The sequence below is a fragment of the Psittacula echo genome (genome assembly GCF_963264785.1).
Source record: "Psittacula echo genome assembly, chromosome: 5".
Taxonomy (NCBI): Eukaryota; Metazoa; Chordata; class Aves; order Psittaciformes; family Psittacidae; genus Psittacula; species Psittacula echo.
The window spans coordinates 35,374,340-35,427,484 of NC_137739.1; the positions used below are offsets into that span (position 1 = coordinate 35,374,340).

The 53,145-nt window shown below is 44.6% G+C and overlaps 2 protein-coding genes across 2 annotated transcripts; one reads left to right on the plus strand and one right to left on the minus strand.

Moving 5' to 3' along the window:
• Positions 1-13,740: 13,740 nt before the first annotated feature.
• TMEM86A (transmembrane protein 86A) lies at positions 13,741-18,964 on the plus strand (the record flags this gene model as incomplete). The annotated part of the gene is made up of 3 exons (XM_080618195.1): positions 13,741-13,803; positions 14,198-14,462; positions 18,537-18,964. 3 exons carry the CDS (start codon positions 13,741-13,743, stop codon positions 18,962-18,964), a joined length of 756 nt encoding a protein of 251 aa, XP_080474321.1.
• Positions 18,965-23,216: 4,252 nt separating this feature from the next.
• IGSF22 (immunoglobulin superfamily member 22) lies at positions 23,217-48,387 on the minus strand (the record flags this gene model as incomplete). Its single annotated transcript, XM_080618196.1, is given in 24 exon segments — positions 23,217-23,317; positions 23,939-24,055; positions 33,506-33,581; positions 33,585-33,694; positions 37,154-37,229; positions 37,233-37,254; positions 37,256-37,314; positions 37,318-37,359; positions 38,817-38,844; positions 39,205-39,288; positions 39,290-39,329; positions 41,411-41,464; positions 41,467-41,583; positions 42,491-42,584; positions 42,591-42,668; positions 42,670-42,731; positions 43,016-43,023; positions 43,129-43,245; positions 44,549-44,648; positions 47,231-47,276; positions 47,278-47,426; positions 47,811-47,910; positions 47,914-47,983; positions 48,335-48,387. Coding segments are annotated over 24 exon segments (1,803 nt in total).
• Positions 48,388-53,145: the final 4,758 nt, after the last annotated feature.

Sequence of the window (53,145 nt, forward strand, 5' to 3'; positions counted from 1 at the left end):
AGAGGGTAATTCTATTTGTTCTCTTTGTTTATATGCAACATTGTTGCTTTCGTTTTGCTTTCAAGTAATTTTCCCCATTACTTAAATACCTCATAAATTGGGATTTTATTACACAGGAAGCTTGTAAACATTTATACACCAGGGAGACAATTATGAAAATATGGCACTTGTATAAAAAACAAACCAATTTAAATGAATTATAGAAAAGATTTCTAAACATCTGAACTCTCTGAAGTAAGAGAGGGAGTCATCACCTTAGGTAAGCTTAGCAGCATCTTATTAACATTTATGTCAGTCACACCTTTTGGGAGAAGCCTAAAAGCTTTGGTCCTACTGAGCAAAAAGCTGTGTTGATTTGTGCCAGATAGAGCCTAGGCATAGTGTTACATGCCATGATTTATTTTTTCAGACTGAACTTGTGCATTCTTGCTATGACATTGACATTCTTTGCTGTAGCTGTTGCTGTGAGAGGGTGGGCTGAGATATGGCTAACTGAAATTGGAGGCTAGAAAGTGTCCCAGTGTGGTTGCATTAAGCAGATAGCTCCAATCACTGCTGCAGGCAGTGCTGTAGATTAAAGGCTTCATTAACTCAAATATATCACTCAGGTCACACACTTCTGTTGTTCAAAGTGTGCTTTGTGCATTAAGATTGTGGGTCAAGTTCAGAAGCCTGTACTCACACAGAATTCCTCAGAATGGACAGAGATAATTTCTTCCCTTCTCTTTTCTTGTTCAAGTATCTATATCTAAAACACTAAGTATGACAGAAGAGCCAAAGTTATCTTTCTCTGTGGGTAACTGTGCAATACTGAGGAAATAATAACTCCAGTGAAATTAGACTCTTGGAAAAAGATGGCATTTGGAACCTGTCTTCTGCTAGCATGCTGAAACTTTGGAACAGCAAAAAGATTATTAGTTATATAACTCCCTTCCCTTCTGAAGACCTAAGTGGCTGTTACATTAGCACTTAACTTTTCCACTGCCTTTTATGTCATACAATGCCCAGTAAATTTGTCATTACAAGTAGAGATGCAGGTTTTGCTTATTTCAGCATAAAGTGAATGTGACAGTTATAAAATAAAATGAAGGTGACGGCTATTTCTTCTTCTAGCCTGTTGGCACCCTTCCTATATCCATATCCTATACTGCCACAATCTAAATAGCATTTAAGCTAATGACAGGTTTCTGTGTGACAAGAGCTCAGTGTAGAGCATTTCTCCATGTAATGCTGAATGTGAACAAGTACCCAGGTGACATGGAGCACAAAACTGTTTGGGAGATTACATGCCACCAAAGCTGAAAAGTGGTAGGTGGGCTCAATGAGAGCTTTCCTGGAAGATTTAAAGTGTGCTAGGGTGGGAAGGATTTCAGATACCTGCAGAGAGCCTGGGGGCACACACCACAGCCTCTGACCGTGAACTGCACAGGCAGTTTCTCTCTGCATTAAGTCCATCTTGTGTCTCTTCTTGCATTAATTTAGTTGTTGCAGGTTGACTGTTGTGTTGCAGATCTGCCTGCTAATGAGGACGGTGGCCATTTTTGCCCCTCACCAGAACCAGTTCTGGAGACAATATGGCCCTGTTTGGCATCAAGCATTAAATTTCCAATTATGTATCAAAGTGGGTGCATTTCTGCTAGTTGCAAATAGCCTCTGATCGAATCGTCGCTTGAGACTGAGGGTAAGTTTGACATTGAGCAGCTGCACATTTTCAGCACATACTAGACACACAGGGCAGATCCTCAGCTTGATGTGAGTCATTTTGTCTCCCATGGCTTCAGCAGAACTGGGCTTCTGCTGGCTGAGACTATGGCTTGGTTATCATATCACTGTTTGCTTGTGTCTTTTGGTTTTGTTACAGCACATACCAGAGCCAGCCAGGCTGCTGCGACAGCAGTGCAGATTGTGCTCCATTGCAGGAAAAACTAAAGAAGTTTCATGGCTTTTCCTGCAACCCTGATATAAAAGGAGCATGATGACAAGTTTAGCACTTAATTTACATTTGTGAAGTTTCCACTGGGCTAATGTCCCATGCACCTGTGGACTTGCACCCTCAAAATAAAGGGCATAACACCGATAAGCAGCTACAGGCTCGTTTGTGAGCATGATCTGCATTTATATTTGCAGCCCAATTACAGCAGGGGTTTTGCAAGTGAAACCCTTGATATCTAAGTTTGAATCCTGGACTGTGTGCATTAGCGTTTGCACAGGCCAGTGTGTGTACCTGCACACTCCATATCTGTTGAGATTAGCTGGGAAAGTCCAAATTCATGTAATATGTGCCTGATACTGACTTGCCCAGGTCACACCATCTTGGCATGAAAATAGATATTGGAAATAAAACCCGTGGCTCTACTGTCAAACCTTGACCTTACATCCTCCCGTCTCCTTAAGCATATTTGTCTCATGATTGCATAAGGAGGGCTGCTGCTTTTTTATAAGGTATCAGAGTGGCACTTCTCTAAACCCACAACTTTATTGGGGTACATTACTATTTTCTTTTCTCATTTTCTTTAACATGAGTGTTTCACAAACTTTCAGCCTGCAGGACATGTTTCTCAAGTGGAGCTTTTCATTCAGCTTTTCATTAGGCACAAGACAAGTTGAGCTGTCCTCCTGGGTTTCCTAGCACAGCCTTGCTTGCTTTTGCCAGGTTTTGCTGATCTTACTGTAGCCCCTTGCTGTAGGACAAGGATTTGTAGGACAAGTCTCTTGTGTAGAGCTGCCAGCTTTCCGAGCCACTGGCAGCCTCCTTCCCCTCCTCTGAGTTCTGCCTTCCCATTGCTTTTGAAAAAACCTCACCTGCCAGGTGTGCATGGATCTGTTGTGTGGGCCAGAAGGCTGAGCTGCAAAAGCACCTTTTGAGTGCTGGAGGCGGTTTCAGCCTTGGCGTGTGTTTGGGAATGGCTGGTAGGGATGGTACAGCCTGTCACGTGCCGCCTGCCTTCTGTGCTACACCAGTGGCTCTTTAGCTGTTACCATAAAGGGCTGTGACAACAATGCCTACAATACTGTTCATTTAGACCTGCATTATTCCCCATAGATTGTAGGCAAAATGAAGTCCACTCTGTTGGAGAAATTTGCTGGAGAAATCACTTCTGGATGGAAGTGCCTTTCTTCCTTCGAAAATACCAGTCCCTACAGGAAAAGCCACATGTGACAGGATAGAGCTTTACCAAGTGCCCCTTTCTCCTGAGTGCCCATTCTTCTGTGCATCCCCTTCTGCTGCAGCCAAATAATGAGGTGGTTGGGGCCTTCCAACAAGTATATAAATGTGATGGGTTGTGGGGTACAAATAAAGCTGGATATGAGAAAGGGAAGGCAAAAGGTGGATTTCAGCCCTGGGGACAAAACACTGTGTGTGCAACCCCCCCACTGTTATTACCTAGAGGCTCAGCTTGCCATTGGTGCTGACAAGGAAGGAACTGACAAGGAAGTTCTCCCTGCGGCATTTTATTTTGGGTCTGCACCCATATCAGAAAGACTGGAGAGAGGCCCCAGTCTTGCCGCACAGCTTGTGGAAGAGATGTCAGTGTGTGGCACTTGTCTGTGGCAACAGGCCTTGCTTTCTGCTGTGGCCCTGTGCCCCACAGCCAGCATGCTGGGCTTACCCAGCCCCTCCAAAGTAATGCTTTAGAGCAGCATAAAACCTAACACTATTTTTTCCTGAGTGACAGAGATCTGCATTCTCTTTCACGGAGGAGCGTGATACAAATAATGACAAGTCTCCTGAGAATGTGTGCTTGTAGCCTGGAAATCACACCCGGGATGAGCTCTGGAGACTTTTCCATAAGTAGTAGAAATTTTTTATCTGGATTTTAGTGTGACAAGCAAAATAAATGCCCCTTCCCACCCTGAGAAGAATTGTCTGAGACAGCCCCTGACTGGGCATTTCAGGTTGCTGGCTGGCTGGTTCCCGAAGCTCCCTGCAGCTTCACAGCATCCTCCTGAGGTCTTGGGCAGCACTGGGGGACATAGCCCCACCTGATCTAGCTCCCTGAGGAAGGGTGTGTGCCCTTGAGGTGCCAGCAATGCAGCTCTGATAAGCAAAATGAGAAGACTGACCCACTGGGGTTCAGGTTTTTAAACATCTGGAAGGCGCTCTTTTGTGAGTGTTACAAAAAATGAAATGTTTGGAGAAGCTTGCTTGCTGCTACACAAAAAGGAAGATCTGGAATCCCAGGAGGGAAAAGCAGTCTTTCCTCTGAGATAAGATGCTGGCAGGCAAATGCTATTTTTTTGCTTTTATTTCAGAGACCCAGCGGACTACCCTGAAAGCATTAGCCTGTGACAGCTCCTACAGCCCTGCAGGGATGTTTGAATTCTAGACTAGCTTAATGTTGTTGGTCATTGGAAATGGTACATTGCTGACTATACTCAGAAGGAAATCTCCAATACTGCTGACAGCTATAGGATTGCTACAGATGTAGAGTCAATCATTACTACCACAGGTTAAGAAAAGGTTTTTAAAGTAGCCCTGCTTGTGGTCCTGTGCCTGTCTGGTAGACAGGAGAGATGATGCTTAGTAATGGAAACAAACAAAATCAACCCAGTAAGACAAGCCCTAGCAAAACTACATACACCCAAGCTGAGTCTGCAGGGTAAAATGTGTTTGTAATTTGATTTTTATCAGTTAGCACTGCTAATGAAAGGCTTCACTATATTGAATGCTTCTCTGCAGTCCAGGAAAGCCAAAGGCTACTACCCCAGTGACTTTGTAAGTAAGGTATTGGCTGTTGTAGTGGTATCTCACTTTGCCTCGTAGCAGCAGGTACCAGAGACACTGTTGCATAGCTTGTTGACCACAATTAGCTGAGCTAACACGATTTCTTCTTCTATTCAGTGCAGGAGATACCTTTATGGATGCTGTTACTTCCTTAATTGCTAAAGGAAAAAACCATGGATCAGTGTCTCAAAATAGCTTTGGGCAATGTCACGGTTTAAAAGGCAAGAAGCAGAAATGGGCTTCTGACGCAACTTGTGGCACATGCAGTGGCCTGATGTGGTGGGGATTATTTATTTTCTCCAGAACCATCTGCCTCTATTTTAGGCTCTGTGGGACTGTTCCCTCACATTTCTGAGGTCTCCTGCAAGGAGTTTTTCGAAGGTGTTCCTGTTTCTTATTTGTGACTTCTCCCTATGCTATCGTATGTCCCTCCCTATCACTGCACAAGGTTTCATTGTTGTAGCTATTTTGTTGTCTTCTGGAGAAGGCCACAGAGCTTGCCGTCTCTCTTTTACCTTCTCAAGCCATTTACTTAAATATCCTTCATGCATTGTGTGTTCAGTGCAGTTTTCTCCTAGAACCTATCCTAGACAATCCCCTTCAGAAATTTACTCCCATATCATCTGTATGGGATCCATCAATACAGATCCCATACAGATGATTGGGGTTTGGTAGTAGATCACAGCATGGCTAAGATAAAGCACTGGGTAGCACAGACTTCTCTTGAGCAGTGTCTATGGCTAGGGACAGACAGCACCCTGTGATGGAAAAATCACACTTGGAGAGCAAACACGAAGAAAGAGACCTTTGCAACAGCTGCGTCTGCCACCTTGCATTGCTGGCACTCCCGTGTCAGGATGAGCCTCGCTCATGTGCTGCTCAGCTGGCTTGGTACAAAACGTCCCCTTCCCAGCACTCACCGGCTGTGCTGTGACCCTGCTGTGCCCAGGCGTGCTGCCGCGCTGCAGGGACTTGAGCTGTGATTTCCCCTGGAAGAGGCTGGTGCAGGCCAATGTCGCCCTGCTGTCAGGAGGCACATGCCTTGCTGCCAGGCGGCTGTGGGGAAGCTGCTGCTTCAAATGTCCTCCCTTCTTTCTGTGTCCGGGGGCAAGATGCTCTTCTGGAACATTTTATCTTCCGTGCTGATAGGTTTTCATCCCCCGCCACGGTTAATCTGGACATTAGGGGGCTTCAAGTCAGGCAGAATTTTTGGCTTGGAAATGAAAATCTTTGTTGTGGTTCTTGTTTCTGTGTGCAGCTGTATGTGGAGCAGCCCAGCCCTGCACAGGGGCCCGTGTTAGATGCCAGTTTGATTAATCCTCACCCATTGCCTGCTCCCCTGTGCCTCCACCAAAGGGCAGCTTTTCTGATGCCAAGAACTGGTGCAGCAAATTCACCACCCAAGGACTTTCAGGGCCTGTGCCAAATTTTTAACTGTATTTTTCTGGCAAATAGCCATAGCTTGATCTTACGAAAAAGAAGTTGAATATTTCTAGCTCTCAACCCTTGTCAGGTTGGAAAGCTGGAAAGTGCATCTGGAGCTTCCTTTGATTAACAGGGGGAAGAGGGTATTCAGGTGGCTGGAGTGAAGGGAGGGATGAAAGAACCCAAAACCAGCCTTATTTTGCGGGAGGACTTGAAGAGATCCTGCAGGTGGAAAAGGTCCCTTGGGCACACTGCTCTTGCCACATGTGGCTGAGCTCAAGGTTGGTCCTTTTGCAGGTGCGAAGCGTTCAGGCTGAGCCCTGTTACTTCTGGCTTGTATTGAATCATAGAATCATAGAATAGTTAGGGTTGGAAAGGACCTTGAGATCATCTAGTTCCAACCCCCCTGCCATGGGCAGGGACACCTCACACTAAACCATGTCACCCAAGGCCTCATCCAACCTGGCCTTGAACACCGCCAAGGATGGAGCATTCACAACCTCCCTGGGCAACCCATTCCAGTGCCTCACCACCCTCTCAGTAAAGAATTTCTTCCTTAGATCCAATCTAAACTTCCCCTGTTTAAGTTTGAACCCATTACCCCCTTGTCCTGTCACTACAGTCCCTGATGAAGAGTCCATCCCCAGCATCCTTGTAGGCCCCCTTCAGATACTGGAAGGCTGCTATGAGGTCTCCACGCAGCCTTCTCTGCTCCGGGCTGAACAGCCCCAACTTTCTCAGCCTATCTTCATATGGGAGGTGCTCCACTCCCCTGATCATCCTCGTGGCCCTCCTCTGCACTTGTTCCAACAGTTCCATGTCCTTTTTATGTTGAGGACACCAGAACTGCACACAATACTCCAAGTGAGGTCTCACGAGAGCAGAGTAGAGGGGCAGGATCACCTCCTTCGACCTGCTGGTCACGCTCCTCTTGATGCAGCCCAGGATACGGTTGGCTTTCTGGGCTGCGAGCTCACACTGCCAGCTCATGTTCATTTTTTCATCGACCAGCACCCCCAAGTCCTTCTCTGCAGGGCTGCTCTGAATCTCTTCTCTGCCCAACCTGTAGCTGTGCCTGGGATTGCTCTGACCCAGGTGTAGGACCTTGCACTTGGCATGGTCAAACTTCATAAGGTTGGCATCAGCCCACCTCACAAGTGTGTTGAGGTCCCTCTGGATGGCATCCCTTCCCTCCAGTGTATCAACCGAACCATACAGCTTGGTGTCATCGGCAAACTTGCTGAGGGCGCACTCAATCCCACTGTCCATGTCACTGACAAAGATGTTGAACAAGACCGGTCCCAACCCCGATCCCTGAGGGACACCGCTCTCCTGTGAAACAAAACCGTGATTCTCTGGCCACTTTCAAACAGGTCTGGTTAGACAGCCAAGCACAAGCTGAGTTTCACTGCATTACCCTTGTCAAAGAAATGGAGGCCCTGAGTTGTGCTGATCAATGCCAGTAGCTGCAATGAAGTGCTGCAAGACCTGGCAAAACTCATTGCATGGCATAAGCATGATGGAGACAAAGGATTATCAACACACACTCTTCCAAACACATATGGGTGTGTGATTTATAAGCTATTTTACAAGTCCATTTGAGATGGAGCCTCTACAATCTTGTCTCCACCCTGAATTTCCTGCAGCATTTGGAGCCTGTTCAGGAGCCATCTGCCTTGGATGCCTGGCCCATGGCACCTTCAAAACAAACATAAACCCTCTTATTAATTGCACAAATGTGTTGCACCAACACAGTATTTCAGGCAAGTTAATTGGCTGGTTCAGTTCTTCACTAATCAATTCTTCACCACCCTCCATAAACAAGCACTTTTAATCATAATTTTATTCAGGAACAACTTGGGGCATGCACAGCCAGTGCCTTCCTTGACAAAAGGCAATTTGCTCCTGCAGGAGAGCAGAGTTGAAGCACTTTGCACTCACCCACACTTATGAGACTAGACCAGCTGAGGCTGTCCCAGCCAGCCCTAATATTTCAGCAACCCAGTGGAGTGAAAAGCATGGACTGGGTGGCCCCTTTACATCTTACCCACCTCCTCCTCTCACCTCTGCATGCTGCCAAGGAGGGATGCAGAGCTGAGCTGCCAGAATGGCCACTGGAGCCTTTGCTCTGAGGGCCCACACCACTGCTGATCGTTGTGACAGCTCCTGTGTCCACCCAGGATAGGCTGCTGCCTAAAAATTCCCTCTTTTATATCTCTTTCACTGTGTATACATTCAAAAAGCTCAATATGGCACCATCTGAGCAAAGGTGGGAACATGGTTTCCAAGCCCAGGAACGAACAAGCCCAGGAAGTTAAGGGCTTTGCAGTCAGCTCATGTGAGTTTGTGGCCAGAATCTGCCCAGCACTGCTGTGTTCCTTTTCGGTTCAGCAAAAGCTGATGGGTCGCTGAATTCAGGGGAAAAATGACTGCCTTGAGCTAAGATTTGTGCACACACAAGCTTCTCCTTATTGTCTACTCATTTTGGTTAAGCACAAACATGGATTTTCTGTAGGCTCAGACTCATGGGGAATTGTGTTGGTTCACTGCTGCTCTGTAGATGAGAGCGTGTTGCACATATGTATACTTTGTCCTAGCTGTGATTGAAGCAATTCACCCTCTGTGACTCAAAGTACACAGGGATTGTCAGCCTTGAAAAGAGCTACATAGGCTGGGGAAAGAGAAGGATGAGCCATGGGCTTGCAGTGGCAGCACAGTACATGGTAACAAAGCCACGTAAGTATTTATCGGCACACAAGTTGGAGTAAGAACTATTGTCACAGTAGGGCAGAACCAAAGCAAGGTCCATGATGAAGGATGCTGAAAGCCAGGAGAAGCAGCTCAGCCGTGGATACACAAAATGGTACTCAGCCAGCCAAGGCCACTGCGAGGGATGGGTGGAGGACAGTGACCCAGCTTTTCTTGGCCAGTGCACACAGCTGTGATCAAGTGCTGTTCAGTGAAATAGCTGGGGTATTATTTTTCAAACACTTTTCCTGGAAAATAGCATTTTCAGCCCAGTGAGCTTCAGCCATATCCCCATAGCAGGTTGGCACACAGCTGGTGCCTGGAGGAGGCTGTATACTCGTTTTCTGTGCAGGCTGATTTAGGGTACTTGTGAAGAGAAGAGCATTATTTAATACTCTACATTGTTTCCTGGGACAAGCGTGAGGCTTGTGAACAGTGAACTTTGTCTGTCTTTAGCATTTCAAAGCAACAAGCTACTGACGCTCTTCTGTACCTCAGAAGCAGGATGCCTCCTTCCCTGTGACAGCTGGATTTTCTTCATCCCACTTGTGATGTAGATACAGACAGCTGGCTCCAAAATGTTGAAAAAAATCAGGGCACTGTCTTACAGATGTAGCCATTCCTCTATGGAGGCAGCTTATTCCTCTGTGGAGGTAGCTGTAAATTTTTTGTCTTGGTTATGTGCTTGCAGCAGTCAGAACAGGCCGTCTGTGCTGCTGAGGAACAACACAGATGTTCCCCAGGTCATACGCTGTAATGAATATTGGCTTATACAGACATGGATCATCAGCATCTCCTAGTGCTGCATAGCAGGGACCCCTGTGAGGCACCAATAACTAACTTGTAGATATAGTTTAGAAGCCGTTGCATGGAGCTTTTGGTCATCTTTGTGTGCTACATCTTGTGTATTTTGCACATTGGGAACTTTTTGTCAGTCCTTATTACCCAGAGTTATTTCTTCAGGTCTGCCACTTCTGTAACTGTGTTTCTTCATCGGCTAGCCTAACCTCTCAAGACATCTTACACCAATACCAAATCACAGCATGGCTGGAATACTTATGTGATAGTGTCATCTGTCACTGAAACAACAACAAGGAAATGAGCAGTATTTCAAACTGGAGCAGAATGAGAACAGACAAAACAAGAAGGGATACTGTAAACCTGAATCTCTAACAGGCAGGTGGATATCCAAGCCCTGAGTCTCCAGAGAGCTGCATGTGCCAATACTATGTTCTATTTGAAGATCACAAGATGGCTGAAGTTGGAAGGGACCTCTGGAGACATCTGGCTCAAAATCTCCCAGTGAGAACCAGGACATAACTTCCTCCTAGTCTGCCTAAGCCTTGGAGGGCTTCATTGGGTTTGGTTGAATACAGATAATTTAATAAATGATACTTTCACTGTAACTCCACAAATACAGAGATGGTGGCTTTACAGCAATTTAAATTAATTTTTAAAGTAAGTAACTTAGTAGCCATAGCAGTTAAGAAAATGCCCTAAATTATGCTCAGTTTAGAAATTCAAAACTTGGAAATACTCCCTTGTCATTGTAGTCAAGATGTTTTCTGTACTGTATTTCAGCACAAAGTAAATTAGCAGTGGAAGAAGAAAAGAAGTGGGAACAAAAATGCCATAGAATTGGTAACAAAATGGCAGAACCCTGCTGAAAGGAATGACAATCGCATACCTGAGCAAAAAGCATCCTGTCACTTGCATCAAGTGCTTCCTTTTCCAGCACCACAGCACAGCCCCATCTCACATTCTGTCTCTTGAGACAAAGGTGCAAAGGAGATAGGTGGTCTGATGCAATTTATCCATGCAGCCAAGAAATAATGTTCCTTTCCTGAGCTACAGGCAAGTCCGGTCATGGATTAGGTGTTTGGATTTCCTCAAGCCACAGCCTACACTCATGTTGGTACATGGTTTCCCAATACCAGCCTTGACTTGTCTTCCAGGTGGCAACTTGACACATCACTTCTTCTTAAGCCTTAGCCACATATCCAAACAGAGGGCAACCCCCCAGCATCACCCTCTGGTTGCCTCAGTTTTCCTTGGGAGACTTCTCCCAAGTATTGCCCATGCCACACCATCCCAGCAGAATGTGCTACCCAGCTGTGCAGGTACCTCTGTCTCATCAAGCAGTGTCTGTCACGGAGCACTCAATTTGGTCAGAGCCCTCTCATAAGCTTCAGTGTTCAGTAATGGGCAAGGGCATGTTTGGAAATAACTCATTTGAAATATATTTGTAGAAAAAATGTAAAGGAGCAAAGTGTTAATGATGAGAAGCCTGAAGCCCTTCTAGATATACAATATTATTTTTACACGAGAACTCTCTAACACTTTAAATTCCAGGGATACGAATGAGTAACTGAGGCTGGAATCTGACCTCTTGTGCTTGAAAAATTCCTTAATTATTATTAGGATGGAAATAATACAAACCATTATTTTAAAACAATGCTGGCTGGGCTTGGAAAATGCCCATTCAAATAGTAAGAAATAGAAATGTTCAGCTTACCAAGCAAACATAATCTTTCTGCACAAGTGCATGTCTTATATTCAGTAAGGCAAGGTTCCTGGGGAAAATGACAAGTGTAATTAAAACCTGTCTCATCATGCATACACACAGGGGAGGACAAGCTATGACTGTAATGGTAACCGCTCCTAGCAGGTGTTGTGCTTTTAATATGAAGTATTAAATAAAACTTCCTGTGTTTATTAACTGAAATACATTCCTGTATGCTTCTAGCAGTGTCTCTGTGCTGTGTTACAAACAAGGCCGAACTTGAACTATACCTTTCAGCATAAACTTTTGTCTTCAGAGGTACAAAACTACCTACCTACCTTAGCTGAGACTGTTACAGGGACCTGGAGCACTGATGATGCTGCAAATTATTTTGCACTTTGTAGCTCTGAAGGTTGTTAGTTTTCCATGCTGAAGATCTCAGGCTTGTTATGGCATGGTGAGGATCCTCCACAACTGATGCAGGAGAAGAGCAAACCCCGCCAGAAGTGCAGTCATCCATTGCCTACAACTGTGAAAGAATGAACGTGATCAACTACATTTTTAATAAAAAAGAGAAGGGAAAGAGGCAGAGCTGGAGGCAGGCACTGGCTTTGGATAGTCTGAGCCTGATGTCACTTCAGAAGGGAAAGGTGCTGGGTCTGAAGGAGTGAAGCTTGGCTTCACTCTTGCCTTGTGTGATACTACCCACGTATGACAGTTCCTAGGCACCCTCAGTGCTGTGAGACTATGTAGGCTTTTATGACTTTTATTTCAAGTTCATTTGCTATTTGTTGCCAGAATTCTCCTAAGGAATGTAGACATGAAGTGGTAACTGGTGATTGATTTAGACAGCCTCAGCAGAGGACTCATGATGGCCTCCCCATGTAATACAAGAAAGTTCACGGATTGCTGATGTAGTTTTGTGAGTGAATTGTGTAGCCTGGTTGTTTAATGGAGTGTTTAAAGATTGTGTTGGCACTAGCCTATGAATAATGTATAATTAAATATCTTACTGCTAAGAAACTGCTGATATGCTAGGGAAATTTCCATCAGATGTGAGAACAATTTTGAATGCACTGTCTTCTTGGGATGCCCTTTATTTATGGTCTTGCTGCTTCAGAGGTTGCATTGCTTTTTTGGATACTGCATGTGAAGATGCCCTCCACTGCCTCTGCCTCTCTCTTCCAGCTTCACCTGTCTCTCTTTGCTTGTGTCTGTAAAACCTCCTGAATTTCAATGAGTTTAGGCTTTATTACCTGAGCACCATAAGCATGGATATATTTGCTGTGCAGTCTTCAGCCATTCTAGGTGTCTGTACCAAGGCACACTGCATCAAAGGAAGATGGATACTGGTTTTGTGTTGTGGCAAAGTCCTATGATGCAGGAAGCAGAAACAGGGCCAAGTGATTTAAAAAAAAAGACCAATGTTTCTTTTGCAGGTTTTTGGCACATGGGCTCCTTGTGTGAGATAAGCAGCCCCAGAGTGTCACACATGGTTGTTCGGATTTTGATGGACTTTGCAGTGTGATGCCAGCTCCAATGCCTCTAAATTTCCCCTTGTCCTCCTCCTGTGCATGAGGCCTCTTTGTGCTTTGGGCATGAGTAGTGGGAAGTTGTTGTGATACTAAGCAACTGAATCTTGCTTGACCAAAGAAATGAGAAGATTGAGAGTGAACCCTGGCTTGCAGGGGAGCTCTGGAGGTTGAACTGCCTTAGCTGCAGGAAGAAACAGGCCTTGTAAAATACCCCAGTACATAGCTCAGGCAGGCACATGAAGTAATAAGTCTTCTCCTTTGCTCCTTGTTTTGGCCCTCAGCTACACTAAGGAGAAAATAAAATCATAACTTTGTTTCTCATGTGGAGTTTTCTGTACCTCCGCTAAATCTGATACAGAAGTATCACAGGAGGGCAGGTGAACACAATATGTATATTATCACTGTCCAGAGTGGTCTCAAGTAAATGTGTATTAGGAGCAGACCCAGCTTGTGAAGTCTGTAGCTCTGTGCCCTGCCTCTGCTGTGGCTGTGTTACGAGTAGCCTACTGCTCATGCTGCTTTTTTGTCTGGATTTACATAATAGAGCCCTGAGTCAAAACATTTCCTGCAATATGGGCAGTAATTATTAGTGTAATGCTAGAATAAAGCCACACGTGATGTTGGTATTAATCAGCTGAGGAAGTGACATCCTCACTTGGGAGATTGATGTGGTGGTATTTGAAGTCATGTGTTGATGCCAACAGCAAGCTCCAGGCATGAGGCTACAGGGAAGGAGAGATAATGGCTTAAAAGTCATATCCTTGGCATAATCTGCAACTGGCTAAGGAAGAGGATTTGCCAAAATGGGAGGGAAGATCTGCACTTTTATTGACATGTTTACTGCTGAGATATTCCTGGGGAGTACAGTATTTTTGCAGCGGCAGGAAAGGCATATAGAAGGCATTAGCCTAAACACAAGATAGGTGGCAAGGATCACCAAAAGAGTTTGACTGATGGCCTAAATGTTTTTAGGAGAACAGATAATGAGAAAAGGTATCTAAACCTTCCTCCATCTCCACCATCCAAAATCCGTGCTGCTAGACAAGAAGTGTTTTCAGCAGAGAGGGTCACAAGGGTCTAGGCTGAGGATCATGGTCAAGTCCAACCAGCCTTTTGCAAGGTAGAAATGCTGCTGGCTGACAGTATACATGCAAGAACAGCTTTCAGAAAGAAAGAGACAGTTCTGTTATGCAGTTCATCACACTGATGCTTTTGAAATCTTCCCATTAATTTCTCTGTTTTAATTATTGTTTCTTTTAGGTGAAGAGTGAAGGTCCCAAGCTGGTGCCCTTCTTTAAAGCCACTTGTGTCTATTTTGTCCTCTGGCTGCCAACTTCCAGCCCCTCTTGGTTCAGTGCCCTCATCAAATGCCTGCCCATCTTCTGCCTGTGGGTTTTCCTTCTGGCTCATGGAATTAACTTCTTAGTGTCACACCGGAGCGCCAGCCGCATCTTAGCGGGACTCATATTCTCAGCAGTGGGAGATGCCTTTCTCATCTGGCAGGAGCAGGGCTACTTCATTCACGGTGAGTGCGGTGTCAGAAAGGGATGGCACAGTGTCCACCTGTTACTGTTTTTATTTAGTTATGAGTTGCTGGGCTGTGTGTTTTGTTTATTAATGTATAGCTTAAGCCCGGGGCAGTGAGAAGCACTCATCCTTTGACTAAAATCCATCATGGTTAGAGGAGTCACACAGCATGGATGAGTCTTTCTTTTGAGGTTTTCTTGAGGTTAGAGAGATAATTGGGGCAGGTTTGGTTCCCTGGCATGTGCTCACAGCATATTAGCTGGCTGGAGCTGGAAAGGTGGCATGGGCAGAATCCCTGGGGAAGAGAAGGAAATGCTCGTGGCACTTGGCAGTTCCCAAGAAGCTGTGGGAAGTTGTATGGGACCTCCTAGGTCTCTGCAAGGAGATCTGTCAGCCCTTTGCTACAAGGATCAGAAATAGGACACATGGTGCAAAGATCCCCAGTTCAGAGAAGATGAAGAGGACCTTTATGTTTTGATAAAGTCTGTAGCCTGGGAGAGGTGTCAGAAAGTGGATGTTAGAAACCAAACCATCAGAAATCTTGTCCTACTTGCAGGTTCATCATTATGAATCATGCAGCCTGTTGTACAAGACATGTCTGTTTTGCAAGACATGTAAATGATGGGGAATCAAGGACAAATTTTACCACAGTGGCCTGTCTTCTCTACAGAAAGATCTCTCAGAGCAAACAAGCTTGTTTCATTTTACTAGTTTACAGACTAAAACATAATGATTTAATCATTTAAAGCCACATTGGACCTGCCTGCAGCAACTCTCTCCCTGGCCTTGGACTGTCACAAGAAATCAGCAGCATTAAGTCCTTCACTAAACTGACTGGTGGGGTTTCTGAAGTTAATTTAACCAGCACAGGGATCTCATGTAACACCCACTGTTAACTGGCTGTTGTGACTGTCCCACTGGAAAATGTGGTGAGATGAGGGAAGTTTCCTGACTTGTGCTGTTGTCAGCTCTGAAAGTCAAAGGCTTATTTTCTCCCCTCTCATGAGGTCAGTATTTGGTTTTATTCTGGTATTCCCACAGTTGTTCCTTTATGAGAGAGAAGTGTGTGCAATGCCAGTTATGAAAGGCCAAATGCTCTGAATCTGGTTTTAATTCTGCTTCCCAAGGGCTTATCCCAATCTCATTAAAAGTCCATATAAAAACCTGTACAGATTTTGGTGGGATTTAGATTGGGCCCTGAGGATTGGATTTATCTGGGCATGTTGCTGAGGAGCTCTAGCTTTCTCTTGAGGTGCATCCCTGCTGTGCTGAGTGTTGGCATTCTCACTAATGGGCCTCCTCCTAACAGGGGTAAGCCAGCATGGAGCAGGTCACCTCAGCCCAGGGGTTTACGCTTCTATTTTGCCACCTGGAGTTGCTCCTTGAGCTGTGGCTTGGGAAACATTGAAGGCCTGATTCTCACCATGGTAATTTTTATACACATGGACTGTTCTGGGCTTCTCCATTCCCACGTAGCTGGGATGTCTCTGAGTTCTCTCTACAGTCTAGCACTAGAGGAAGGTCAACCAGTTACAGCAATTCACTATCTGTTAATCAGTTATCATATCTGGTTAATGTGGTTTTTTAGCCTCACAACTGAGAAGTGTTGCTTTGAGGGTTTAGACACATTTTTCTTCTTATGAAGAAGAAAAGCTGTCTTGGAGCATTTTAAAAATGTCAGCCTTCATTCTCGCTGTCTCCTGCCTGCCTCAGTCTGTGCTAATCCAAGTTATCATCTTCTGTAGTGAGGTGTTAACATTTGCATTTCAGCTGTTAGCAGACAAAGTGTAGCACCCCACTTCATCCTTCACCTCTCCTGCAAAAGGTATTTTCTCCTCTTTAAAACTCAGCAGGCTGCTGTTGTTGACAGCTGACAATATTCAATCTTTTGACACTGTTTGTGGGAATTTGAAATTTCAGGAGAATAAGAGGAAATACTGGATAGAAATGTGCTTTCTGTTCAATTTCTACAGCTTCTAGAATGGAAAAAAAAAGGTTTGGGAACTGGGCTGATTTGAATGGCTTTTGAGACAATGATTTTGTAAAAGGACATTTGTTCATTACTTTATAGGGGAGTGAGAGCCTGGGAAACTGCTCTTGGCAGGCTTGGCTTTTTTTCATTTTTGCCATTTCAGTCCGCTAATAACACGCCGTTTTCTGACTAACGTCTTATCTGTAGAAGATACTTTACAGTGTTAACATCCACCTCCTTTGACAGCAGGCACTTAGAAACAATTTATGCATTTGATGAAGGAGACAGGGACTAGCAAAAAAGCCTTACTGCCCGCCTAAGGGGAAACTCCAGGGGCATGGAGGGGGAAGGAAACCCCAGGGGAAGGAAGCGGACAGAGAGCAGTAGGGCTCATCTACCTGATGTGGTTCAGGGGGTCAAGCCAAAGGCTGAGAAATGCAAGAGAAATGCACCCCTGCTCTGTGCGCAGCCGTCACAGTTCCTGACTTGTTTTATGTGTGTTGAATGAGCAGTCCTGGGAGCTGACTCCCTTGTTAGTGACCAGCCTCACCACATATCACAAAACTCCTCCTACCTTTCTGGGCTTCTGCTTGGCTGCCACATCCTGTCCTCCTCTCCTCGTTCTCCTGGTTGCCAGCTGCCTGCCTGAAGAACAACACATGCTTCAGTTCCCCGTCCCAGAACTCTCCATATAATGCCACTTAAGGAAAAAACACTCCTCACTACTAGGCAAAGTCACCTTCTTTTTACTGTGCCAGGACTCTAACCTTTCCTGTAGTGTAACAGTTCTTATCCTAAATCCCTCCTTGGTTTCCTCAGTGCTGTGCCCATGATGTGTAATAGCTCTGTGGAACATCAACTTCTCATTGCCCCCCTTTGCACTTCCTTCCCCTTTTCACTGTCCATTTTCTCTAGACTCATCTCACAGATCAGATCCACACCAGTCCCCTTCCTCCTGCAGGTTCCCCTCTCATCCCACCATCGCTGAGGGAGACACTTTCCCTTCTTTGAGCTGCCTCAGCTCTCAAATATTAGGATGAAGAAATTCTGCCAGCAGAAGGTTTTAGTGACTGCCATTTATACCATAGCATCATGCTTTCAATGTAAACAAGTGTCCTGCTGGAGGACTCAGCTTCCCAATTCCTTTTCTCCATTTCATGCTTTAGAGCTGCATGAAAACTTCCAGCTACTCTAATAAACCTGCCAGGATAAAGCTGGACAGCCTGCAGCTGCACCATGTGTGGGTCTGAGAATCAAAGGACCAGAGGAGCTGGACTCAGTTTGGGGCCCATTATCTACAATTGGCACGACAGCTAGTAGTCAGCATCTGTACCAATACTTCAAAGAGAATCTGGCATTTTATTTTCACTCATTGATTCCAGCAAAGGTTCATCTGAATCTTGCAAATAGCCATAAAATTGTTGGCAGATCAGATTGGTGCGGTCCCTGAAATATGCCAGCTGCTTCTTTCCAGCTTAGGTTTCTCCTAGCTGTGGGCAGAGATGAAGTAGAAGCCAGATTTAGTCCCTGAGTACCTTTGGGTTTGTGGCTAATTACTGTCAGGCTTTTCATCTGAATTCGGAGGGATTGGTATCTTTTTTCACATTTTGTTTCTATACTGCTCTGACTCCAGTCTTCCTGTTCCACATGTGGCCTATGAGCAAAACACCTGGATAGTTAGAGGGTTGATCTTTGGTCTGCCTTGCTCACACCCTTCTGTCCAAAGCAGAGGAGGAAGAACCACCTGAAAAACAAGCTTTGTTCCTTCTGCAGCAGCCTAGTTCATCTGGCCTCTCAAGAAAAACATTTGCATCACAACAAAGCTGTACTTGGCTGCAGTTTTGTATGTGCTGGGTTTTTTTCTTAGGGTGCGAACTTGTTCTAAGGCTGATCTCCTATGAACAGATTTTTATGTTAAAATGATGCCAAGTGGTCAGTATGGTTCCCACTGATAATGCTGAGTTGTGATGCTACAACGACATCTAAGCCTGTGCTTGTTGTGGTGTATTTGAAACCCAATATAGTTACATGTTTTCTTCTGCTACCAACTGCCAGTCACTGACAAAAGGTCACACTTGCTATGTCAATGCCTCTTTCCAGGTTTGCTGATGTTTGCCATCACACACATCCTGTACTCTTCAGCCTTTGGCATGAAGCCTTTGGACCTCAAAGCCGGCTTGTTGATGGGCCTTGTTTCCAGTTCCTGTTATGCCTTCCTGTACTCCTACCTCTCAGGCCCATTCACCTACCTGGTAGCTGTCTACATTGCCTTGATTGGCTTCATGGGCTGGCGAGCAGTCGCTGGCATGCAGCTGTGCAACGATCTCTGGACATGGACCAAGCTCTCGGCCTGCATTGGAGCGATGCTGTTCATGGTGTCGGATCTGACCATTGCACTTAACAAGTTCTGTTTTCCTGTGCCCTACTCACGCTTCATCATCATGGCTACCTACTATGCAGCCCAAATGCTTATTGCGCTCTCAGCTGTAGAGAGCAGAGATGAAGAGGACTTCAGAAAGAGGAGCTAGGTGGAGTACCAATAGTCTGTGAACAATGTGGGCTATATCTCAGGTGCTGTAGCTGCATTCACCCCTGAGAGAGATCTCCATTTCTCTAAGCACATTGGTGATGTTGATTTTGCTTCTTTGAAGCATCACCTTCGGGGATTTTTTTTTCCAATGGCTTTCTGTGAATACAGCTTACTTCAGTGTGGAGTCCTCATCAGAAAGCTTAGACTGTCCCTGCAATAGCTACTCAGTCAACTTTTCCTCCTTGGAAGTGCTGTACTACTGCATTACTTGTTAGTCTTGAAACTGATGCTGAATGTCTGGGATGAGGAGGGCTGATGGAAAGGAGGTTTGGCCATGCACTGTGCTGGAAGACTTGCTTTCACTAGTAAACAGACAGGCACAGGTCTCTGGTAAAATCATAGGTAAAAACTAATCAATGTTTGTCTCTTTTTTGTGTATTACTTAGTATGCAAACTGGAGCTATTGCCTCTGCTGAAAGAAAACGTGGAGTTAGAGTAAAAACACTAAAATCCAGATGAGGGATAAGCTTTGGAGTCAACAGCAGGAAGTGGGGCAACCCCCAGCAGAACCAGAATGAAAGCAAAACACCAGAGAGCACAGACCAAGAGGTGTGCTGACATGCAGCGCTGTGTGCTTTAATCACGGTTCATCACTGCTCCTGGGCAGGTCTGTGGGTGCAAGTCAGCACTGTCATGTGTGGCAGAACTAGGAGTTCGGTGGGATTTCAGGGACATCTAGGTAGCCAGATCACTGTGTTCTCCCCTGTCATTCGTGTGCAGTTACATAGTGTCTGCAGCCACCAGTGTCAGCTGAGACGTAATGGGCACAAGAGGAACTTTGAGCTTGTGTCTTAGTAACGTATGTCCTAATTATCCTTAATATGGCAGACAGGAATCTGACTTTTATGCCTTTCTTTCCCAGTATCCTAACAAATAATATTCCATATACTCATTAAGCTTTACAATACCGTTGTTTGCAGTATGTCTCTTGAATTTTTATGTGAGCATTTCCTCTGGAGAATGCCCAATTTTGGATGTATACTGTTGCCAGCTGGTGGTAACAGTCAGCTTTGTACCACCTGTTTTTAGAAAGCCTCTTTCATCAGGGCTTCCTGAAAAGCACTGAAGTATGTTCAAAGTGCCTGCCGCTTCCTTCTCAAACTCACATGGATGCAGTGAGAATGTGCCATCAGGGCTGTTTAATTCTGGTCTAAATGCTTTGGATTTGTCTGCCCATCTGAGGAAGCAAGATTAATTCTGACTTCAGGCTCTTATAAAGATAAGAGGAAGAGGTTGCCCTGATTTTTAATCTAAGTTCATTTGTGACCATATGTGTATTTTTTCCTCCTATTTAGGATATTTCATAGCAAACTCTGTTTCTGTTTGAAACTATCTTGAATGTACATTTTCTTTCTGGCCCTTTCCTAGGGCCACTCTTCATGGGCTGAGATGCTCCCCCAGTGATTTAAGACATGAATGCACTCAGGTGTGCAAAGGAAGCTTGCTGAGGGTTTCTGCACCTCTTCAGATCTGCAGGCAAACAGGGACAACCAGTGCAGATTGCACAACTTGAGTCCATGTGCCCCAACAGCCCCTTGCATGCAGGCAGAGGGAGCAGGAGGAGCAGCCTTCCAGACCAGTCCTGTGGGCTGAAGATCACCACGGTCTCCATACCTAGCATGCCCAGACCATTCCAGGTTAAAGCCTGGCACTGAGTCCCTGGCACAGTCGGCAGAGCAGGAATTCCTCTTTGTAGAGTGTGGCAGGGTCAGGGGGCAGCTAAGGAAACCTTATCAACCCTGCTAGCTTTTCCCTTGGTGTCAAAAGTTGCTCCGTGGATCTCCTGCTCTTCCCTGGCCTTGCATGGTGGGACTGGGTGGGCAATAGGCATTACCTCCTCATGACTCCTGCATTATTGCAAATGCAGCCAGTATGACAAAAATCTAGGTTAACCGTCCTGACCCTGTGAAGTCTTCTGCTGCTTTTCAGTCAGACAGAAAGGTCAGCTGCATTATTGAGAGGGAAAGCATAGTAAATAGCACAGCCCTGTGTAATCTCTTCCCTTTAATGCTGTTGTGTAATATTGTAAGGATTCATTCACTGGCACACCAGGGCCTGCCTAGAGTAAACTAGTAAGGGAATTTAGAGCCATAAAACATCTTCATTCATCAGCACTGCTTATCTCCTGGCCACAGCTTGAACCCAGCAGTGTAGCTCTGCAGATGTCACCTGCTGCTACTAAGCTTGAGTGTTTGCAAATAGATTCCTGCAACAGGCTGACCCAGCTAAGAAGAAATCTAAGCATTTGGGGTGAACCCCACTGTTATCCAGCATGGGAGCAAACAGCATATATCAGTCTGATTTACAGCTCCTTGACATGGGTCAGTCCAGCACATTTGGTCCTTAGCTGGCACTTCTTCAGGGAAGCCCCCTGCACCCTGAGCTTCCGTTTACTTTGAGGAGAATGACTGCATGTTAAAGAAAGCTCTGTTTAAAAATTAGAATTTTGATTCTTTCTTCTCCCCTAGAAATGAGTAGTCTTCAATTTCCTGGAGATGGCCAAGTGGCTTTTCTGTGTCTGTTTTCATCTTGCCTGGCTTTGTTATCCTGCTCCACCGTCAGCCACTGGCCACTTGCAGAAATGGATCTTTTAAGTGCTAGTAGGAGACCTGCCCATTCCTCTCCACTTGTCATCAGAGGTGCAGTTTCTGGTGGCAGAGTTCTCTGGGTAGCTCTAGCTGGGACAGCAAACACATGCAGCTCAAGTGGGCTGTTGTTCCCTCACTGTCCTCTCATCTGGAGTGGGCTGGCCGGGATACATCCTAAGCAGCCACGCTGGCTCCATCTGAGTACTGCAATGGCTTCAGGCTTCCCAGGAACATGAGGCAGAGCCCTCAGCATACAAAGTCAGGGAGAATCCTGGCTGGCTCCGAGGTTTGCTAGCAAAGGCTCTCAGTCTTCAAAATCTCCCTCCCACTCTGCATTCCTCCTTTTAATCCGTATACTTGAATGAGACCATTTTCCTGGAGGCTTGTTCCTGCTGGGAAGAGACCACCTGCTGTGGATACTTATTTGATACAACTTTTGAGGTTCATAAACCCTGAGAAACACTAAGCAGTTGCTGATAGTCCATTAAATACTTTTTCTTGGGATTAAAGCTGTTCCCTTAACCCCAGTGAGGACAATCTCACTTCGAAAGGGAGCAAACAAGAAGTGGGAACAATGTGACTTTTTGTGGTACTGCCTTTGCGGGCCTTCCTGTTGTCTCTTTGCACTGTAAAAGTGCGAGGTTTGATCCATTCTTCTCCTTTTCAGTGGACAGTCCTAGAGAAGCACCCAGTCTTTGGCCCAGGGACATCACAGAGGGAATGAAGCTTCCCAGTGGTGTCGTGTGCCTGGCCCCAGCAGCATCAGCTCCTTTGCCTGCTAAATACAGAGGTTTTCTTTTCCCACTTCTGCATTCAAACATCCTCTGCAATTCCTGTCTATGATCTTTTGAGGTTCCACACATGGTTCAATTAATTTTGCTCTCTTTCCTTTCTGTAGTTATTACCCTCTTTGAGATCCGTTGGCTCCTCATTTGGAGAGATAAAAGATGTATCACATTTGTTTCAGCTTTGTATCTCTGTAGATAGATCCTCTTCACACAGGACTCTCAGTAAAGTCAGAGAAGCAATGTCAATTGCAACTCTTTTTTAAATACTAGTAATGCTTCTGGGTTATGCCAGTCACACTGACGTCAGCAGGATGAAGTTCATGTAGAAATGGCAGGTTGAGAAGAACAAAGACAGAGGATTCTCACAGCTTTATTCCTGCTCTAACAAGAAAATTGTATTCGTGCTTGATGCCTGGCTTCATACTCCTCTGTACTGAGGCAGCTCTAAGACTGATTTTTTTAAAAATTATTCTAACATGGCTTTTAAGTAGATAGCTGAAGGTTTCATGGTGTAATCCATGGAGATAGTTTTTACACAAGTATATAAAATTCCCAGGACAAACTTTGCAGAACTTTTAGTGACTTTTCAGAGTTTTCTGTTCCTGTGGTTTGACACTAACTGTAGGTTTTCAGCTTGCTGTCATGGTAATTTTGGGAGCAATTCTGGAAGAAGCAGATCAAAGCAAATAGCAACTGTAAAGCTCAGTGGTAGGTGCCTCTTTCATTTTGCTTAGTTTCAGGATACAGACAGGGGCTCTTTTTAGCACAGGTGTCATAACTCTGTTCTGGGAAGAGGAAAGGAAGTTCCAGCTTCTCATGACAGAAGTCCTCTTGGGTACTTCTGCCTTTTATCCATGCTTTCTCCTTTTGTGGCCTTAGGTAAGTCACTTAAATCTTCTAGGGCCAGGTCCTCATCTGGTGTAAAAAGGCATGTGCGCATGAGGGCCGGTGCTATGCCAAGTTACAACAGCACAGGACCAGGCCCTCACCCCATTTCTAAAATGGGGATATTGGCATTTACCTACCTACCTCACAAGTATGCTATGAGGATTAATGCTCATACAGTGCTTTGAAGATGTAAAGTGCTATGTAAATCCCAAATATTATCCTACCTTAGTGTTAAAAAAGCTTTTAGGGATCTGTAGGACTTTCCTTAAAGCACGGAACATGTGACTGCCTTTTCAGTTTGCATCAGATGGAAAGAAAATGCAAAATTTTTATTTATACTGGTTAACAGGATGGGCTCAGCTGCACTTGAACTCTGAGGAGCGTTTAGCTTAAAAGCCTGAACTGTAATTTCAGTTTTGCAGATGGTTTTTAGGTCTTCTAAAAGCCTCAACCAAATTCTTAGATATGAGTCTTACATCCAAATTTTGCAGTCTGGTTTATCCCTGACTTAGCTAAAATAAATCTAATCCAGCCAAAACACAGTGCTCTCACAATCTGCTATGGCTGTTGAAAAGACTGGGACAGAAAAGGAAGTCATTCTTTTCAACCTTCATTCTGCAGAAGGTCAGCTAGGTTTCATGGGACAACCTGCAAAGGGATGTTTAATTTCTGTGATTGTAAGTTTTCTGGCTTTAATCAGGAGTGGGATGGCCTTGATGAAATCAACGAGGTCATCGTAACCTTCTTGAATTACTTCGTTTTCACCTGAATCAAAGAAGTAGCAGGCTCCAGTCATGAGGGAAGTGCTTGTACCACTAGTCCTATAGCCCAGAACGAATGTTGATCTAGAAATACAGCTCTAAACCATCACCATGCTCTCAACTAGTATAAAAATAACACTGTTCACTGATTTCAGATTTGGACCACAGCCAGAAGCTACTTGGTTCTAGTAGCATTAGCTGCTGTACAAACACAAATGAAGGAGAGGAATTAAACACCAAGAAGTATGAGCTGTGTACATGTGAAATGGACCATAATTTAGAAGCAGCTGCAGTAAAATCTTAATATGAACTCAGAAGCAAACACAATGCAAATTTTTATGATTTCTTTAATATGTTTTATGGGTTTTAATTTTCCTAGTTTGGAGAAAGTTTTCTTCATGTTATTTTATTTTTGCTCTTATTGTAAAGAATAAAATTAAACAACTCTAGATAGACTACAAATGAAAAAAGATGGCCAGTTGGCAGGAATGCCAAAACTTCTGTGGCTTGTATTGTTTCTGTGGTGACACTATGCCGCTGTAAGATGAGCTACTGGAATGGTGTGACGGCTCAACAGTGAGGCTGAAGCACAAGGCCAGCCTCATGTAAGAGGGATGCCAGGGGCTGAGCCACTGAGACAGCAGTGGGAGCGCAACTGGGCCAATTTGGGTCAGAAGAGAGAGAGAGCATCAGAAAATGAAGAAAAAACTTCTCCTGACAAATAAAAAGCAAGAAACCAAAGCCAGCCTGCTGGGCAATGGTGCTGAATCAGTACAAACATGTACCTAGACCTTGCTTGTGCATGCTCCTGCAGGACCAGGAGGGCTTGCTCCTAATACACCTGGGGAGGTTTGCTCCAAGCTTATGGCGCTGGCAGAATCAGGCCAGCAGAACCTGATGCTTTGTTAAATAAATGCCAAAAACTAGAAGGCCACAACAACCACCACTAAACCAAAACAACAACTACAGAAGACAAGGAAGGAAAGAGCAAACGCCATTGGTAAGCAGTAGTTCTGCATGGCTGAGACCACAGACTGGCTGGTCTGTTCTGAACACTAATCTCCCCGTCTTGTGCTCGTGCGAGCCTTTGCTCCAGCCCCTCTTCCATGCATTTCAGGCAGAGTGCACTGAAAGACATGACTGAAGCAGCTGCTCTCCTCTGGGAGTCAACCATTTTGCCAGGTCTGAAAGTGTCTAGCACTTACTTCCTTTACTGTGATTATAAAGGTCACCACATGCAGTATGGCCACTTGATCTGGGATCTTAACACATTTTTATGCTGATTTTACTATTTTAATTCTTTGTTTGGAATGTATTTTTCTCTCATTTCTTCTCTGTGTAACAGCAATTAAAAATATTAATTTACTGTGTATTTTTACTGTCCAGATACAATGTCTCCTTGCTCATTTTATGTTTCTATGACAGTTTCAGCATGGAGTAGCCAACTGAACCTTTGTGGCAGGGAGTTTTGTGCCACTGTTACACCCATTAGTTGTGTGGCTCTGCCCTGGAGTTGCCCAGTGCCCCACTGAAGCTGACTGACTGTCCCAGAAAGCTATAGTATTTCTGTCTGGGGAACCCTGAAACACAGCCACATGAACCCCATAGAGCACATCCAACACCAACTGACTATGCACCACTGTGATGATGGCACCTAGCTCTTATTAGAACACATCCCAGGTGCCCTGGGGTGTGGAGCCCTGAAGCACACTCACCCCTTGCTACTGCAGCCAGTCCCACGTACAACAGCTGTTTGTCTGCACTTCCAAGGAGAAGGCAGCTTGCTGCAAAGGACTGCTCTGGGAAGGCTGGTCACTGCCCAGAAATCCCAGACAAATGGCCAAATCTTTCTCACCCCCGTCTCTCCCCCCAGCAAAATTTCCAGGAGGAAAAATGTAGTGTAGTATGGACATTCTTCTCTGGTTGGGATATGATGCAGATTTTTTCAGCTGTTTGATGCAGTGGCACAGATATTTGGTTACATTAATCCCAAACCAGGCCACCTGTCACCAATGGAATGGGTTTCAAGGATTTATAGCAAAGAAACACAGTGTGTGTAACTACTCCCAGCCCATTCAATGGACTCCTTTGATGTTCCTCTTCTGAAGTGGAGTGGTTCCTGATTTGAAAATGAACCAGTTCCAAGTAGAAATACTACCAAATTCTTTTCAAAGCAGCCTAAAGTGGTTAATGGCAGGTGAAGAGGGTGCTTCTTCCCTTTTTCTTTAATTTGGTTGTTTACAACTCCTTTAAAATATTAGAGGCCTGCTGGGAGGAGCATCCCATTTCCTCACACCTCCTTCCCGGCTCCACATGAAACAAAGGTGGCAAAATATTCTCAGACTGAGCGTGTGGCTGTGGCTGGCCACTGCTATGCTTTTATCCCACAACTGGCTCCTGGAAGAATTCACTAAAAGAAACAGCACCAATGTGTATAAATGCATATTTATATATCTGTCAATCTGTTGATCCTACAATGGTTCAGATATTCTGTAATTCTTTATCTACTCTTGGCCACCAGCACGGAGGTTCCTGGATTCGTTTGGATCTCAAGTTTTATTTTCTACAGCCAGCTTTTTGAGAAAGTGATCCCCTCATTTGCAAAGCTGAAGACTGTATTTACCTTCTTGGTATTGCAAGGATTTAAGTACTTCAGATTTGTGGCTTACTCTATGTTTATATACAATCTGAGGTAATGAAGCCTAGATCATCATGGAGGTCCTGCTGAGCTATCTGGAGACATGGAGACAGAACCCAAGGCTCCTCTTGAACTCAGAAGCAGGATTCTCTTTGACCAGTGAAGAAGCAAACTGGTCCATTGAAAGCTGCAGTCTTTGGCTCCTTTTATTACCATTAAGATACATTAGCAGATGGTATTAGAAATATCACTAACACATACCCTGCTGTCTGAAACCACTCAGAGGGAAGTAAGATGGAAATATTAGCATCCCTGCTGAGCAGAAGCCCCACTCTGCCACTTGGTTTAACTGACTATTACAAAAGCCAAGGGCAGTTGCATTCTAAGCCACACAAACAAACTACACAGCCACAGCCATGTTGTTCTCCATGCTGGACCAGGAAGAGCAAGTTCCACTAATTATATCTTGTGTTTTGACTTCTGTAAACTTTCTGTCACTGTGTCCAGGAAGCTTTTATCACCCTATTTTTAAGGAAAAAAAAAAAAAGAAAAATTAAAGTACCAGAGTTTACTGCAAGCAATGCTATGTTTTGAGTCCAAGTCTCACAAAGTTCTGACTAAAAAACTGTATAAAGCTTTATAAAGCTTTCCACTATATAAAGAAAAAGGCTGACTGGCCGCACTTTTTATAGGAAGTGAAGGGCTACATTTAGGGAGTTCTCATTTTCATTCTCATTTCTCCTTGTTCAGTTCACCACTGTTCCTAATAATTCACTTTGGGTCTCACAGGCTTTGTGCTCTCTGCAGCCTGCCACTTCGCAGCCTAAGTAAAATTGCATTCACCCCTTCTGAGCTTCAACAACAGGAAATATGCTGGTGGGTGTCACAGAGGTGGAGCAATGCCCTATTTGGTTTTGAGGATATTAAGAAAAGGGTTAAAACAGAAAACATGGCTAAGCAGAAGAATGCAGGTGTCTTTCCTTAAAGAAGAGAAGACAGAAGAGCATACCTGTATTAGGTTTGTGTGGCAAGGTTTTGGTAGGGGGGGGCTACAGGTGTGGCTTCTTTTGAGAAGCTGTTGGAAGCTTCCCCTATGTCCAACACAGCCAGTGCTAGCTGGCTCCAAGATGGACCCGTCACTGGCCAAGGCTGACCCCATCAGCAATGGTGGTCACTGATATAATAACATATCTAAGAAAAGGAAAATGTTGCTGTGCATTTGGGCAACTGCAGCTGAAGACAGAAGTGAGAGTATGTGAGATAAACAGCTCTGCAAACACCAAGGTCAGTGCAGAAGGAGGTGAGGAGGTGCTCCAGGCACTGGATCAGAGATTCCCCTGCAGCCCATGGTACAGACCATGGGGAGGCAGGCTGTGCCCTGCAGTGCTTGGAGGTCTATGGTGGAGCAGATCTCCACCTGCAGCCCATGGAGGACCCCAAGCTCCATGAAGAAGGTTGCGACCTTGTCAGAAACCTGTGCCGGAGCAAGCTCCTGGCAGGACCTGTGGCCCATGGAGAGAGGAGCCTGTGCTGGAGCAGGTTTGCTGGCAGGACTTGTGACCCCGTGGGGGACCCATGTTGGAGCACCCCATGGAAGGGACTCACGCTGGAGCAGTTCATGAAGAACTTTAGCCTGTGGGAAGGACCCACGTTGGAGGTGTTTGTGGAGGACTGTCTCCTGTGTGAGGCACCCCACGCTGGAGCAGGGGAAGGGTGTGTGGAGTTCTCCTGAGGAGGAAGATACAGAAGAGATAATGTGGTAAGCTGACAACAACCCCCATTCCCTGTTCCCCTCTACCGCTGCAGGGAGGAGGCAGAGAATTTGTGAGTAAAGTTGAGCCTGGGAAGAAGAGAGGGATGGGGGAAGGTGTATTTAAGATTGGGTTTTACTTCTCATTACCCTACTCTGATTTGATTAGTAATAAACTAATTTCACCAACTTGAGTCTGGTTTGCCCATGACAATAATTGGTGAATACTCTCTCTCTGTCCTTACCTCCACCCACAAAGCCTTTTGTTATGTTTTCTCTCTCCTGTCCAGTTGAGGAGGAAGAACGATGGAGCAGCTTTGGTGGGCACCTGGTGTCCAGCCAGGGTCACCACAATACATTCAGACGAACAGAGACAGGCATTAGAGAGGTTTAGCTCCCATGGAATCAGCATAGAAATCAGCAACTCCTGCACAACTATGCAAATTGGGAGATTTGCCTATCCCTTAGATCGCTTCTTACTCATTTCCCTTATGAAAACCTGTAACCGAGTAAATGCCATTGCAAGTCTCTTAAAAAACAGTCCCTAACAAAAGTCTTACAAGTCCTGATCTGAAGGAGCCTAACAAATACCACGTTCACATTTGGTATGATGTCTTTTAGCACCTGACTCCAGGCAGTAGTTGTCCCTCTTCCCTCTTTCCAGCAAAAACATAGTTCCTGAGATCTGAAATAAACCTGCAGTTCAGCTCAATTAAGCTATCTCCCAAACTCAGTTTTACAGTCTCTTACTTGTAACCCCTGCTTTCCCACCTCACTCAGCTGTAAATAGGCCTACCAGCAGAGAGACCCTCCCAGGAGACCGTCCAAGTCAAGGTAAAGAGGAGCCTCAGGAGGCCTCAAAAATAGGCTCCCATTAAAAAGATCTGAATATAAATTGGCATCTTACCCACACAGTGCTTTCACAAGCCTCTGCTTGTAAACAGCCTGCTTTAAGTACCTTTGAAGAGGTATGTTCCTATTGTAACAGTGTCACTGCAACAAGCTCTGTGCGGGAAAGCAGAAGGTAAGACTTACAAACAAGCAGATCTAGGGGAAAGCAAGCTGCTCTTGCGCTCCTCAGGCCTGCCTGCCCTCCCTGAACCTAGATAAGCGGTGCTGCCAGGGTTCCTCTGGCTGGCAGCAATGCTAGACCAGGGAAAGCTCCCCCTGATTTTAAGGACAAGGAAGCTGTTCCCCAGCTGTGGCTTGAAACTGTGGCTTCAGGGAGGAGTGTATCAGGGAGTGTGGGAAGTGAGAGACCAAGTAACACCAGGAATTCTTAAAAAATGGTAAAGAATTGCTTTCAGTCTTTTAGTGGCTGGCTTCCGTGAAAGAAATGTGTTGCATGTACCCTGCACACAAAGACAGATTAGTTTGCTTCAAAATCAGAGCAGGAAACCCAGTGCGCACATCCTTTCCCTCCACTGACCCCCAGTGAGCTACTTCAGCATTAGCAGAGAGAACTAAACCTAGAAAGGGGGAGTACTCACAGCAGCTGTCAGCAGGCTGTCCAGAAGCAATGATCATAGACAAAAATAACCTTAAAAGATCTTTCCAAATATAGCCCTCATTATTGGTGCTGTATCAGTTTCATTTTAAACCGTTTCATTTCACGAGAGTGTCTCTCTCTGGTTCCCTTTAAGAGACTACCTGAGGCACCAGGGCTTTCTCTAGAAAGGGAGAACTGAGAAAACATTTTAGTGTCATGATACACAAAGGATGGATAACTCTTGCTCTCAAATGTTTAACCTTGAATGCTCCCTAGTTAATCATAAGCAGGGTGAGCTAAACAGGGCCTGATGAAAATCACAGGACACAGCTGTTCTGCAGCACTGCTGTAAAACCACTCTGCAAGCTCTAAGTTTGGGCATGGTGGCATGAAGACATGAGTTACTGGTAGTAAAATCTCACCCTATGCACCTGGAAGTGTACAGTCTTACAGGACCAATTTGAGACAGCTGGAACCAAGGTGTTACAACCTAATTTAAAGTTTCAGTGGGTGGTAGCTTCCGGCATTGAAAAAAATAGGGAGGGAGAGTGGGATATGGAATGTCTTATTTTCTTCCATTTTGTGTCTTACAATTTTTTACTTGCTTTACCCAGTGCAGTGTCTGTGGTATCTGCAAAAAAAGCACAAAGCTGTTGTTAGAATGTATCAGCTGACTGCTTGGAGGTGCTAAGGATGCCACATGTGCAGAGCCAGGCAAGTTAGGAACTGAGAAATGCCCACACTTGCTTTTGAGCTATCTAGGCAATTCATGAGACCATGTTAAGAGACCTACTACTGCTTTCAAGCAACTGAAGACAAATCACAGTAACTTCAGAGGAAGACAAAGTCAGAACTAGGCTGTGATACTGTGATATGAAGCTGCAGTACTTACAAACTGAGCAATCTCTTCCTCTGTGGGCAAAGATCAGAGCCATACTGGCCCAGGGAAGTGTGATCCCCAGTGCCAGTCCCAGTAAGTGCACTTGCCCTGGGAAGCAGCAGGGTGTAAATTGTACTAAGACATGAAATCTATGGTTAACTCAACCTGGACAGAATCACACCCAAAAAATCCCAGTGGCTGCAAAACTGATTCACCACAGATAATCAGCTTGCAGCTGAAAGTTGTAGGGATGATAAGCAGACACTACTACTTGTTGAGTTGAACCACAACATAGTCTTGGGTGTGATGCTAATATTGCTCTTGTACAGGGTCATTGTTGGGTAGGGGTTGCTGACGAAAACACAGCTCATGGCACAGTCATTGCCACGACTCATGCTGTGATTCTTCAATGCGACGATGAAACAAGGAAGCAGAGATCTCCCTGGGATACTCCATCTTGAAGCCAAAACACTGCTGAGGATGGAGTCACTGTGGGATGCTTCACACTGCACTGTCTGTTGCACATGCAAACACAGAGCCATCAAGACAGAGTCTTCTGCACAAGTACAAATCCAAAGAGCTTGGGTATGACATTTCATGACCTGGGCCTTATTTGCCACCAGGGAAAACTCAGGGAAATTATTTCATTCAGGGAAGAACAAACAATACACCACATTACTGTTACCTGTTATCATACTGGCATCTGACCAGCATACCTATATCAACATGTAAACAAATACAAACTGAAAAGCAAGAGCAGAAGGAATCAGAAATCTCATTCTCCCATCAATCTATGCAACTGTAAGCAAGCAATTAATTTCTTTGTTTCTTGGTCTGTAAATAAGGTATCATGGTTTTGCTCCATGAGGATATATTGATGCCTTCTCTCACTAATGCCTTTAGTGCATTTGGATATTTGGCTCCCAAGGCACTTCAGAAATGCATGATTAAATTACACCCAATTACAAACCAAAGCCGGTGATCTTGTAAAGGAAGGGATATTACTCTGGTGGTGTCGCTCTGAGGCGACTTATAGTCTACAGAACGCCCTGAGGGAATCAAGGGGAAGTGAGTGTGCAATTTAATTTCCAGTGTCCACTGCAAAACTTCCACTTTCAGCCTTTGCTTAAACACATTTCTTAAGTCTTTATTATCTCCTTCTGCACTGGAATGAAGACCCTTCAGGTAAATCCCTGGATCCTAAATGTAGCAATGTATAGCAAAATTCTCCTATGAGACCTCATTCCCAGAAAACAACTTATTTCCTTAGAATCATAGAATAGTTAGGGTTGGAAAGGACCTTAAGATCATCTAGTTCCAACCCCCCTGCCATGGGCAGGGACACCTCACGCTAAACCATGCCACCCAAGGCCTCATCCAACCTGGCCTTGAACACCTCCAGCTTCTTATCCTTCATAGCTTTTCTACCATCTCTCAGGTTTGCGCAAATAAACCGTGTGACTTGCCACTTACAAAGAAGAATAGGAAATCAGTTCTCATCTGCTTGTGTCCTGCTGTCCTGCCTAAAAACAGGTAGGCTGTTATCAAAGGAATGTTCAAAGAAATGCACTGCAAGGTACAAACAACCCAGCTTTCTTCCAGTTACTACTCCCCTATACTTGCCTACATACAAAGAAGTCACACAATTTATTTCAGACACTGTAAAATTCAGGCCTGGAGTACTTCTCTACACAAGAACATAACCATAGCCACATAACTGGAAGTGCTCTTTCTCAGCTGCACATGTAGCTGAAGTAACATACTTATGGTCTAGTTATGTTTATCAAGGAAGACTGATAGTTAAATACAAAGTTTGACACCTCATTACTCACCTTAAGGTACAACTTAACTCTGTTATTTTAATGTATTGCCCATTATTCTTAATGGGATTAGAAGACTTGTAGCAGCATGTGGATAGGCTTCTGAAGAAATACATACATTGTCTGAAAATCTGTCTTAATATATAGTTTGTTTCATACTACTCTATTATATAACAGGAGTAGGCCAAACAAAAAAAATTTGGCTTGGATCTCATTACTCAGAGTAACTACATTCTGCTTTGCCCCCCCAGACTGGGCAGAAGGCTCACTTACCGTTTAGACTTGATGAGCTGAGGCATGTTCAGGTTTTTCGGGAAGTCCTGCTAATAAGACATCATTATTGACTAGGCCTGAGCAGGGTGTGACTGAACAAAGGAGGTGTTTACGTGGTGGGATGACCTCCAAGTGTTTAATTTAATGTACTTTTCAGGACTTCTTATGGCTTCTGGCCCAGGAAGATTGTCCCACAGTGTCCTACATGTGACAGATTTGTTTGGTTTTTTTAGGAAACAAATCCCAGTCAGACTAGAAATATGCCACAAGACAAATGACTTGCAATGCCAATCTTCTGTTAAGATATGCCAGTATCACCTTCTCTGTACACAGATGGCCCCTTGAATTTTAAACAGCATCGGTATGAACTGCTACCTAATGTGCTACACATGCATGTAGTAAAAGGAAGCCTGAAGAGATTAACAACAAATGGATAGGATAGGATAGGCCTGGAGGTATTCTTGCATCAGTTCCCCAGGTGGGGACCTGAGGTGCAGAATAGTTTAGTGACATACCTAAGGCCACAGAGGGAGCCTGAGATAGTCCACAGTCTTATGTACAAGAGAACCTGTCTTTCAGTGCTGTCATGACTTTTTATGCTTACCTCTGTCTTTGGAGATGTACCACTGCTCCTGTGAATCCAGAGGGTCAGCGTCCCCAGTGTCATTGCAGACAGTAACTCAGAAGTCTTTCCTCCCTGGGAGCAGGCCTGTGACAGTGTACTTGTTGCTGTAGACCTCTGCGGCTGTGAACCATGTGGCAGAACTGACATCACATTTCAGGACACAATAATCTGTTTGCTAGTTGTCTTCTACCCCTGAGTTATGATTTAGGGTCACAGCATTAGGGATTTCTTCAACTAGATGCACATCAGTGGGTGGTCAGGGGAAATCTAAGAATTAATGAGCATATTTAAGTATTGACTTCTTCTGTTTGGGACCCTCCCTCTGTACTTTTCTGAGGTTAAAAAGTTTTCAGTTCAGCTCTTCCCTTCCATAGTCCCTATGTGTCTAGGGAAGTATTTCTTTCCTTGATTTCTTCTAGGCTGAGCAACCTGAGGACCAATTTTCCCTGTGCATGTAGTTCCTGTCTCATGAAAAAATAAGTCTGTTAGTTTTGAAAAGCACTCTCTGAAGAGCTGACAAGTACAACATACACTGCAAAGGTCTCAGACCCACAGCAAATCATTACAGTAACAGGAGTCTCTAAGCAAGGAGGAGCCAGCACTAAGAAGGAGCTTGAGCAAGCAGAAGCAGTAAGCAGTCTCAGTAAGCAGGAGCAACCCAGCCTGCCTCCACTTGGCTGTCACAGGCCCACTTGCAATAGAAATGATGTCACCAGACTGCTGTGGGGACAGACACTGTTGTGTTAGTGCTGTTAGGGGGATTTGCCCGATCAAGTAGTGGCATGAAAAAACAAGGCAGCATTTGGTGATGTCTGGAGCAACAACTGCTTCACCAATTCCCTCCACATTGGACAGAGTGACCAAAGCCCTAGAAGTACCTTCATTACCCCTCAGCTCTGAACCATGCTGCTTGGCTCAGCTAACTGTCTCTCAGCTAGTGTGAAGATCGGACTTAGGAAACACAGTGACAAGAGGTAGGAAAATCCTTTATGACCAGGAGGCCTTTCTCTCCTTGAGTGGAAATATTATGGATTGCTCCTGTGGCTTTTTTTAGATAAGGGGTGTGTATGATTGGGATAATTCTTCTTTTTTCTTTTTTTTCCCAAGGTGCTGTGGTTTAAGCCAGTCAGCAAGTCAGCCACGCGGTTTCTACTCCCCCCCCCGCCCCGGAGAGATGGGGAGGAGAATCGAAAGAATGTAATTCCCATGGGTTGAGATAAGAACAGTCCAGTAACTAAGGTACAACACAAACCACTACTGCTACCACCAATAATAATAATAATGATAAAGGAAATAACAAGGTGAGAGAATATGATACCACCCACTGAAAAGAGCCCGACCGAGCAGAGAGTGCCCTTCCGGGTAACTCCCAGTTACATCCTGGGCATGACGTGCTGTGATATGGAATACCTCTTTGGCTAGTTTGGGTCAGGTGTCCTGTCTCTGCTTCCTCCTGGCTTCCCCTCCTCCCTGGCAGAGCATGAGACTCACAAAGTCCTTGGTCAGAGTAAAATTTGAGCAATAACTAAAAACATCGGTGTTATCAGCGCTGTTCCGAGGCCGAAAGTCAAAAACAGCACTGCACCAGCTACTTAGGAGAAAAAAATGACTGCTACTGCTGAACCCAACCTTCCCAACTCCAGTATTGATGGCGAAATTGTGTGAAATTTCTGTCAACAGAGGAATACCTCCTGTCAGTACGCAGAGGTGACCAAGATGATCAAGTCTGTTCTATACTGTACCTGCGACTTGCATCTGAATGTCATAAAGGGATTCTCCATAACTGTTCTTGAGGATAATCTGGTACTAGTCAGAAACCAATTGCCTGGTCTTGTGAATAAGGATGGGAAATGGTTCTTGTGCTCCCTCATGCTGATATGCCTTCTTTTTGCCACATCACTGGTGGTGGTGGTGGCAGCGAGTCCTGGTCATGGCAAACATACAGCTATCCTGTTCTGCTTCCTGGCTTGGGAGGCAACAGAAACAAGCTACATATCTGAGCACAAAAGAGATCTGTGTCTACAAGAGCCACTTGTACATGATCAGCCTGACAGAAAAATATTTCAAGGACAACAGTCCTACAGATTTCTTCAAGCTGTAAAGGTTTTGCACTCAGCAAAATGCACAGAGCTTGATTAGCTTGGGAGATGCCACATAAACCTTATACTACAGTTCATTAGTTTGATCATTGTGAAAGTTGAGAGAAAACAGCTGATGTGATGCAGGTAAACTTGTACACTGTGGCTGATTCTGCAAAGTACTGTAGAGCCTCAGCTCATGCAGTAGTCTACTCTTAAAAAAAAGGAAAGCACAGAAGGTGCCCTTAGCCTCTACAGAAATGAGATCAATATCCATGTTAATAGAAATTGTACCTCAGAAAGGACAGTGCTGAGAAATCAAGCATTGTCTTTATAACCCAGTGACTCCCCTGGGTCACTCAAGGTCTACTCAAGGATGATTTCACTTCGGTTAGCATTAACTGAACGCTCAAAAAATAAACTGCATGCTCAAAAAATGCATGGTGCTGTCCCAACACAAACCACCATGTGGCTCTTCAGCCTCACAGTCATATCAAACCTATGGGGTGGATGAAAGAAAAACAAAGAGAGAGAGAAGTTAAAAATTAAAAGAGTGAGAGACTGTAGAGAAATGTAAAGCCATTCTTCAAACTGTTGAGTCCTGCCTGGAGACTGGAAGAAGAAACCTTCAAACTGTTTCAGCAGAAGCACTTAGTATAAGGGTTGCAATGTCGCAAGCTCTTTTCCCAGTATCACCTGGATATGACTTCTAAGACTTCCTCAGTCAAGCCTGATTGTCCTTTTACTGTATAGGAATCAACACTATGTAACATGACTCATGAATCTTTTCTTGCTGGTGTTATTGCTACTGAGGGCGGTCAGCACCATGCTTTGTTACCTGGTAGTGTTTTAGACATAAAAAAGTCTGACTTTCATAATTAATAACTAAGCAATTCTAAGTACTAAACAATAAAAATTTAAATACTTTGCTACTTCAAAGAGTAAGCTATCTAGGGATTTCATGGCAGGTCATGATACATTCATTCTCAAGACATAACTAGTGTCTTTGAAGCATGACTTCTGATAATATTGTTTCAACTTTAGCATGCTGGCACCTTACTGTTCATCCCATTCAAACAGAGGACCTTAAAGAATTATAATCCTGTCTCAGCACCACCGTATCTACAACAAACACCATTTCAAACATGATAGTTTATTGGCTGTAGTACCCACGCTCCTAACCCATACTACAGTATCCATGACAGGAATCAGAGAATCTTCCAAAAGTGACCTCTGTAATCACATGCGAGATGTGATGTGAAAGGTCAGATGGTGGAAGAAACAACTGCTGTTACACCTGACATACTTATTCAGGGAACAGCTCAGCAAGAAGGATGACAGATGATTTTAATTTGGCACAAGCACAGCTTGTGCTCTTCTCCATCTCCCCTCAGCACCTCTGAAAACTCAGCAAAAAGCAGCAGAGCTGGGATGGTGAATGTTCTTTTGTGCAAGATTAATTTGATAACCCTTTACAAAACATATTACAGAATAAGAAGTAACAGCTGGCAGATGGGAGTTCCAGCTGGATGGATACTGCAGGTCTCACCTGAAGGTGGCATTGCTAGAATTGCTTCCTGTAACTCCACTGCTTCTCCCATACCAGCTTCATTCAAAGCTTGGGTTCAGAAATAGTATTTGTTTCTCCTACAAGCCTCCCACAGTATAAGAGATCTTGGTGCATTTTGTCCACTTGTTGGTGTTCTCAGCTCACATCTCTAGTATATATCCCGACATCACATCTTCTTGGTCTGGCTCCAGCCAAAGAGAATGCTGGAGTTAGAAAAATCCACCATCTTCGGCAGTCCTGGAGGCACTGTGACAGCAAGAGAGCTGTAACACACAACTCTACCCGCAGGCCTATGCTTGCATATGTGAATGCAGAGCTGTTCCTATTTCAAGATGCTGAACCTGCAAGGTTTTAGGGTAAAAGGAGCCTTAGTAAACACAGAGCAAATTCTGCCCAAGAAAATAATGCAGTTCCTAACACAGCACATACTGCAGGACTCTGTTCCAAGGTTGGCCATTTAAGAAAAATCCTCACACCATTTGACACAGGAGCATCTGATTTTAGCTTGGAAAGGGTCTCTTCTATGAGCACTGAACACCACACATTGTCCACATGTGTTTAGGAGAGGTGTCTAGCATTAAAGTTTTGCTTCTGTCTCTTTCTAGCTGACTGGTAAGCTCTGCAGTACATTTCCTATAACCTGTCTTGTATGGCTTTGAGTGCCGTATTTAATAAACCCCTCTTATAGTCCTGTATAAAAGTGGTCTGGTGCTATCTGGACTGCTTGGATTAGTGAACTTTCTTACTGGATTGCAAGATCCTGTTAATATCCTTTGAGTTTATTTGCCAAAGATAACAATAACACCAATTAATAGTCATTTTTGAAAATAAAGATACTGCTCTGGCAGGGGGATTGGACTAGATGATCTTTTGAGGTCCCTTCCAATCTCTAACATACTGTGATACTGTGATACTGTGATACTGTGCTTTTTTTGCTCTTTAGTCCACCTTGCAGCAGTCTAGGTAGATCTCCATAATATGCAAGAAGAAGAAAAGATAGAATATTAAAAAATATTTGTGTGGTTTTAATCAAATGGATAGCAGGTTATGTATCCAAATGCATGTTCTGCTCTAAAAGTCTCAGCTAAAATGCAATGACACCCTCCACCTCAAACCAAAAAAGTCAGCCAGTGCAGCATGCTTTGACAAACTTGATGCTAATTGCTTTCATACAGAACACTCAAATGAGCACAGAGTCATAAGGAATATGATGCATATGGACAGTATATATCATCCTAGGCCTAATGTGAGATAATCCAAGACTTCAACTGAAGAATCTTAGCTTCAGGCTTTAAACTGCTTTTGTGTGTCTTCTGATGCAAAGGATCCTGAATCCCTTTTCCATCCAATTAACTATTTAAATTCAAGGCCCTTGTCTACTCTTATTTTTTAGCTATATCAGCCTTCACACTTGGGCACGTGTTTTGTTTTTGGGGTTTTTTTTCCTACATTCTGTACAGCTACTAAGGCCCACTAGTGTGTCCATTACAAGATTCCTGAACTAAAAATCAAGTATTCAAATAAAAGAATGTAACCAACTTCCATAAATTCTGCAAGAATCTTCTCTTTTTTTTTTTAAAGAGGCGATGGGGGATGGATGAAAGAGCATAATAAGATGTATGCGAAAGTTTCTTCATCATACGTTAGGGCCCTTGGCAACCTGTATGTGACTATTAAGTAGTAAAGGCATCTACACCTCAGAGCATCTTTATCATGTCAATCTCTGCTGTTTGCATATACTCAGTTCCCCCCAGGTGGGAATCTCTTACCACATTCTTATGTTAACAGTTACAGGTTTTAAGTGAATAATATCATCCTTCCAGGCATTTATAATTACATTTATAGCCAACAGTATTAAGGCCTTCCTTAACCTTTAGTTAAGCTATAAACACAATACACTCCACACTGAGCCAGGCTGGATTGCCACAGCCCCTCAGACTTCAGTTATAAATGCATAGACCTGGTCACAGCATACATGAAAACTAGAAAATACCAGGAAAACTAGACATTAAATAGTGAGAGAAACATACTGATGCGTTGCTTTGCAATGAGAGGTTGAGGGCATGCTGAGAAGTCCAGGGCCTGCACGATTCACAGCTATCACACAGAGCTCATTCTGTATCCTCCAGAAGACCATCCTCTTTAAATCTGGCACCTGGAGACACACATTGCAATTACACAACTCTCTAATCACCCCTAAAAGTGTTCCCAATAGTCATTAATCTTATTATTTTTTTAATTGTTTTTGGACTGAGATAAACCAAGAAGAAATTTCAGCTCACAGACCTGCTGGAGAATAATACAAATTTCAGGGGTTTAGGGAACCCCTTAACTAGGTCTAACCTTCACTTCCCCAGTGGCCTGCACCATTTTTGTATCTCTCTCCCTAAGGAGGAGATGGAAATTTGATACATATAATATGAGGAAAAATGTATAATTTGCTTTCCACTAGATTACGGTCTATAGCCTGGTGCCATCATACATGCTGAGGAAAAACATCCTCATGTCTTGCTCCACTGAGCTCAGTGGGACTTCCCATGATGACTTAATAGAGCGGCCAAGCTTTCAACCAAGGTTAAACTTCCATTTGAATAAAAAAACCCCCAAACCCAAACAACCAAAACCCCCCAAAACCACACTCAGGATAAAAAGGATAAAAACCCCTTGAATAATTTATCTTAAAAAGTGTTTCCATTATTTACCATGAATAATATCGGTATCTTAAGGAGGATATTTTTGGATAGTGTGATTGATTGTAACTTAATATTAAATTCCAACAGTTTGAATGAGACAGAAAAAGGATCCAAGAAAGAACCAAAATATTAACAGAAAAGGAAAAGAAGAAGTCTTGTTAATCAGATGCTGCTGCTGACAGGAAAACTCCCATGTGTTATATAAGCTGTGCTAAGCATGGATCATATGGTTGCTATCTGATGAACTGTGGTGGGTTCACCCTGGCTGGACGCCAGATGCCTACCAAAGCTGCTCTATCATTCCTCCTTCTCAAATGGACAGGGGCCTGTAGGTCAAATTAAGGACAGGGAGATCACTCACCTATTACCATCATGGGCAAAGCAAACTTGACTTGGAGAAATTAGTTCAATTTATTATCAATCAAATCAGAATAGGATAATAAGTAATAAAACCAAATCTTAAATGCACCTTCTAGCACCCCTCTCTTCTTCCCGGGCTCAACTTTACTTCCAAACTCTCTGTCTCCTCTCCTTCAGCAGTGCAGGGGGACAAGGAATGGAGGTTGTGGTCAGTTAACCATATTGTCTTTGCTGCTTCTTCCTCCTCAGAGAAGAATCGTAGAATCACAGAACAATTTGAACTTTACTACTGTTCCAGCATGGGGTCCCTCACACAGCAGACAGTCCTTCACAAACATCTCCAACATGGATTCTTCCCACAGGCTACAGTTCTTCTGAACTGCTCCAGCGTGAGCCTCTTCCATGGGGTGCAGTCCTTCACGAACAGACTGCTCCAGCATGGGTCACCACAGGGTCACAAGTCCTGCCAGCAACCTTGCTCCAGCGTGGGCTCCTCTCTCTATGGGTCCCCACATGCTGTGGGGAGCCTGCTCCAGCCTGCTTCAGTGCCTGCAACACCTCCTTCCCCTCCTTCTTCACTGACCTTGGTGTCTACAGAGTTGTTTCTCTCACATATTCTCACTCCTCTCCTCTGGCTGCTGTTGCACAGCAGTTTTTTTTCCCCTTCTTAACTATGCTGTTCCAGAGGTGCTACCACCGTCGCTCAGCCTTGGACAGCAGCGGGTCACTCTTGGAGCCAGCTGGCATTGGCTCTATTGGACATAAGGGAAGCTTCTAGCAGCTTCTAACAGAAACCACCCATATAGCCTACCCTTCTGCCAAAACTTTGCCATGCAAACCCAATACATGGATACAACAAAATCAGTCACTTGTTTAATTCAGTTCTGGTCTAAGTTGGGTAAAAGCAGTCAAATTTATATAGGGAGAAATGTAAAAAACATATGTTTGAAATCAGGCACCCAAATCCATAGGTGTGACTTTCAGAGCTGCTGAGTGTTTGCCCCCCTCATTGTCGCTCATGGGTATCAAGCCACTCCTATTTGAGGGCTGTGTATGTCAAAATGTGTATCTTGCTGGATGTCATGATTAAGTTTTCCTTGATTAATCAATACTTCACTTTTCATTCAAAGCTTATCTAACTGTCCTTCTGCCTACATAAACCAGATAGTAATCTTAGTCTGACCTTGGACTGGCTCTTTGGTGACTGGGAAACAAATATTGCTGCCCTTCTTCCTTTTTCTATAATGTAACCTTTTGCTGGGCAGCCTCCATCCAGGGCTGGGGAGTTCCAGGTGATGGGAACAGATTCTTTCCTGACATCTACAACTTGAGGCTGAGACACCTGTTTCAGAGGCTCTACAAAAAGAAGAAAATCAAATTAGCACAGTACAATCAGAATTCATTGACTCCAAATTGTGTGATGTGTTATGTGCATCCATGTAAGTAAGTATGTATGTATGTATACACACCAAGAAGTCAAGGAGAGTAACTTGTATGTTTTGGTTTATTCATTTTTCTAAAACTAACTAACATTTTTCTAAACACTGTTGAAACATTTCAATTCTTGCACTTAATTCAAAAATCAGCTCTTTCTGCAATGCATTACAGAGCAGCTCAGAAATGCCTTCCAAAATCCATAGGAAGTTTGGACAGAAATGCAATGTTCTAGGTGAAAAATTATATATATTACTTCAAGTTGGTAATTTCAATAGGCCAGACTTGCTTTTGCACTGTCTTCTGTGCTACATTCTCGCCTTGGGGAAAGGGGTCTGCAAATCTCCTTTCACTGGGGATCCCAGTCCAGAAAGGAAAAATAAGAGCAAGAGGTACCTGAACTATAACTCTCAGAAGATAGTTCAACAGCATTTTCCAACCAAGATAGTTTTTTGCTGACATTTTTTTTTGACATGAGACAAAATGTTTTTAAGCATTCCCTGTTCTCTCCTCCCCACAATATTTTCTAGAGAAAGACACTTCATTTCTGCTGTACTCTACTAAGCTTACAGAATTGACACTAAAAACAGTGCGTCAGTCAGTCCTCTCTTGTGGCCACTCCATTCTGAGGGGGTTCTGAGTCCAAAGACACCTGCAGTGAAAGGACCTGGGTATTTCCATGATCCTGGTTATCAGCCCAAACACAAAGCAGCCTCTAAACTCTGTCCTTGAAATCTTGTCCCCTGAAGCACAGGGTACAGTGCTCTTCTGGGGACTGGCAAGAAGGAAAAGGACAAAAACTATGGGAAACAGGACTGTGAAACCCCACTAAAAACCAGCTGGTTAATAGATTCTCCAGAAAAAATTTCTGCTGTTTTGAGGGGCTCAATGAGGCCTTCGGAGTTGATGGTATGTATTCTGAATTACTAGGCTTTCCCTTCCTCCACCTTTTCCATAGCAAATGTGGCGTAGTTGCTCACCACCCCTACTTCGATCCAAGATTTTTCCTCCAGCCATCTTCCTTTCCATGACAAAGTGAGTCACCTGCTTTCCTCCATTGCCTTTGGGTGCTTCACATTTTCCTCATGTGTTGCAGGAACTCTGCTTTTCCCTGGGGTGAGCAGCTGACCAGAGTGACATGGGGTCACATCCTATTATTTAGAGGGTCATATCTTCTCATGGTGTAAATCAGTGTAGATTACAGCAAAACTTAACTGATCTGAATAACTTGATTGGGTAACTCAGTCTCTGCCCTACTGTAAGATTTCTAAAGAGAAAGTCTGAACTTGAGTGTGTGTAACCAAACACATCTACCAGTGATTGTCCTGTTATAAATAATTAATTTAGGACCTACCAGTGAAGCTGAGATAAGGATTGCCAGAAGCCAAGCCACAGTGATTTTACAAATTCAGCATAACGGCTGCAATACATTGATTTTAATCTTAAAATTGATTTTAACACAGTTACCGGGTTTTCTCCATCACCACTTTCTCTTCCTTTGTCACCTCAATACCATCTTTGAACCATGTGACTTTGGGTATTGGCTTTGCCTCGAAAGGCATCTTGATGCTTGCTGTGGCTAGTCTTCACAGTAAGGCCTGTGTGCAGTAAAAGCTTGAGGGCAAATTCTTCAATAACAGGAGAATCTGGAAAGAAAAGAAGACATTTGAAAGCTGGAGCTGCAAATATAGCCTAATATCTTTCCTTTGTCGGTAAGTTCCCAGAAAACGTTGTCTAAAGTTGGGCCCTTCATTTACAGTAAAAACATTACGGAGTACTAGTTCTGTATTTCATGAAACTCTTTGGGAATACTCAAAATCTTCAGTATGTTTTGACTCAATTAATTTAGCTCTGCTTCTTGTACAGGGAGCTGGCTGCCCTCCTTTACTTGTTCAGCTCACCAGAGCAAGTGGGACCTCTGGGAAATAGCAAGCTCCAGAGTTCCTCACTTCCCTAGTGCCTGGAGTTTTGACTCCAGGAAGTTTCTCAATTTTGCAAAGCACAAGAAGCAGTCCTTTGTGCTGTTATCCCTAAGGCCACACTGGGATATATATCTATGCTCATCATAAAGAGTCAAAGTTAGGTACTACTTGTGAAGAAAACGCTCTCTCATTTGTTAGAGAAAATGATAAGAACTTCCTCCTAACAATAAAGAAAAATAACTAGCTTCCTAAACATAATTTGTGTTTTTCCTTTTATTTTTGTCACACAACCTGTGTGTTTAGAAATTACAATCTTCTACTGAAAGTCATAAAAGGCATTCAAAAATATCTTTGAATGAAGGAAAATTAACCCTCCCTGTATCTAGGCTTTGCTGTGGATGGGTTTTTACTGCAACACAGGTATGATAAATATTCAGTGCTGCAGACAGAGCACCCTTACTGCTGTTTTTGTCCCGCTGTCTGGGCAGCGGTATCTATCCAACTTGCCTTGACTGAGCAGACAGAAAGAGGCTTATTTCCGTGTAGCAGACGAGTCTGAAAGTCCATCTGGCGCCATCTGGCTGCCAAGAGCTGAGTAATACACATATTTATGTATTTCTAGATACAATTTCAGAAAAGGTGTTTTTCTTGTTGCTCTTGACATTTGAAGTAATGACTCGGGCCAGAATTCTTGATCACCGATTTATAAACACAGAAACCTATGCTTAGTCACTTAAAATCAACTAGTATGACTGTTCAACTTTCTCCCCTTGTGGAAAGAAGAAGCAGAAAGAAGAGGTTTGGCTCATGCACATAGGTAAGCAAGTAAAATGGTACAGGCCCAGGTAAGGAGACCTGGTGAAGCACTGATTCTGCATGTATTTGTGTACAGCTGGTAAAAAGCAGTAAAGGAGATGAGGTGGCTACCTCTAATGGCAACTGTGCCCTTGGCTCTGAATGTCTACCTCCCTTTACACCCCTTTCCCATTCTGTCAATGATGAGTTTGTGAATGGCTCCCTGCTTCACTATCCAGATGCTTTTCATGTCCGTAATGGACAAGAAGACTAAAGCAGGAATCGAGACACATTGCAACAAACACTATTTCCAATCCTGTCCCTGAATTCTCTGATCAGTTTCCTATTCTATAATGACTAAGTGGTCAGGATTTCTAGCTCCTACTCTGGTAAAATGCTCTGTGATCTATGGATAAAACAAATTCAGTGTTAGGTCATCTGTGCACCTGACTAGCTGAGCCACATGGCATGTAACAAAGAGTGTGCGTTATCACTCAAAGAACACAGTTACTCATTACTCTGAAAAGCCGAGACTTGGGAGAAGGAGAACGCTGGGTAGTGAGAAGCCAACCTTGTGTGAAAGGATGCGAGTCTATCGGCTAAGAAAAATGGGTTAGCAAATGTGAGCGTGTCTTTGCAGGAAACTGGGAAGGAAAATTTTGAAAAGGCCAAGATCCAAAGCCGAAACTTTTAGTAAGACTGAGGCTGCAGTAGACTGGGAAAGATTAGATATGTTCTTGCCTGATCTGTCCATCTGTTTGCCCTTAGTCAGAAGCCCTTTATTTACACCAAGCCAAGCCTCACAGTAGCTATTTGGAGAAAACGTTCCACTAGGATTTTGCAGCCTTACTGATGTTACCATGGGCATGGCATAGCCATGGTATCATCAGGATAGGAATATGACTCAAGGATAATTTGCCATTCTTGAGTCATATTCCTTCCACCTTCACATCATTTGGGACAACACAGAGCTTGGCAGGATCCTGCAGTTAGAGCATGAACATCACACACAAACTCTTCATGGTTGCAAATGTCTCTAGAAGAAATCCTGATGGAAGCATGTGAACAGAAACACTGCAGAATGATTGTCAGCTGAACATTTCAAACACCATGGAGGTATTTAATGGCAGAGAGACCTCTTAACAAAACGGGCAGGCCTTCAAAAAAGCAGTTCAGTAAATCAGACATCCCGGGAAGAAAGGGGGATGAAGAAAGGCTGCTCCTAAGTAGTTTTTACCCTTCTTTACGTGTGTTCACTGGAGGGAATGCAAGCAATAGGAACCCAAAAGCAGAAGCAGAGGACAGCCTCCTGGAACTGCTCCAGACCCACACCTGGTCCAGAGGAGCTGTCAAACCTGCTGAACATTTTCCCTACTGCCTACATAATATTGGTATCTGAAACTGAACTCTGCATAGGTAAAGATGAATCTATAAGTAAGGCACTGGGCTGCAGTTTCAGTGTGCACAGGAGTCAGAGGCTGCTCAGCCACAGCTTTCCGGGTTACCTGTGCCACTGAAGTTGTTTCTGCCTCAGGCCACCGTGGCCATGGCCCACAGAGGGCACTCACATATCAGGCCTGGTACCCATCTTCCAGGAGCTGGGAGTTCCTTGCCCACTACCACCAGCCACACTTAACCCTGGCCACAGAATCTTCACACCTGGAAAGCCAGGGTTAGGGATGACACTAGGATGTCACTCCCTTCTGGCCTGTTTAAGGAAAATGAGAAATACTTGGCCAAAATGCAACTAAGAGAGTGACCTCCACCCAAGTCTGTACACCAGGACAGGGTTTGCAGGGCATTACCTGACATAGAAAACGCAGCACTATTAGGAAGAGCCAGCCTCAGAGAGACATCTGTCAGGGGTGGGCACAAGAGCATATCGATCTTCCATGTGAGAAAATCTGCTTGACCTCACAGCTGAACTTCTTTTGGCCCTGAAGCTTCCACCATACTTATGGACATACTTATGAATATTCAGTTGTTCCTGAAACTGTGAAAGATACACCAGTATCGTTTTATCCTCCTTCCACATAGTTCATTTTAAACTGGTCTTAAAACGCTGCACTTCTTATTGAATAAAAAAACTTTCTGGCATAGTCCAAAGCTGGTTCACAACCAACAGAAGTAACTTGAAATACTAACAGCCACTGAAATCCACACCCTAACTTTTGTTCTCCAGCCTACAGCATGAAGCTAAGCTTTCCAGCTTTTATTCCTGATTTTAATAGCCTGATGTCTTTCTGTAAAAATCATGGACTTATATTTATATAAGTAGCATAAATAATGCTACTGAAAAATTAATTCCCCCCAAAAATGCTATATTAAATATTTACCAGCCTCATGCCATGCTGCTGGTCATCAGCAGACTGCACTCAAACATCCCATGGGTCACTTTAAAGAATATGATAAGAAGTCACTAGGACAACCCTGATTAGAGTAAAACACATGGCCCAATTTACTAGGCTGGTCTAGGTGACATGTGCAAGGACTTAAATGGAAGATTTACTGCTTTATGTTTTTACCACTTTATACAGCAAAGGGAAGTCCTTAATTATTATGTTCATGCTACCGAGAGGGGGCACAGACTGAGGGCTTATTCCACATTAAACATAAATAGACAACAGGGTAGTGTTATTTCACATCAGTTTCCTAGCTGTTATAGCAAAGCAGCACTGCTCCTCTGCCTGCAGACTTCGCTAGAGAACAGTCTCTCTACACTGTTCTTCAGTGTCCTGTTCTTCCTCTTAAGTCATTCACACTTACCTTCCACAAGTACACTGGCACCGCTCATCGGGGTCACTGTCTTGCATAGCCTATGACCTCTGCGCTAATCTCCTGAGTCACTCAGCTCAGCAGATTAATGATAAGCTGTCCTCTCTTCCCTTCATGCTTCAATGGTGTACTTTGGAGACCTCTCAATCACTTGTCCATTCTTCATCCTCTTCAGGCTGACATCTTCAGAAGACAGCACACACTCCAGACAGGCTTCTCCCTTCTTTTTTGTTTGGGTGTTCTGAAGATCACTGACAAACTGAATCAGAACCCCTGGAAAAGGGCAAGGGGCTGTCAAGAAAGAAATGGCACATACCAGTAAGCTCTTCATAGATCAAAATAAATGGATTGGCTTTTGCAAGGTATAACATGGACTTCTCTGAAGGAGAGATTCTAGGCTTGGGACTTCCAGTGTGAAAAGGTCTTGATGCTCCTCTGCTTGCTAGTCCACAGACTACCTTTATGAGACTGTGGCTTCCAGTTTTCTCAGCCCAGTCTTGGGGTTTTGCATTTTAGCTTTATGGATTTTGCAGCTCAAATCCACTATCTTGTGTTTGATCCACTAACTGCCCAAAGATACTTAATTTGCATTATTTATGAAGAGCAGAGTGTTCAGCACTAGATCTCCGGTCTCAACAGTGGGTTCTTCAAAGTCACTGCACTGAAAACTCTTAGTTTTCACAGTGTGGGTCAAGCCATCATCAGATGTGATAATTTCATATTTATCGTCAAACTTCAACTCTTTCCCACAGAAATTTTAAGTGAAGTTTTGCACTTTATTTGGCAGGGGGATTTCAAACGCTACTGTCTGTCTTTCAGTGGTTTCAGTTCTGTCAGGAGTTAGGGGCCCACCTGTTAAAATACCAAAAAGATAAACATTCACTCTACTATTTTTAGTTCCTGATCTCAAATTTCCTACACTAAATGGCAAGACACCAATGAAGTAATTTTGTTTTCTTTCTGGAGTGATAGCAGAAAGATCAATTTACTCCTTCAACTTCAGTGGAAATTAAGCTACAGTTCATTATTTTCAGTGAAAGTTGCACATAATCCCACTAAGCTAATTACCAGCAGACACACTGCATTTCTGTTCAGTTCTTCTGTCTTAGCTCTGCTGTTTCTTCTCCTTTGCTGCAGGTCATTGTAAAGCAAATGGTTTCAGGCAACCTCTATAAGCATACCTGGAATCATTTGGCAAGCTGAAGGAGGGCTGACATCTTCCTGTGTTATCCATCAAGAGTGCTGCAGTGCCTGGCACAGGATCACTATTTGGCTTAAATAAGGTAGTCTACCATACTACCAAATAGCCTGTGCCCAAGCCTTGCTAAAGGCTTTATTAAAAAGTATAGTATTTAAAAAACGGTACTTATGGCAAAGCTCATCTTTAAGAAATGGTCCTACTGCAATGAAATGTAAGGCAGATGGGCAATATCAGTTTTACCTGGCGTTGATTTAAAGCAAGTTTTCTGTATCTAATGTGGTTGGTTTCTTTCAAACAGCAGACACACATTTGGCTGGTTGTAGGAAGCATATGCAGATGAATAAGGAACGTTGTCATTATGCCCAGGCCTATCCGCTCACTCCCAAGTCCTGGAACATTGTTTATGCAAAGTTCACTTCCACTAAAAGAACGGTGCCAAGGTACATTTTATCATTCCCAATTTCTCCACTAAAACTGGTCCAAAGTCAGTAGTGAATCACCCCTCCGACACACTGACATCAGTGGAGAATTTGGCTTATTATGTGTAATAACTAGGCCTCAAACTGAAGACTGCTGTCTTACGAAAGGTGTTTTCACATAGGTACTCTTGTAATTGAGGGTGAGTTTATGACTTGTGCAGTGTTATATTTCTGTTTGAGCCCAAAAATACCAGTGAATCATGAATGTTGCAAAGACATATAAGAAAAGAAAGTAGGTTACAGTTTGGCCCACCAATTTTAACCATTGAATGTTTGTTTCAGATCTTGACATTGCACACAGAGCCTCATGTATATGAGTATGAAGATTACCAATCACTCTCAGCATAACAGAGTTTGTCAGCCACAAGAAGACTGTAGGCATGAGGTATTTCCCATTCACATTGGTGGTGCCATGTATTTCATATCATATGCTTCATATGTTCAGGTCTCTGGCTGCAGGGAGTGCCAGAGCCTGCTGCTGCTGAGGGAGGGAGGCCAGCATTCCACCTGTGTGAGGTGTGAGCAGGTAGAAGATCTGCTTAGCTTGGTGGCAGAACTTAAAGAGGAGGTCGAGACGCTGAGGACCATCAGGGAGTGTGAAAGGGAGATCGACTGGTGGAGTAACTCCCTGGCGTGCCAGCAGGAACGGTTCCAGGGAGATACCTCCCAAAAGGGGATGGACCCCCTGCCCTCTCAGACAGAGGGGGATGACCCGAGACAGCCCCTGCCCTGTAGCTGTCGTGCAGAGGTAAGGGACCAAAAAGACGATGAGGGCTGGAAGCGAGTTCCAGTTCGGAACCGTGGGCAACCTTCCTCCCTTCCTGCCCTGCTTCCCCAGGTGCCCCTCCGTAATAGGTTTGAGGCCCTGGATCTTGATGGAGAGGTAAGTGAGGATGTGGTGCAAGGCCAGACTACAAGGTCACATAGGAAAAGGCGGTCGACTTCGCACCTCAAGACTGCCTCTGACAAGAAAGAAAGAAAAGTCATTGTTGTAGGCGATTCCCTTCTGAGAGGAACAGAGGGCCCGATATGCAGAGCTGACCCTCATCATAGGGAAGCGTGTAGTCTGCCTGGAGCCCGGATCAGGGATATCACCAAGGCGCTCCCCAGCCTGGTGCACCCGACAGACTACTACCCGCTGCTGGTCTTCCAGACAGGTGGGGGGGAAGCTGCTTCCCGCAGTCTGAGGGGGATGAAGAAAGACTACAGGGCCTTGGGGCGGATGGTGAAAGAGTCTGGGGCTCAAGTGATCTTCTCCTCACTTCTTCCATCTTCCGGTGATGATGTGGGACTGAATGGGAAAATTCAGTCCATAAACAATTGGCTACGAGACTGGTGCTTTAGGCAGGGCTTTGGGTTCTTTGATAACAGCTGGTTTTATAAGGCTCCAGTCCGGATGATGGCACGTGGGAAAGGTTTAACTCACAGAGGCAAAAGGATGCTGGGGCATGAATTAGCAGGGCTCATTTGGAGAGCTTTAAACTAGATTCGAAGGGGGATGGGGTTGTAACTGGGCTTGCCCCAGTGGGGCAGCACTCTAGAATTAATGAAGACTGGGAGGCCTCCTATAATCCTAGGGTGAAATTGGTGAGCTCAGCTCCCTCCTTGAAATGCCTGTACACCAATGCGTGCAGCATGGGAAATAAGCAGGAGGAGTTGGAGACCTGTGTTAAGTCAGGAGATTATGATCTGGTGGCAATTACAGAGACGTGGTGGGACAGCTCACATGACTGGAATATACTCATGGAGGGCTATGTCCTTTTCAGGAAAGACAGGCCAGCCAGGCGGGGTGGTGGGGCTGCTCTTTATGTGCGAGAGCAGCTGCAAGGTACTGAGCTCTGTCCAGGAACAGGGGATGAGCGAGTTGAGAGTCTGTGGGTGAGAATTAAGGGGCAGGCTGGCAGGGGCGATACTGTTGTAGGTGTCTGTTACAGGCCACCAGATCAGGGTGAGGAAGTTGACGAGGCCTTCTACAGGCAGCTGAGAGCGGCCTCACAGTCACAGGCCGTGGTCGTCGTGGGGGATTTTAACTTCCCTGATGTTTGCTGGAAGGACTACTCAGCAACCCAGCCACAGTCCAGGAGGTTCCTCCAGTGTATGGATGATAACTTCCTCATGCAAATGGTGGATGAGCCAACCAGGAGAGGAGCGCTGCTGGATCTCATCCTCACTAACAAGGAGGGGCTGGTCGAAGCAGTAAAGGTTGAGGGCTGCCTTGGTTGCAGCGACCATGAGATGGTGGAATTCAGGATCTTGTGTGGTAGGACCAGTACAATAGCAAGTAGAATTGCAACCCTGGACTTTAGCAGGGCAAACTTTGGCCTTTTCAAGCAATTGCTAGGGGAAATCCCATGGGCAAGGCTGCTTGAAGGTAAAGGGGCCCAAGATAGTTGGTTGACATTCAAGAATTGCTTATTCCGAGCTCAAGAGCAGAGCATCCCGACACGTAGGAAGTCAAGGAAGAGGGCCAGGAGACCTGCGTGGCTAAATAAGGAACTGCTGGGTATGCTCAAGTGGAAGAGGAGAGTTTACAGGTTATGGAAGGAGGGGCTGGCCACTCGGGAGGAATATATGGCTGCTGCTAGAGGATGTAGGAAGGCAGCTAGGATGGCGAAGGCAGCTAGGATGGCTAAGGCCTCCTTAGAATTAAATCTGGCAAGAGGGGTCAAGGACAGCAGGAAGAGCTTTTTCAAATACATAGCTGATAAAACTAACACCAGAGGCAAGGTTGGCCCACTGGTGAATGGGATGGGTGCCCTGGTGACAGAAGATACAGAGATGGCAGAGTTACTGAGTGCCTTCTTTGTCTCTGTCTACTCTGCCGGAGGCAGTCCTGAAGAGCCCTGTACCCCTGAGACCTCAGATGAAGTCAGGTCAACGGAGCAGTTTGCCTTAGTCGACGAGGAATGGGTTAGGGACCAGTTGAGCAATCTGGACATCCATAAATCCATGGGTCCAGATGGGATGCACCCGCGGGTGCTGAGGGAACTGGCGGAAGTCATTGCTAGACCACTCTCCATCATCTTTACCAAGTCTTGGGAAACGGGAGAGGTGCCTGAGGACTGGAGGAAAGCAAATGTCACTCCAGTCTTCAAAAAGGGCAAGAAGGAGGACCCGGGTAACTATAGACCGGTCAGCCTCACCTCCATCCCTGGGAAAGTGATGGAACACCTTATCCTTGATGCCATCTTAAGGCATGTCAAGGATAAGAGGGTTATGAGGGGCAGTCAACGTGGCTTTACCAAGGGGAAGTCATGCTTGACCAACCTCATAGCCTTTTATGAGGAAATAACATGGTGGATGGATGATGGCAGAGCGGTGGATGTGGGCTACCTTGACTTCAGCAAAGCATTTGACACAGTCTCCCACAGCATCCTCATAGCTAAATTGAGGAAGTGTGGTCTGGATGATCAGGTAGTGAGGTGGACTGTGAACTGGCTGAAGGACAGAAGCCAGAGAGTTGTAGTCTATGGGGCAGAGTCTAGTTGGAGGCCTGTATCTAGTGGAGTGCCTCAAGGGTCAGTACTGGGACCAGTATTATTTAATATATTCATCAATGATTTAGATGAGGGAATTGAGTGTACTGTCAGCAAGTTTGCTGATGACACTAAGCTGGGAGGAGTGGCTGACACGCCAGAAGGCTGTGCTGCCATCCAGCGGGACCTGGACAGGCTGGAGAGTTGGGCAGGGAATAACTTGATGAAATATAACAAGGGAAAGTGTAGAGTCCTGCATCTGGGCAGGAACAACCCCAGGTTCCAATATAGGTTGGGGAACAACCTGTTAGAGAGCAGTGTAGGGGAGAGGGACCTGGGGGTCCTAGTGGACGGCAGGATGACCATGAGCCAACACTGTGCCCTTGTGGCCAAGAAGGCCAATGGCATCCTAGGGTGTATTAGAAGGGGGGTGGTCAGTAGGTCGAGAGAGGTCCTCCTTCCCCTCTACTCTGCCCTGGTTAGACCGCATCTGGAATATTGTGTCCATTTCTGGGCCCCTCAGTTCAAGAAGGACAGGGACCTGCTGGAGAGAGTCCAGCGCAGGGCAACTAAGATGATTAAGGGAGTGGAGCATCTCCCTTATGAGGAAAGGCTGAGGGAGCTGGGTCTCTATAGTTTGGAGAAGAGGAGACTGCGGGGTGACCTTATTAGTGTATATAAATATATAAAGGGGGAGTGTCACGAGGATGGAGCCAGGCTCTTCTCAGTGGCAAACAATGATAGGACAAGGGGTAATGGGTATAAACTGGAACACAAGAGGTTCCACTTAAACTTGAGAAGAAACTTCTTCTCAGTGAGGGTGACAGAACACTGGA